Source organism: Ixodes scapularis, unplaced genomic scaffold (assembly GCF_016920785.2).
Source record: "Ixodes scapularis isolate PalLabHiFi unplaced genomic scaffold, ASM1692078v2 PGA_scaffold9__187_contigs__length_104089568, whole genome shotgun sequence".
In the NCBI taxonomy this organism is placed as follows: Eukaryota; Metazoa; Arthropoda; class Arachnida; order Ixodida; family Ixodidae; genus Ixodes; species Ixodes scapularis.
Window position 1 is genome coordinate 27,083,844 of NW_024609884.1, and position 70,875 is coordinate 27,154,718.

General features: G+C 46.2%; 4 protein-coding genes across 6 annotated transcripts; 1 reads left to right on the forward strand and 3 right to left on the reverse strand.

Annotated features, from left to right (window-relative positions):
* Positions 1-1,193: 1,193 nt before the first annotated feature.
* Positions 1,194-36,779, reverse strand: LOC8026892 (tubulin beta chain). Of its 3 annotated transcripts, none has more exons than XM_042287123.1 (7): positions 36,705-36,779; positions 12,453-12,561; positions 5,920-6,030; positions 3,324-3,568; positions 2,741-2,940; positions 1,680-2,116; positions 1,194-1,608 (listed from the first exon to the last, which is right to left on the reverse strand). In XM_042287123.1, the coding sequence occupies exons 1-7, from the start codon at positions 36,711-36,713 to the stop codon at positions 1,427-1,429; spliced, it is 1,293 nt and encodes a 430-aa protein (XP_042143057.1). In that variant the 5' UTR covers positions 36,714-36,779; the 3' UTR covers positions 1,194-1,426. The 3 variants fall into 3 exon arrangements, with proteins under 3 accessions (XP_042143057.1, XP_002406664.1, XP_029836062.1); XM_002406620.5 differs by lacking the exon at positions 36,705-36,779 and adding an exon at positions 16,081-16,208; XM_029980202.4 differs by lacking the exons at positions 12,453-12,561; positions 36,705-36,779 and adding an exon at positions 6,204-6,428.
* LOC8026891 (probable 18S rRNA (guanine-N(7))-methyltransferase) lies at positions 36,642-37,857 on the reverse strand. The gene is made up of 2 exons (XM_002406619.5): positions 36,905-37,857; positions 36,642-36,827 (listed from the first exon to the last, which is right to left on the reverse strand). Exon 1 carries the CDS (start codon positions 37,746-37,748, stop codon positions 36,909-36,911), a length of 840 nt encoding a protein of 279 aa, XP_002406663.2. The 5' UTR covers positions 37,749-37,857; the 3' UTR covers positions 36,642-36,827; positions 36,905-36,908.
* A 192-nt stretch (positions 37,858-38,049) lies between these two features.
* On the forward strand, positions 38,050-39,540 carry LOC8026890 (GTPase Era, mitochondrial). Its single transcript, XM_002406618.5, has one exon. It carries the CDS (start codon positions 38,146-38,148, stop codon positions 39,391-39,393), a length of 1,248 nt encoding a protein of 415 aa, XP_002406662.4. The 5' UTR covers positions 38,050-38,145; the 3' UTR covers positions 39,394-39,540.
* A 4,248-nt stretch (positions 39,541-43,788) lies between these two features.
* LOC8026889 (tubulin beta chain) lies at positions 43,789-49,792 on the reverse strand. The gene is made up of 7 exons (XM_002406617.5): positions 49,459-49,792; positions 48,083-48,191; positions 47,001-47,111; positions 46,665-46,909; positions 46,385-46,584; positions 44,181-44,617; positions 43,789-44,097 (listed from the first exon to the last, which is right to left on the reverse strand). Exons 1-7 carry the CDS (start codon positions 49,513-49,515, stop codon positions 43,916-43,918), a joined length of 1,341 nt encoding a protein of 446 aa, XP_002406661.1. The 5' UTR covers positions 49,516-49,792; the 3' UTR covers positions 43,789-43,915.
* Between the last annotated feature and the right edge of the window lie 21,083 nt (positions 49,793-70,875).

Below are 70,875 nucleotides of genomic sequence, written 5' to 3' on the forward strand. Positions count from 1 at the left end.
AATAAAAACCGAAAATGCGAAACCCTATCTATCTCTAACCAGAATACCTTTTTGTGATGTTTACATGTAGGTGGTACTTGGAAAGCGACTAATGAGTGTGCAGTTGACTTCAATGCACCGTTGTAAACCCAACGATGTGAGTGTGCCGGCAGCAGGGTTTGTGCAAGGTTGTTTATTAATTAATAAAAAATAAAAGTAAAGCAGCTAACCTCGACGTAATGGTGCTTCCTTGGCTAGCAAAATTCTATTAAATATGGTTGGGCATGTGTAAGGAAAACTTTACCTCGTTGGGAAAACTGCACAGGGTTGGTAATGTTTCTGAACCCGGAGAAATAAAAAACATTATGTTTGCATGGCGTTTCACAAAAGCCAAGCAAGACTTTTTTTTTTTAACTTTGAACTGTACAATCGGGATCTTATTTTCTGCTGATGCAGTAGGTGCAGCGGCCGAGGTTCATACTGCCAGTTAATGCCATTGTTATTGCAGTAACCAAACGAAGGTACGCTAGTGGATTCTCTACTGAAATAAGACAACAATAGCACAATAGACTGCCCCTGGAATAGTTATAAATGTTACAGAGACGCGAACCACTTTACAGCGGCAGCAGCGAGGAAGTGTTAGATGTTCGGTACAGCCCACGGGTACTGCCCAAAAATGGAGAATAGCCAGTTTGCCGTCTGCTATAGAATCAGACATGTGCCCTCTCCAATTTTTATCCCCCTCTCCCCAATTCATAGAACTTACCGGATAGAACAAAACTGCGCCGACCTGAAAGCACTTATAGTAGAATGGTCTATAATGCCCAAACGAGTTTAGCAGGAACTGTAGGCTGAACGATATGACAGCATTCAAACCTACCGTGGCTACAAAAAAAAGCCAGGGTATTGACTTGCTTTTTTGAACAGAGCTGCTTTTCAGTTTGTTGCTAATATTGCACATAAGGGGGAACAGTTTTCTCATATAATGGGCATATTTTATTTTGACCAGTTATGTCCGATATAGGAATTGAATGCTCGAGGCAAAACGAATTAGTTATACTTAATATGTTGCTTAATCTTATTAATTCTAGGGACTTTAGAAAGAACGCAGTAACTTCCAAAGCACATAGTAAAGCACAGAAATGCAATTGAAAATGGTGCCCATCACGTTTAGAAATGGAAGAGTTAAAATAAGTGTTCCGAGACAGAGAGACTGATCTTGTCACTAAAAGCTTTATTGTGACACAAAATAACATTCAGTCTAAATAAAAAATTAATTTTGAGAAACTGAAATAAAAAAGTAATATGAATTTCCACGTTGTCGGTGTATCAAACACGACAAAAAAAGAAAAAAAACAGTCTCAGGTTTTGGTTTGCCAATGCTCCTAATAAAATAAACTCTCCTTAAACAAAACCGTAGCAGCACAGGAATCAGTTTGGTCCATTCTTAGGCGGTATCGGCCAAGGCATCCTCATCGTCGAATTCTCCCTCATCATCAGCTGTGGCCTCCTGGTACTGCTGGTACTCGGACACTAGGTCGTTCATGTTGGACTCTGCCTCGGTGAACTCCATCTCGTCCATGCCCTCTCCGGTGTACCAGTGCAAGAAAGCCTTGCGGCGGAACATGGCTGTAAGGAAAATAGGAAACATTGTAAGACGTCCAACCTAAAAAAAAAAGACCAAGACTAGATATGCGCACCAGTGAACTGTTCGGAGATCCGCTTGAAGAGCTCTTGGATGGCGGTGCTGTTTCCAATGAAGGTGGCGGACATCTTGAGACCCCGAGGAGGAATGTCGCAGACTGCAGTTTTAACGTTGTTTGGGATCCATTCTACGAAGTAGCTGGAGTTCTTGTTTTGCACGTTGAGCATCTGCTCGTCCACCTCCTTCATGCTCATGCGCCCACGGAAGATGGTGGCCACAGTCAGGTAGCGACCGTGGCGAGGATCGCAAGCAGCCATCATGTTCTTGGCATCAAACATCTGTTGGGTCAGCTCTGGCACCGTCAGAGCCCTGTACTGCTGGCTGCCACGAGATGTCAGAGGAGCAAACCCAGGCATGAAGAAGTGAAGACGTGGGAAGGGGACCATGTTCACCGCAAGCTTGCGAAGGTCAGCGTTTAGCTGGCCAGGGAACCTTTACAAAAACAAGCGCATCCATGCATAAGTAGAAATTTATAAATAAAATTGGCTGTTTTCCATCACGCTGCAAAGAATTTTCACAACTAGTCCTTTACTTATTAAACCCTGTGCAGTTGCAATCCTTGTGGTGTGGTCAAGGATGTTCAACCTTAAAGTGTTTACAAGAAATGCATGCTCTGTGTGCCAATTTTTCTCATACCATTTCTTCAAACCATTTCTTTAAACCCCTAGCCATGTTTTTTTTATTGTTGTTTCTTTTGCAGTTTTTTACCTTAAATTGCTTTTTTTTTCATACTTATCGCACGAGCGGCCCAGGCGAGCCAATGTCTCCACCACTGGAGCTGTCACCTCTCGGCAGCGTCGCATACTTGACTCTGAATGAGCCTGAGTCGTCCAAAACAGCCAAGGGGCGAGCGAGGGTGCGCGGACAAGCTACACACATCCTAAACGGTTTGGGGACGGCTCTAGGTGGACGAGCTAGGCTCGTCCAAAACAGTCAAGAGGTTAACAGGGAATTGCCCGAGTCCGCAAAGTGTCAAAGTTAGCCTTGTTTACTACGACTAAGCACAAATTCCTGACAAATTACCACCTAAAGTTATAGATACTTCATTGCCCTAACCTGAGGCATGTGGTGACGCCAGACATGGTGACTGAAACGAGGTGGTTGAGGTCGCCGTAGGTCGGAGTGGTGAGCTTGAGCGTGCGGAAGCAGATGTCGTAGAGGGCCTCATTGTCAATGCAGTAGGTCTCATCTGTGTTCTCAACCAACTGGTGCACGGACAGGGTCGCATTGTAGGGTTCCACAACAGTGTCGGACACCTGTTGCCAAAAATATTCAAGATATGGGGTCAGCCAAATGTGGACCTGGCATAAAGTAGTGCAGAGAAATATTTCCAGTTACGAACAGTGTCGTATAGCTCATTAGCAGTTGCACAACGTGTCGGAACATGGGCGTGACCAGTGGCATAGCCAGGGGGGAGGATTATGGGGCCTCAGCACACACCCACCCCCCTCTGCACCCCAAGTCATGGACGTCCCAACCACCTCAGCGCTCCCCAAAAAAAATTCCTGGCTACGCCACGGGGCGTGATGGTAACAGCAGCACCCCAACACAGGGGTACATTCATGCGCTGTGTGGCTGGGAACTGTTTCTTAGTGTAGCCTCGACACTACTTCCAAGGCGGTGGGGGTGGAGATGATACCTTGGGGGAAGGCATGACGCTGAAGGTGTTCATGATCCGGTCGGGGTATTCCTCCCTGATCTTGGAAATTAAAAGTGTGCCCATGCCCGAGCCAGTGCCACCTCCGAGGGAATGGGCAAGCTGGAAACCTTGGAGACAGTCGCAGCTTTCAGCCTCCTTGCGGACAACGTCCAGGACGGAGTCCACCAGCTCGGCCCCCTCTGTATAGTGACCCTTGGCCCAGTTGTTGCCAGCACCACTCTGACCTGCAAGAAGGTGAAAGCATCTCGTAATGAAGAGTGAACGAGGGCAGGCTGCAAAGCATCTGCTACGGTGACCCACAGAAGGAACAGTGTTCGAGGAACGGTTGCTTGCTGTCGCTAATGTCACTTACTGGCACGATGTGACTATAGGGAGCTGCTTGAGGAAGTTCATTTTACAAAAGCGCAATTTGGAAAATATGCCAGCTAACCGGTATATCTGGATATCTGTCTCTTATCTTGGTTAGCGTGACATATTTTTTCCATGGCGCAACAGGCTCTAGATAACAACAAAACATGATGCTATGACAGACTTCGTAGATGTCAGCTCTTGTGATTCTTCGAGGCAACTCTTCTTTTGTGCACCACGACATTAGTTGTGTGCGAGGAAACATCGCTAAACTTCTATTCTGGTTTATAGAACCACAGCTGACCTTGCCAAGGCAAAATATTGGGTGTTTGAGAAAAAAAAAATGAAAAAAATGAACTCTTCAGGAACAAACTGCCAGCCACGGTGGACGTGAAGAATTGAAAGAAAAAAAAACATACTAATTACCTAAATAATTAACTAAACCTTACTAATTACCTTTTAATTAGTGAAAATAAACATGCTTCTAATGAGATATTTGCTAAGCATCGAAATCCACTACTAAATCAACTCATTTTAGAAAGGGACAGATGCGGGTGTTTCCAAAAAAAAAGGGGGGGGGGGAATGCCCCTCTCCCCCCCCCCCTCTTTCCCCGCCCTAAATTTTTACACATGCAGAATCCAAAGAGAGAGTCAGGACATCCCCCCCCCCCCCCCCCCCCCTCTAACTCCGCCACTAAAAAGCAACATATTTTACCCTGTTACAAAAACAAAACAAGAAATTGGACTCGTTTTTAGGTTGTGCGGTTTCCTACCGGAGTGCTTCTTTGCGCCAACGGTCCTGCTCCCCGGTGGCTGAGACGCGTAACGCACGTGCGCCATACTATGACTTCCCATGAGGGAGGCGACGCGGTAGCTCCGCACCTTGGCCACCGGGAAGCAGGACTGCTGGCGCAAAGGTGCGCTCCAATAAAAAAACCAAATAAAACTTTTTTTTTTTTTTTTTGGCCTTGTCATTCTAAAATGAGTTGATTTAGTGATCTTCGATGAGGCTTAGCAAGTTTGTCTTTGGAACCATATGCATGTTTAACTTGATTGATTCAAAAGTTAATTAGAAAACTTGAATTAATTATTTAGCTAATTAGTATGTTTTTTGCACTCCTTAGCACATGCCGTGGCTGGCAATTTGTTCTCAAAAAGATTTTTTTGTTTCTGTTTTATTTTTTCTTTCAATTTCTTTATTTTTAGGGATTTTTTTAAAGTCTTCGCTCAAACACCCTCTATGTCTTCTGTACTTTGTTCTAATACACCTCTCTTGATAAAGAAAACTACACTGACTTGACTTAACAATATTAACAAAGCAAACGTTTCGTCTCCCATCCGGGAGACATCATCAGTGCGTGTTCAGGGACACGAATGACAGGAGTACAGAAACCAGAAGGCTATTTAAGAACAACCGCGTACACTTTGAAAAGGGGGCCTCGGTTTGCATTGCAGGCGAATATGCGTGACTACGAACGCACCACGAAATTTTTTTAGAGTCGTACTGCATTCGTAGTGACGCATCCGCCTGCAGTGCAAACCGAGGCCCCCTTCCCGAAGTGTACGGAGATGTCCTTAAAAATAGCCTTCTGGTTCCTGTACTCCTCTCATTCGTGTCCCTAAACACGCACTGATGATGTCTCCCGCATGATAAACGAAACGTTTGAATAAATTGGTAATATTGTTAAGTAAAGTATCTGTAGTTTTCTTTATCATTATGAATCCTGGCTTTTGGTACATTTTTGCATTTTCTTACACCTCTCTTCTAAAAAAATTCAAGTAATGAAAAAATAATACATATCAACGGTTCATGTCCAGAGATGATGATGAATTTGATATGCATAAAGGCCCTGAGGCCAAACAGAGCAGGATGTGGTGAGTCATAAGTGTAGCACAACGCGGCATGCTTTGTCCATTAACTAAAGAATTTTCCTGTGACTTTTTTTCTCTATGCATCTTAAGTTTTTAGTTTTGAAAGAGTGAAAGAACAAATTTCATCGAGCTGAGATTAACTTTCTCGTTTCTCCGTGAAACAAACGTGTTTGTACCATCACAAGCGTCGAGAGGGTAGACTTCAACGCACGACGGGCGTGTATTGCAATGCGGCCGAACTACTATCGCGCTGTTCAGATTTCGAAATTATCTCAGCGTCGGGGGAAGGCGACTTATTCCAAAGAATGAACACGACGGTGGTAGCCGTCCACGAGAAACTAAGGTCATAACGGACCGAAGATGAAGTTGTCTGGCCTGAAGAGCTGTCCAAATGGCCCAGATCTGACCGAGTCCATCGTGCCTGGTTCCAAGTCAAGAAGGATGGCACGAGGCACATACTTGCCACCTGTAAAGAATAAAAAAAAAAAAAAGAATTATAGTATATGTTGATTCAGTACTCCACACGTATTGTTTTATTTTACTCTAAAAAAAAAAAATATTAAAAGCTGCAGCTCGAGTGAAGGGAACAAAAAGAAACCAAAGCGCGCAAGTTTAAAAATGAAACAAGAACGCGGTCACCCGAAGCATCTTGACCCAGTGACACAGATGCGGGCGCTCATCCCGGGCGAATAAAACATTAAGCCTAATTCCTTGACCAAATAAAGCGTCCGTCCACTACGTCGGACCCGAACTCTTTTCCGTACGCCACGCGCGAAAATCAAAAACCCGAACAGAAGTTCGACGAGCGCCTCAGCCGAAGAAAACCCGTTCGCGACCAGCGCCTGTCTCGTGTACGTTTTAATGGAGGCAACGCGGGCGACCCACTTTCGAAGGCAATGCGCAATTTGGTTTTATTTCGCCGTCTGTGACGCGCAGATGCGCATGCATAGGGTACACGTCAACAAAAAAAAAAAAAAACTTCTTTTTTTTTTTTTCGACAGTGCTGCGCGTAGCTGCCGATGAAGAGGCAGTCGGATTCATATTTCCTGCCCACCAAAGTTTCTGGGCGGTTTTCTGCCCACGGGAGAGAGCGCACTCCTTCTATGGCGTTGCACCGCGCTAGTTGAGACGACCCCCGCGCCTGAGTCCCTGAGTCACACCCAAGCGCGCGTTTCACGTCCTCGTGAGAACTCCCACGTTTGCCCCACTTTTTTTTTTTTTCTTTTTTTCTCCTTATTTTGTAATACACAGAAACTTGACTCGAGAGAAGCGTCTTCCGTTGAGTTCTATGATGAGGTGAGCCAACAAATACAAACCGCACAAAACCAAAACAACATGACATTGGTTAATAATCACGTATTGCCAATTTCTTAAAAGCAAAAAAAAAAAAATCGCGTATGTCTGTTAGATTTTAACTAAATATTTCTTTTTAGAAAACCAAATTTTATCAGGTGAGCGCTCTCAAATATTTCTGCAGCGAAGCCGGATAAATGAAAAATCCAAGTGATTAAAATAGGCTAGCTCAATTGCTATTACATACTCAGCTGAAATTGTTCTTTCGTGCAGGAAACGAGACATGTTCGGCATTTAAAACAGAAAGCGCCGCTGTCCTTGAAGATATTATAAAGCCTTATCTGGGCTGCGCTGTTGCTAAAATTTAGAAAAGGTTTCCCGAAAATAAATTTAAAGTCGGCCAAAACTCACTTTTGCTGAAGATTCAGACCCAAATTAAGCATCGAGGGCCCTGATAAAAATATGCGGGACGCCTCATTAGGTATACATGAGCTTGTTACCTTGCAACAAAACAAAAGTTACCGGAGTAAATTTTGTTTTAAAAGAGACCGAGAAACCTTTGAAGCTGAGCAGCGGCGTAATCGGTTTTCGTGATACATACCATAATGTGCCGCCCTAGGTGCCTTCGGGCCCCAAGCGCATGCTTTGCACTGCTTTGTTGTGCAAAATAAATAGCAATAAAACAAGGCATGGGGCATGTTGCGCAGTGAAGGCACAGTACGGTACTACGAAAATTATTACGCCGGTGCTGAACTTCAACATTTCTAAATTTACTCCGATAAGTTTTGCTTAGTCACAAGGTAACAAGCTGATGTACCTAATGAGCCATCCCGCATATTTTTATCAGGAGGGACTCGATTAAAGTTTGGGTCTGAACCTTCAGCACAAGCGAGTTTTGGGCGACTTTGAGATTTAATTTTGGGCAAGACGTATGCTTTATCGTTTTAAAATAATATTGTGCTTACAAACCGCCCAGCCCATATAAGGTTTTTAAATGTCGCAAGGTCAACGGTGCTTTCTATTTTAAATGTTGAACATGTCTCGTTTTCTGCTTGTTCACTCAAAGAAAGAAAAAAGGAAAAAAAAGTTCATAATATGAAGTGTGGCATCACACGAAAGAACAATCCCAGCAGAGTATTTAAAATAATTGAGCTACTTCCTTTTAATCATTTAGATTTTTCATAAACTATTTTTAAAGTTATACCTAGTTCGGGTTCATGCAGAAATTTCCGAAAGCGCTCACGTATTCAAGATTCTTTTTTTCTAACAACAAATATTTTGGCGAAAATTTATATATAATTTAACCAAAAAAAAAACGATTTTTTTTTTTTTAGGAATTTGCGATGGCCAGCATTATCGTCTTTGACATGGAATAGCCCAGCAAATTTTATGTCTGAGAGTTGGCGTAAACTTGCTCAAAGGGAAAATACTTAGCGTAGCGGTAAAGTGCCCCTTCGCCCCATCTCAGATGGCTGGACAGTAGTTAACTACCCATTAAAAAAACACGTCCCAAACAAACTTTTTTTTTTTTTTAAGTGCTTAAGTAGGACAAAAAAAATGTTTTTGTTTTGTTTTCGTAAAAAAATATATAAGCGCAATATTTACGCCGCGAGACACATTTTGAGTTGGGAGCGATTTCGAAACAAACTTTTATTTCGAGAATGAATTAGTTTCAGAATCGCTCTCGCGGCTTACATTTTCCTTTTTTTTTTTTTTAGGAAAGAAAAAAAAAAGGGGGGGAGGTTTATTTTGCGACATACGTGTCAACAAAATGTATTCTTTTTTTTTATGTGCAGTGCCCTTTTAAGGCAAGAGACAACCCCCTTACTCTTTCTACGCGTGCAAACCACTCGTCTTTCCCCTTCTTGCGACCAGTACCAGCAAAGGAATGCAAGAATAACGTGTCCGGCGCAAAACATGTCAATCACACTGGCAAACAAACAAAATGGCGAGCACGATGCAAAGAGCGTTTCATTTCTCTCACACTGCAACAGTCTGCTCTTGCACTTTTTGTTTTGCCTTTTTTCGGCGCGTCGAGGCAGACAGAAATGCCAAGCATGTACGAGCTGAGGCCGTTCAACCGAGCCCAGAGTTCACGGATGAAGGCGCTTTACGAAATGCGAAACTACAACCCCCCCCCCCCCCCCCCCCCCAAACCTTTTTTTTTTTTTTTTTTTTTTTGCAAAGTTGATGGGAGGCCGTAAAAGGATGGACGGACGGAATAAAAAGCAAAATGGAAGGTTTGCGGGCTCTGAGAAGAACGAAAAAAAAAAAAAAAAGATAAAATCCTTTAAAAGTTTCGGCAGGTCTGGCGGCAGCGCTTCACGGGCTAATGGACGAACGAGACAGTCTGAACTTGGCCCAGTCTGATACATAAAAAAAGGCAAAGTCACGCTACGCTCGGAACAGGATGCAGTAGTCATTATGCCTGGTCGTTACACTCTCCGTAGGCAGCGCGTTTTCTGCTATTCCTCGTTTCCTTTCGAGGGAGGATAGTGTCCTCTAGATTGGACGCAAATGATGTCTCAGAAGGCCGCCACTATTTTTTTTTTTTCTTCTGTCATTGATTAAAAGTGGACCGAAACCATAATGTGTATCCACTGCAGCCTTCCTGATTCTGGAATTCTTTTACGTACAACGTCGCCGGCGTGGGTGGTGGACGAAAGCATCCAATGTCAAAAGCCCCGTGTCAAATGCCCCGCGGCAAACACCCCGCCCTTATTGCCCCGCTTTCAAAAGCCCCAGTTTCAGAAGCCCATGACGCGAATCCCCTGTGTCAGGTGGCCGGGGGTCCTACTGAGCGTGACGCCGGGGCATTCTGCCTTTAGTGTGCACGCAAGCTTGTGTAACGTTATCATACCGTACCTGGGACTCAAATAAGGAATAACTGGATAAAGCATCTTGCGACGTTAAAAGTGAAAACAAACAGAAAATACCAGTCACTGTCAAAACATAAGTTACAGCTGTTATCAATGAGCAGTGAACCGAAGCTTTCGTCGGCTCTGAAGCACGCGCGAATTCACAGTTCCGACCCGCAGCCCCTGGCGCCACAGCCAAACAGATCTTCTTACGTCGTTCTAAAAAAAATATGCGTAACCATCTAGGTAGATGAAGTTTAGAATTCTGCGTCGGAGCTACCTCCATGACATCGGAGTACATCGCTGGTGATGTAGATTTATGCAGTCAACCTTATTTTGTTCCTTTCACTGAAAAGACCCTTTGTAGACCCTCAACATATTACAAGCGCGAAGAGGCTGGGGCGGGGCAGTGAGGACGGCTAGGTGGCCGCGGGTTATCGAAACGATGGGCGCGGGGTTTTTGCGACAGGCATTCTGCACAGTGGCGTCACAAAGTGGGGGCTAGCGCCCCAGGTTCCGCTGACCCTAGTGACGCCACTGATTCTGCACGCGGGGCAATCGTGCTGCACCCACTGGCGCCATCCTCGCCGTTAACAGCCGCTCCGGTTAGCCTAGAGTCACTGAAGAGCCTATACTTCTAGTAAGTGCACTTCAGCCATCTTGATGTTTAAAATCATTGTTATCATGATGTCGCAGGAAACGTTTTGTCCATCCTCCACAAATGCTCAAACAGTACGCGCCAAAGCAAACAAAAACATCACCTGATCTTCCTAACAAAATAAAATTAAAAAAAGTGATTTAAGTTTTAAAAAATCAAGTCAATCGGTTTTGTTTGATTTAAATCAGCTTCATTTGATTTAAATCGGATAAATATTTAAATCACAGTAGCCATAAAATAGTACTTTTGAATCACTAGATATATTTTAAGCATGGCAGGTTGTTGATCAATCCGTCCGATCACTGAAAACAATGCGGAAGAAAGAACCACTGTAAATTTAAAGTACAGTTTAATTAACAGGAAAACCCGCCATAATAAAAAACAAAAACAGATTTTTTTTTTTTTTTTTTTTGGGGGGGGGGGGGGTTGTTTGTTTTCTTTTGCGTTCAGATTTTCTCAAGACGCGCGTTTAGAACGATATTTTTCGTTCTAAACGCGCGTCTTGGTACTATACGTCCAGGCCTAAATAATTTCTATGGGTGAGCGTACTTCCCGTTGTGGCGCTGCTCTTACTAGCATGTCACGACATTCCATCGAAGCTTCACAGACATCCGCGAGGTGGTTTTTGGTTATCATTTTATTCGGTTTAAAATCCTTTTTCTTGCGTTATCCTACGAAATATTGGTGTTGGTGAAGTTCTACTTTAACCCGCTTCATGTTCAAGCAAAGAGATGCGCTCCAGATTTTGGTTTTCGTGCCCCTTTAAATCATGTCATTTTTATCATTCACCCTGTTCCTGACACAGGTCAGGATGAAGTTGCCTTTTCGAATAGCAGCTATCGCCAAATGCCCCTGCTCCGCACAAGACAGCAGAATGGCGGCGTGCACAAGGCAATCGTGGAATGGAGTGTCGATACTTTAATGACCGAGTCCCACTAGAGCAACGAACAGAAGCAACAGACACCGACAAGCCTCAAACACGTGCGGCATGCACGCGACGGTATACCTTTGGCAGGTTTGCAGTGTCTCGGCGCTCGTGAAGCAAGCACGAGTGACTGCAAGGCTGCCAAAAGATATCAGGAAAGAGCCTGCAGCAATCGTGATCAGTCAACGGCTTTTCTTCGCGAACCCTACAAGTTATGCACGTCTGCAAGACCAGTCTCAGGTCGCCGCCATCTTCCTCAGTGGGTTGCGCTCTTGGGCGCGGCATAATCCGATTACGTCGCCTTAGCAAGGCTTCGTAGTCGGATTATGAGTCGTCCAAGCGCACCACAGCCAAGCATGATGGCAGCGCCCTAAAGCCGGACTTGCAAACGTGTTCAAAGAGGACAGTCAAGCGACTGCTGCTAAACAAATTCCAAATGCACCAGATCAAAGGGATCAGTGGCCGAGTGGTCGAAGCGCACACCAGCTCGGAGCACGTAGGGTGCCTTCATGTGCGCTTCGCATAGGGTGATGCCAACTAACTGTTTCCCTTTCCCACACCCTCGTCCACCGCCATTTTGTTCCTCTCATTGTTTCCCCGTGCGTCGGAAAGTGGCCTTTGTGTCCATCGGTCCTCCCATCCGAGGGGGGAAAATGCTAATCCTCCCTCCGTGGGTTCCACAACGCTGCTCCGAACTTGTGAGATAAGGTGCCTGTTTCTGGGAGGGTTATAAGCCCACGGATTATCGCCGAGGACCAAAATGGCTGCTGGTTTGTCGGCGAGTGGTATTACAAAGGGTGGTATTACAAAGGGTGGCATCACCTAGACTCCCTAGGAGCACGTAGAGCGAAAGCTCGCGCTGCAGAACCGAACCCTGGGTTTAGTCCCCACCCCTGCCTGTTTCGATCTGGATGAGCATCGTATCGGTGAGCGATCGTGTATCACTACTGCGTAGAGCATGTTTAAGAACCCAGGCTACCGGTTGTACCGCACTGGCTATATTGCTCATCTACAGCTGAGAGACAACTCGCCCGTTGAGGCAGACTAAGTTCAGGCTGCCGATCAATTTTAGTTCTTTCCTTTGCTGCAAAGGTGGTGTTATGAGCGAGTACCGCGTCTCCTGCGCAATGACCGCGTCTCTTGCGTGCACTGACCCGAGGCCTCGTTGTAGTAGACGTTGATCCTTTCCAGCTGGAGGTCAGAGTCTCCATGGTAGCTGCCCGTCGGGTCAATGCCGTGCTCGTCAGAGATCACCTCCCAGAACTGAAAAGTAAGAGAGGTCAAGACCAGAAGAAGAAATCCTTGTTCTCTGTAAGAACGGCATGAGCAGTTATTCCGATTCACGCAAACGTCGATTAAAGAAAAAGAAAAAATTAAGCCTCCTTGCAGCTTGCATTTTACGAACCGGACGCACACGTGTTCGGAAAGTTCGGTTCGCAGTTTCACGAAAAGCAGACCACAAACCATTGATCAAAGATACTCGTTTATTCCATTTAAAGCGTCCGCAACGCAGCAAAAAGCAAACGACGTTGGATGTCCTGACAGCGAGAGGTAGATTGGTCTGCCTTTGAGGAAAGGGGCGACACTACAGTTCACGCTGTAGGTGAGAAATCGAGCCACTGCAGTACGACTGCCGAACTGGGGGTCTTAAACAACGCAGTAGGGATCACACGAACGCACACCGGTCGTGCAATCGTATATTGAACGCTTGAAGCCGTTTGCGATTATATATAGGGGGTATTCACTGGACACCATATTTGAGTGCGCTGTTCAGAGCGCATGCTCAGAACGAGCTCACATTAATAGCTCCTAAGACAGGCAACCTTGATGATGTGGAATGCACGTTGCAAAATAGCTGGAAGCTCGCTTCATCAATTTTACAAGTTGCTGCTCAAAGCAAGAGTGCTCGCGGACTTGCGAAAACAGGAAGTACATTATCGCGCTAAACGAAAAGCAAGGTCAAAGTAGCCCGAAACCCGTCTTCTCGCTTTGCTGTTATTAGGGAGTTGTAGTAGACCGTTTCCGCAGACCGCTAGGCATGCGGATAGCGCTCCGTAATCCTTCACAAGACCTTGAACTATGCAGACAAGGCTGGTGGCGCGCATGCGCAGCTGCGGCGTTTTCTTTACGGATACCGTAGCGGAGGAGAAAAACGATCTACTACAACTCCCTATTGTGGATGACCGGATACAGCGCAGCAGCGAGTTCATGCGGCGTGCCTCCTCGAGGAGCAACCTCTCGGCCCTACGACCGGGAACGCTCAACATGGACCAGCCCGTGCTGACAGCGCGCCGAGTCATCATCGGGCACGGTTCAAGAACCAGCCTTCGCGACGTCGTAGTCCCGTAAACATTAGAGCCACTGTATTTCGAACAAACATCGGTGGCGAGGTGGACTCCTCTTCGCAACAGCGATCCTCAAATGAACGTCTCGCGACACGGGAACAATCCACCTGACAACTGTGGCATTCTTGAAGAACGTCGGCAGGGCCGCGTGGTCTCGTGACGGGCGTGACGGCCGAACAATAACTGGAGAAACCAACCCGTTATTTACGATGACACGCTGGCAGTATCATCGCCGTCCAAACAGCGTCGCGCTCGATCCCAAATGCCGAGTCTGTCATCCCGTCTCTCAAGGCGCGATGGAAGTTGTATGTTCGCCATTATGTTGCTCCGCAATGCAAGAATACAACGTCTTTGGAGGAAAGCAATTTTGGTGCAATAAACCGCTCATTTCGAACTTGCCGCTCGCTCTTTGCCGCGAGATTACCTAGTGCGGCCGAGCTTTGCTACGATATCAAGTCGGCGTGAGGCGAGGGCTTCCATTGTTTGCAGAGGGGAAGGGCGGGGGACGTCCTGGCGGCCCGACTGACTGAAGAGCGCCGAATTCCATCTTGGGACAGCCAACGGCCAGCTGGACGGGAAAAGGTTGCGCCAAACAGGTTCCTTCGCCCAGGCCAGAGGACCACACTCGCAGAGCGGGCCACGCGCAAGATCGCGCGCCCTCCCCAGTCGGGGCCTGCGCTCCATCTTCGGGGAAGGCAAATTACTGCAACTGCCGTCGACACGCAGGACCGCGGGTGTCGGCCGGAAGGAACTAGGAAACAGTATAATAAATTAATGGAGTGGGTCGTCGGACGTTCAAGTCGCCCGTGCGTTGGCCAACTGTCGGAGGATGAAGGAAGCTTTGACCGATCCCTTCGATGATGTTTTCTCAGGAAGTTTGGGGGGAAAAAAATACTGACTTGCGTGCTCGAAAAAAAAAAAAAAAAGTACGCTAATGCGCTATATTTTTTTTTTTTTTTTTTTTTTCTGGTCGTATTGAGACGCGTAGGCAGGGTTTGTCGGTCATAACGCAAGTGATACCCTTTCTTCTCCCACTTTTGATCCGCAAGTGTATGTTTATCACTCTTTATTTAAACACTTGCATGCTGCTCCGCCCAGATGACATTATTGCAAAAAAAGAAAAAAAGGAAAGGGGTAATATAAAAAAAAAAAAAACTCAACAAGAAAAAAAAAAAGGGGGTACAGAAGACTTTTGGTCATCTTATGTGCCCCTTCCCATCGAATGAACTTTAGCTGGTTCGTTTGGTCCGCCCCGCAAAACATAAAGCATTTTAGTGCTAAGACGTGTCCAAATTATACATTAGCAAAGCAAGAATTACCTTCCTAATCGTTAAAAACAAATAACTTTATTATCGAGGAAGTTATGTGGTTCTCAGCTAGATCGGCTATGACGCGTCACGTTACGCTTGAGCGGATGTTTGTACTTCATTTCTAGGGAACATGCCTTTCTCCACTGCGGATAATGCGGGTGGAATGCTCCCACATATTATCGACTCCTCCCAACTAACTCCACCGCGGATGGGCCGGGATGGCGCATGATGCTATCCGCAATGTTCGATACACGACTGCCGCGTCCTTAGATGACCCCCTCAGTGAGGAGAGAGCCCTTCTTCGACAAGGCTTGCGCATAGTTCGTGCTTACAGACATGGCGGCAAAGGTCAAATGACATCGCCATGTCACACGGTAGACAGAGTCAACGTCTGACGACCGTGAATATTGAATAAATGAAAAATTGTACCGGAAAGTAAATATGCAATAAAGGGATCACAGATGTTTTCGCCCCACCGATGGAGGATAAGTATTCAATATTTCCAAGAAGAGAATAATATAATTTTTTGTTCTTATAAACCCAACGTCACAATTCCCGCCAAAAAAAAATCAGATTTTTTTTTTTTTTAAAGGTTGTCAGGTGGGAATCCAAGAGCCTAAGTTTACACGAAGACCACCTATAGAATGAAAAGTTCAAATAATGTGCTGCAACTGGTAACTTGACACATTCGCTGAAATAATGACTCGGTACACCGATAACGTAACTGAAACTCTCGTTGACACACGTAGTTTTGCCGAACTTTGTTTTTCTTCCTGCGACGGCATGCATGCTTGCAACAGATTGTGGGTGTGGAAAGAATGATACATACATACTCTGAACATATACAGTGCAGATTATGTTGCACATTCTTTCTTCACCTAAATACATGGGTACACACACCGTCTACACGGGACCGCGTAGAACAGAAAATCCAGTTGTTGCCGTGGCAGCCCGCTTCTCACACTCGACGTAACTATGTCAGATTTTGACATTTAACCAAATCGTATAGTTATTTATAAACGAGAAAAAAAAAACACCCATAATGTTTTACTCTGTCCGCGATATACACCGCACATTCCGCTAATCCACGAAGCGCGACAGAACGAGTCAGATAGAGGCTTGCTTACCTTCGCTCCAATCTGGTTCCCACACTGACCCGCCTGAATGTGAACGATTTCTCTCATCTTGTTTACTCGAAGTTTGCCGTCCTAGCGCAACAGTTCGTATTCCCTCGAATGGCGCCAGCGCCGCGCCTTCCAAACTTATATGCGCCGGTCCTCCGCAGTCTAGCGCAGTGGCGCTTTCGTCGCCGCTTCCAAACATGGCCGTCCGCTTTCGCCGGAGTGGCCGTCGGAGCAGCAGGCGGCGACCGAAAAACCGGTCTCGAAACCCACACAACTTCCAAAGTCATCGCGCTCACCACCTCAAAATCCCTTTTTTTTATTTTTTTTTATTGCTGTGTGCATACAAAAGCCAGGAATGAGATACTAATACACCGGTGTAAAACAGAATAGCAAATATTTGTTTACCATTAAAACCACATTCTATATAAAAAAATAACGCAATTTTGTATCATAAAAAAAAAGAAAACATAAATAACGTACCGACGTGGCGGACGTAAAAGATCTGCAACGCTTGAAAAACATAAAAAGCTAATAGATTTTTTTTAAAGTATTGACGCTACTTTTAAAGTAATTTTGGAAAATTGTTTTTCTAAATCAGTGATTTAGAAGACTATTATGGACAAAATACAAGCAAACAGACATGCGGCATGCCACACTTCGCCCAGATCGTGGTATATTCGTGTCATCCCGAGGACTGATTGATTGAAAATATCTTTATTTCAGAAAGAGATTGGGGGAGGAAAGAAGGTGTTTATCCCAGTTCCAGGATTCCCCTGGCCTCCAACGCTGCGGTGGCCCTCTCTACCGGTCATGCAATGCTGGCAGGTAGGGTCCTCGCCGCCCAGGATGGCCTACCAGTCCCGAGGAGAACCTGTCACCCGATAAAGAGCGACGAAGCACCTGATCTAACACATTCTTCTTCCAGTTTCGGGTGAGTTCATAAAAGGTAATTGGTTACGGCCTTCGTCTAATTGCTGGGCACTGTCAAACACACGACCATGCAAAAAAAAAAAAAAAAACACAAAAACACAAAAAAAAAAACGCGGAAAGTAAAGACAAACACTAAGAACACAGCAATCAGACAGACGAACCCGTCTACGTTCGACATTATGCCCATTCTTTAACCTCCTGACAGCTTCAAAGTCGAATACCTAAATGCATTCTGCGCGTGGCCTCTTCGAAAATATCTACATGTACGTAAAAATAAAGAAGAAAAAAAAAAAAACGAACAGATGAAATTACAAGTTTTTGTTTTTTCTCAAGAGATTTTGAAAGTATTTTTTTTTTTTTTAATATCTTCCTCCTTAGCCTTAATTAATCCTCAACTCAAAAGCGAAATGAGAAATCACGTGGTCGTCACGTGCTTGTGTACCGGAGACCATGACTCCAAGGTTTCACAGTCATTTTTAAGCACACCGTGGAACTTGTCCTTCGCAAGTGATGGTAATGCCGCCACGGCACTCATTGGCCACGGACGCGAATCCAAGTATTCGTCGACAGATTGATTGTTGACGAGTGCATACGTCCGAGTGACGCAGTGCTCGTGTCCAGTGCGTGAGCTGGGTTCGGCTTTCGTGTTTGGGAACCGCGGATGCATCACAGTGAAAAGGCGCAGAGCTTCCGAAGGAAAGGAGGAAAGAAATAGTCCGCTATATTTTCAAACTGTCTTACCGTAAGGCAGGCTTTCGGATTTCTACCCTCGTGTTCTAATTAGTGAATTCTCAATCTAAAAGCATTTATCCCAGCCTAAAATTAATTTTATGGAATTTAATGGGCTACGGAAACAAAATTTTAGCTCTTATTTCTTTGTTTAGCCGGAAACAACTATGTGTTAACACCTTAGCAACACCAGTTTTCCGCCCGTAAACGCACGAAAACTAATTTTAAAACGAATAAAACAATTTCTCAGTATCACCTGGTATAACAATAATCCCCGGGGAGGTGGAACTAGGGGGACAAAGGACAAACAAATCTCCAAATAGCTTATTCTCGTCCAGCTCGCGGCAGCTTTGCATTAATTGCATTAACATCATAATCACGTGGTAGTTGGGAGGTCGGTGTAGAAATGACGTTGAATGCCTCCCGTCCCAGCGCCACTCACGGCAGGACAGTGCAAATGTATAAACAACTCGGGCTTGAACAAAATCGCGAAGCTTGGCGAAGAAATCCACAGTGCTTCCGCAACGTGCCTTCCAAATTATCAAGATCGCCGTTCTTAGCAGACGATAAGTAGGAGCTTGATCTCGGGGTCCTCTGCCAAACACACCACGTCCCCCCTCTCCCCCGGGATGCACTGTAAATAACGCGCTCAAGTATGGCACCTAGTGAATAGCTTATGCACACAGCTTGAAGGTGCCGCCATTGCTGGGTACTGACGGTTATTTCTACTTACTTGTTCCTTGGAGCAGCTGCTCCTGCGGTGTGAAGCTAACACGGTGAACTGTACGCTCGTGGCACCTAAAATACTGCCATGACCGCGAATGATGTTACGGGCAAGCTCCTCGGATATTCCTACTAGGCGAGATTGTCACGCGTTGACGCCACCAATCGGCAATGCTCGCAACTACAGTACCCTTGGCCGTGCAGAGGCCCTTGACGTCACGAACGCGATACGCATTGCGCTTCTCGCTGGCCGATTTTGAAGCGAGAAGTAGCTCGCGACGGGACGTCATTTCGTTTCCGTACCCCTTTAATGCACGGTCCGAAGGTCTCTCGGCACTTTGTCATACGACAATGCTTCGTCTCTTTTAAATTGCTAACCACACCAACAAACATCGCTGAAATAGTATTCCAAATATTAGGTCAAAATATTTTTTCGTTAAGTTTTAGAATTTATAATTTTGGCCCTCACCGCATTTTACAAACTGAAAATCTCTACTGGCAACAACGAAAAAGTTACGTCAGTGGAAGTGCAGGGGTTCACTCTTTGGACTGTAGAATTTGTTCCCAACTGATTCCAAGCAGTTTCACGGTGTCGAATGAATGCTTTGGAAAGCTCGCTCCAGTACCCCCGCACACCAGCACATAATAAATGCTTGGCATAGTGTATTTTTTAGACTGCTTGCTCGACTGGCAAGCCTGCCTGCCACTAACGTCACGTCACTGAAAAGTGTGGGTACATTTGAATGTTGGTTTTTGCATCATTTTCAATTGCCCATCTGGATTCCAGGTTTTCCAAAATCATTCCTTTGTCTGCAATCTGGATTTCAGGCTTCCAGAAACAATTCCAGTTAGATTTCCAGTTCCATGGTCCAGATAGCGAAAAGTTATATCGGGTTTTGGGGTAGGGCCGGTAGCTCGAAAAATTGCGTTCCAGAGACACGCAAGGCTACATACACCCTTTCCGAACCCTTATTTTGAGTAAAGGCCCGTTCATACACTTGCGGCTCCTTGGGACTGTGTGCTACTTTTGACATTGTTTATCTTGTCACAAAGGGCAGAAAACACATCTCCTTCCTTCGAAATGTTGCGATTCCGCCGCAAAATCGCGAGGCAAAAATTAGAATATTCCCCAACCTGCAGCCGCGAGCGGCGGCCATGAGAACCACGCGGTATGACGTCAATTGGGGACTAGTAAAAAGATAGGAAGTTGTGCAAATACCTGCTCGATAAAAGGTAATTTTTCTATAAATCCTGTCGTTCCAACATAAATATAAATGCGTCAAAAACCTGGTATCATCGACAAAACGTTTATTATACGGAGTTTTAGTGGCGCCATCTATCCGAGGTCAACAAAACCGTCAGCTCTACTTGCTACCGCAAATAGCCTTCAGAAGCCGGAAATGGACGGGGGCAGAGCCGGACGGGGATATCCGGACCCAAACGAGACTTTCCTCCTTTCGCCGTGTTCGCGCTGCGCCTGCGCAAGCACGTGGTCACGACCGGGTGAGTTCTCGCTGTTCACTGATGGTTCTAGAGAGAGAGCTTCACCGGAACCCCGCGCGTCCCCCATCCACGTCACAGCTCACGTGACTCGGAAGATGGTGAAGGAGTTGAGGTACAAAAACTCTCAATCTTTGTCAATTTTTAAAATAAAAACTAGGACATGCAGGCAAAAGCAGTTTTTTGTTCTTTACTTCAGAAAGGTCGAGACACCAACTCTCAAAATATTTAAGCAAAGTACTGAAATTGTTGCACAGCTCCTTTAAAGACCTCTTCCGACGAGAGAACGCACTGCCACGCTGGCGCTATGAGGTTACCCTGGAACATCATTTCGCTAGAACGAAGATTTTGCAGTATTTGCGAGGTCAGATATACGTACTATCGTTGAGAAATTGTTGTTTATAACATTGTCAAAAGTTTTTTTTAGTAAAAAAAAATAAGAAAAAAAAAACAAGAGAAGGAAATATGCAGACACAGAAAGTGTTCCAAGGCGGGAGGTGTACCAGCAGTTAGATGGCGGCAGTGTATTCTCTCGTCGTTTGTTTTTGCCTACAGCCTCAGGGAACAGATGTCAGCACGGGCAGAGCAGGGTCGGCGCCTTACCGAACTTCAGGGCGGCTTTAGACGGGGATGCTGATTGAAGGATAAACCTTTGACACTCACGCAGTGCATTGAGGTTGCCCGGAAGGAAGAATGACCCTTGATGTGCTCTTTTCTGGACACCGCCAAGGCCAGGGATGGGCAGTATTTCAAATACAAGTATTTGAAATACGTATTTCAAATACTTTTTGTATTTTGCATTTGTATTTAATTACAAATTGGGTAATGTATTTGACGTGTGTATTTAAATACTAAAACGTGAGTATTTCAAATACAATTGTAATTAAATACAATTTTGTGGGCGAAAATACATCCCTCAAATTTATTATCACTGTCCAGAGCAGGAAGAAAACTATGTTCTGCACCGAATGCAGTGCCTCTCAATCAAGCACAAGCGTACTTTGTGATTACGGTGCTAGTCCAGGGCAAGAGTAGTGACGAAATCGACGTTCACAGGCAGGCTGGCTAACTAAGCGCCTGTGACAACTTGCGATGCTTTCCAGCCTGATTTCCATCCATATTTTTGCCTGGGACATTCTGAATGCGCGGGTCGTCCAGATTTTCGAAACTGGTGCGAGTTGCAACAGTAAAAAATTCTCTAGCTAGTGCTGCGCGTCTTGGTCGTCTCGGTTCTTTGTTGGTCTATACCAAAATGTAATCGACAAAAAAAAGCTGCTTGAAGCTCTGTACTTTTCTCACCTATTGCGTCCAGGCTGATTACATTTTTTTTTTTGCGATTATATTTCTATTACGCTACTAGAGCCTTGCACACTAACTCACAAGTGTGCGATGCAAAGTTAAAATGAGATACCCAGAAACCCGTTGCAGGTGCCCTGAATTAAGTCGCTGACGCGAATTTTGAGGAATGTATTTCGAAAAGTATTTGAAGGAGACCAAATACATTTGGTTGTATTTGTATCTTGTACTTAAATGCTTTTTTGGAAATGTAATTAGATTTGTAATTAAATACATTTTTGACAAAGTATTGTGTATTTGTATTTCAATACATATTTGCATGTATTTTGCCCATCCCTGGCCAAGGCGTATGACAGTGTCCCACACGCACTACTAACGCAGTGCTTAGAGCAGCTGGAGCTGCCGAAGCGGTGTGTCACCCTCGTGCGTTGTTTCTACTCGGGAAATGCGGTACAAGCAGAACTGCATGGGAGGGGCAGAGTCGGACGAAGTGACAGTGACAAGGGTCCTTCGACGGGGATGCCCACTCTCCCCATACTCTACATGGCTGGGATGGAGGAAAGGCTGCTTCAGTCGAAAGTGTTTTTTTTTTTTTTTTTTTTCCTTACCCAACTGGAAAATGGCGGGGAAGTGAACTGGGTGCTGCAAGGGCTGACCTTTGCCGACGACATCGTGCTGACAGCGGAGACTGGAATATCTGTAGCGGTTGCTAGATATATGTGCCACAGAGGCTGCCGCACGACAACTAAGGTTCAATGCAAACAAGTGAGCAGTCGTCCAGTTTTCGGGACCCGCACAGACGACGGTGTGTACCCTCCATATGTGTGGTGAAGCTGTGCCGGTCGAAAGCGCCTACAAGTACTTGGGAGTCTTCCTTTCCAATACACCGGACTACTTTCAGGAGCTCCATGCACACTTTCGACAATGAGCCGTGCGTCGAGGCAACATCCTCCGGAGACGCAGCCTGTGGAGTTGCAACAGGTACATGGTCACCCGGGAGGTGTGGAAGGCAGTGATGGTACCAGGGCTAACATTCGCTAACGCTGTTGTTTGCGTCCCTGGCGATGTGCGCAACATCCTGGAGAGGCGACAGAGAGAAATTGGTCGCCAAACCCTGGGCTGCCACGGCAATGTCGCCAACGAAGCCGTCCAAGGAAACTTAGGATGGTGGAGCTTCGAGGCAAGGGAGGCAGCGAGTAAAATAAGCTATGATAGAAGACTGCGGCACATGAACCGGTTCCGCTGGGGTCGGAAACTATTTGTACATTCGCACCTGACTGGAGTGGAGACCAGGCGGCAGAGGCGGCTTTACCAACTCGAGAAACAGCATGGTTTCTTTGCCGAGCCTTTGGAGGCACCAACGAGAGAAAAGTGGGAGACCCTCCAGTGGGTTGAAGCAGCCCAAGAAAAGTCAACTCTGCTGGTCTACAGAGAAAACAAAATTCAAATCTCGAATGAAGCTCACCTATCCGACAATAGTTTATTTAGACGTCTTTTGATCGAGGCACGAGTGGGGACCCTGCAGACATTGACTTACATGAAAATATTCGATCCCAAAGTGTCTTCTATCAACCATCTGTCGGGCGTGCGAGAAAGACGCAGAGACGGTAGAGCACCTGGTGCTCTTCTGCCAGCGCCTGCTGCCACCTTCGACGAATCATTGCCGGCATCACACCGAATGGACGCTCGCGGACACCAGGCGAAGGCAGCGTGGACTCTAGAGGCGCCAGGGGCAACTGCCGCACTGCCAGTGTCGGAGTGTCGTCAACGGAAACACGGGACAACGGATCGCGCGTGCAGTGTGTGGGGTGGGGACAACAAAGGCGCGACTGGAGCACTGGTGGCGCGTGATTCAGGACATGTGATATTCTCCATTATTTTTTTATCCTTGGCTAGGACACGAAGTTTTTTTTTTTTTTTTTGTTTTTTCGAGCTCGCCCGTTTTAAAGAGAAGGGCCGCACAATTACCATCATCGTCGTCGTCGTAAGAGTCGTACAATAGGGTGTTGCATGTAACACCCCACAGTTTTCGAGGGTGTAGAAAGGGTGAGGGCGCTATGGTGAAGTGAGGCGAAGATCGAGCCCCGAAACGTCGAGTATATTGGGCCCTTCTTTTATTTCCCTTGCAGTCAACGAATAAAAAAGAAGCAAAAAAAAAAAAAAAAAACACAGAAAGATGAGAATCTATACCCCCAAAATTTCTGTTGACAAAATGCGCCGCAAGACAGGGACAGAGTAAGGGAGACAACACGAAGCGCTCGTGTCTCCCTTACTCTGTCCATCTTGCGGCGCATTTTGTCAAAAGAAGTCATGTACCAACTGGCCCATATGTCACTATTGCTAGCCCCAAAACTTGGTTTCGAAGAAAAACAGCATTTTTTTTTCCCTGGCGAACTGAAGTGATATTTTTGTGCATTGCAAATATACGCGTGGATGTGATGTTGAGAGAACGTTCTCTCAATACAGATGTGTCCGATGCTGCGCATGCAGATTATGTTTAAGCAAATAGGATTATGCAAAATTGAAAATCCGAAGTAAGCTTTTATACCATGAACTAATGCTATGTTGTGTACTCTAATGATTTGATTGTAATATTGATATTGAAACAGACCAATGCACTTTATTGTTAATTATACTTACATCTTTTCTTGTAAATATAACCTGAAAAACCCGAATTCCATAATAATATTTTGAAAAATCAGATTTCTCCCCGATTACCAGCTTGGAATAAAATGCCCGATTTTTACACCCCGATTTTTGAAAAGATATAAAACTCGAGAACGAGGGACCCTAGATATGTTATGCTTTACGCTAAATATTGACAAGTACAAAGCTACCTTTGTCATAGCAGAAACTCTCCTCCGGTCCTCTGCGAATGGGTGTCTGAGCTGTCAAGTATAGGGTGTTTTCACATGACGCCAATCCGCCATTTTGTTGATAGTTTGTTTTTTTCAAACATATTTGCTAATTTGAAGGATTACATCGCAACCTGTTGAGGAGATGTCAGCGTGGTAAGACTTTTAAGCTTCTGTGCTCCTTGCATTTGAGGGGTCGTGTAAATCCTTCGAGTGCTCGCCGGATACGCTTCAGTGTAAAACAAACCGGAAAAATCGGCGCCCGCGCATAGAAAGATCAAACTTTCGCCGAATCTGCACTGAGCAGGTGAGTTTTATCTTGTAAAATTTCAAGACGTTGTTTTCTTCGTAAAAAAAAAAAAAATTAGAGCAGCAATTATAATGCAATTAAATGCGAAGGTGCATGCGAGCTGGACAAGAATGACGACAATAATCCCTGGAGAAGGGGAACAAGGAGGACAAACATAAATCTCCAAACACAGCTAGGTGACTAGTGACGTCTGAAAAAATCCGCCTGGTCCGGGTATCGAACCCGGGACCTCTCCATTACAGGTGGAGCGCTCTACCAACTGAGCTAACCAGGGGTTAGATGTCAGTAGAGCAAACGGGTTTTATCAGCTGCCACCAGTCTCACACCAACAAGGGTGAAGCTTGCAAATTTAAGGTTATAATTATAATGCAATTAAATGCGAAGGTGCAAGCGAGCTGGACAAGAATGACGACAATAATCCCTGGAGAAGGGGAACAAGGGGGACAAAGGACAAACATAAATCTCCAAACACAGCTAGGTGACTAGTGACGTCTGAAAAAATCCGCCTTTTTGCCAAAGCCAAAGCCATTTGCCAAAGTCCACGCGGGCACGTTTGCAGACGGTCGACGCTATTAACTTGTGGCGCCATCTCCCGACAGGCGCAGCGATCAGACAACAGAGTGCGTCGTCTGCTAGCTAGAGTCGATCGTCTGCGAACGCGATCGACGTGGACATTAGCAAGTTTATTTCTCTCATTTTTCAGAGGAAGAGAATACGCCGGCTCAGCACACATTCAGTAAAGGTTTGAGCTTTCTATGCAGGCGCCGATTTTTCCGGCTCGTTTTATAGCGTCTGATCCAGTTGTGCCACCCTATATATAGGGTGCCCCAAGTCACCAGGCTCGATGAAAAATGGGCCGTAAAAATTGACGCCTACACGTAGTAATCTAAACTTTTCGTCAAAGGTGTGTTTCACCGGTCGGTTTTTTGTTGTAATATTACAAAAAGTAGCTCCCTTTTTGTAACAAATAGGGCCGAAAAACCTGCCGGGGTCAACGGCGGGCGCCGACGCAGACGACCAAGTCGAGTAGCGGGGCGCGTTTGACGCTCGTATTGATAGATGGCGCTACCTCCTTATCGAGACTGCTCGCGACCACCGCGGTTTCTTAAAATGAACATAATCTTTTTTGTATTGTGCCTCTGGTTAAAAAATGAATGCAGGCAATAAAAGCAAAACTTAAAGTAAAAAAAAAAAACGCGCTTGCATTGTTTTCTGCTAACGGATTTCGTCTGTGTGTCGTTTGCTTTCTTTCGCTGGTCGGCTACACCTTCCGACGCTGCTCCCGACGCCATCTATCAATCCGCGCGCCAAACGCGTCCCGCAACTCGGCTTGGTCGTCTGCGTCGCCTCCCGCCGTTGACCCTGGCAAGTTCTTTGGCCCTACGTTTAAGAGAAAGGGAGCTACGCTTTGTAATTTTACAAAAAATAAAAATAAAAAAACCCGTTAAATACACTTTTGACGAAAATTTTAGATTGCTAGTAAAGGCGTCGATTTTTACGGTCCATTTTAGATCGAGCCTGGTGACTTGGGACACCCTATATACAAGTCCGCAGTCATGATTCCCCTCTCGTGCATGATTAATTGCGTCTGTATTTGTCTTTACTGTGCACATGAGAACTGCATATTGTGCTTGTTGCTTGCAAACTTGCTGATCGTAAAAATATGCCTAGGAAGCTGCTAAGATCGCCAGGATATTATTTTAGGGTCTTCACCAGCATCCTAAGGGTATTACAGTGACACCCTTAGGGTGTTAGCTTTGGAATAAGCTGACTTACTCCCTGAAGGGTGTAAATTTGTTTTCGTGTGCCTATCGGAGGGGACTACGGAGACCTGCTTACGCAAAGCATTATTTTTACCCACTGCGCATGAACACGCGGGATGCTCGTATTAATTGGCTGTATTAACTAATGGTATAATGGTTATTACCGGGCAGTTTCCAGCTGTCGGGAAAACGGAGACCATAACGGGTAAATATGCGAGCTTTTCTTATAAGAATTGTACGGCACAGAAAGCCTCCGTTTATTGATGCCCAGTACCCCATTAACAAGCATTCCGGACGCTGGTGGTTTCGGGGGGAGGCACATCGCTCCGATTTGAAAAGGATCAGCTCGAAACATTGATGCTTATCTTCGAGGACAATCGGAAATGTCGAGGCTGGATTCACGGGTAGCCAACCCTATAATTATCGACCCATGAATGCAACGCCACACAGAAACTTCCTTGGTGTTTTTCCTCGGCTTCTTTCCTTATATATATATATATATATATATATATATATATATATATATATATATATATATACTTATGGGATTATTTAATATATATATATATATATATTAAATAATCCCATAAGTATATTTTGTAATAATTTATAATCTGTATGAAATAACAATATTTGTCATATAACGCCTTCATGTAGCATATATGTGCGCGTATTTTAGGAAGAACTGTAGGCGATGATAACTTTTGTGCCGTATAACACGATCGGAGTAGCCCAGGTGCAAAGAAGGTCGCGAGATGTAACCAAAGTGATTTGGGTACTCGCAAAATAAATTTATTAGCGCAATTAAAGTAATTATATACTCTCTAATAACTTTAGAACGGCGACGTTTTCTATTAAAACTTTGGCTTAAGACAACCAGTTAGGTGAAACAGCTCTAAATCGAGAACCCCTGCCTCAGCTCTGAACCGAGAGCCAGCGGTATGTCGAAATAAATCAAATAAATTACACACGGACGGACGAAGGCAAATGTACAGCAAGGCACTTTCTTGAGCAACCGGGCTCCTGTCCGGGCCTTCATTCGTCATCCGTGTTTAGTTCGTGCTTTTTAACCGACTGATCTATCGAAGTATTTCGTTAGTCCTATCCCCAAGGTGAGCTTTTGGGCTGAAAGGGTATATATCGAAAGCAGCCATGAGCTTCCGATACTTAGCAGTCAACTGCCACGCGGAGGCTTCCTGGAGGTTCCCGTTCAGGTTCCTCCTATCATTTCTGCCTTTGTTCCTATGTAACTGAGGGCGCAAATACGAAGCCCAAATTACTAGCCATATTCGCCAATTACTTCCTTAAACATAACATAGTTTCACCCGTCTAGCACCTATCAATCACACAGAAAAGGTTCGCCACTCGAATATGGACCATGCACGTCCAGAGAACGCAACTTTTGGGCACCGAGTCACGTCGTGTCTCCGCAAAATTTCCAATTAAACAGATGAATCACGCAAACACAAAATCTGTCATGAGCAAAAAAAAAAAAGAAAAAAATCGGGAGGGGATTAGAAACACGGCGCCAGCAGTCAAACGGGCACACGCGCAGACCTCCGGCAGAACTGGAGCCAGTCTCGTCGAAGCCCAGCGGGGGGCTCGGCTATCCAACAACAGGCCACAGTCATCGGCGCAGCCGTGACAGAGCAGCCTTGGCTCCAGACGCAGAGCGTGCCTGAGCGAGAGACCCAAATTGGGGCCGCACTGGTGGGTTGCCGAGGCGCCTCCGCCTGAAGCAGCGCACGGCAACGGGCGAAGCGGCTCAGAGCAGCCTGGACGACCCACCGCTCGGCCACCCACTAGCAGGAGCGCGGCTGCCGCCGCCCAACGGCTCGTGGCTGCGGCGCTGATAGGAACCTTCGGTTACCCTCGGTGTCTCTTCTTGCATGCGTCGCCTACAACGTAGGCCAAGCCGGTAAAGTGCCGAAAGACTGAACCACGCAGGGCGCATCCGGCAGCAGCGCAAGCAGTAACAACTGCCACCTCCGGGTAGTGACGTTTCGGACGGTGTACTTCTAATGTACTTCTTATGTTTTGGTTTGTACTAATCAATGTTAAGTTAAAAAGACAATATAAAAAAACAAAAAACCGCATGCGTTCAGACAAATGCGGTCTACAGTCCTCGTTCTTCAAAATGATAATTATCAGAATTATAGTCAAATACAACGTAAGAAAGAGTGTGCGAGGGGGAAAAGGGCGCGCACGAGAAAAGAAAAAAAAAAAAAAACATGGGTGGAAAGGAGGTCGTTCCTCTCCACTTCAGCTTTCTCAGTTTCCGCCCTTTTCCTCCTCGCACTGTCATTCTCATGTTACGCGGGACCACCTTCATTATATTAATAAAGGAACCGTTAGAAAATAAAGGCTCGTTCACAGACTTGTAACCGAGTACGACCGAGAGACAAAACCGCGGTTTTTAAGCCTCTTGCGACGTCTTAGAACCGGATGCGCTGCTGCGGAGCTGGTCCTAAGACGTCGCAAGAAGCTCAACTCGGTTGCATATTCTTCAGAAAGTTTAAAACCAAATAACCAAACGGAGAGAAAGTTCCGATTTTGCAAATTACTACTGATAGTAATTCTCCAATTAAGATTTTCTCAGCACATACCCAAGAGGGATATCATAATAGTCCAAGTGTAACAGTCCTGAAGAGTTTTAAGCTTGTCTAAAAAAAAAAAACTAAAAAAAACGAAAGCCTGCATGTTCAAGACTGATCACCAGGACAAGGTGGTGAAACTGACATTAGAGGACAGGGTAACGCAATGGTCTCCCATTTTCGCCCCAAGGCCCACGTCGCCGTGGTGGTGGTACTGAGATCTACGTGACAGACAGTTACTCCAACTAAAAGTTGGTCTAACCGTATATTTACTGAGAGATTAGATTTCAGCACCACCAGCATGACTTTCGTGCACTTCTTGGCACTAAATGGTGAGTCATATTAATGCGCTAGTGATACATATCTTGCCACACAGTGTTTACTCATACCTTGTACAACAACTTGTGACCAAACACTTCCCTAGGTTCTTCCAAGATCGCAATCAGTGTGCTCTGAAGGAGAGCAGACAACACAGGAAAGTTGACACTGTCTTATTATAGTTAAAAGAAAAACTCAACACTCTAAATCTAAAATAATCTGTTTAATGGTTTACTAACCATTTGGGTTAATGGTTTAACCCAAATTTTAATGAAACCAAAATAGTGGGAAGCGGCGCAACAAAAATTAAGCGCGAAATTTTGGGGGCCTTCAATATCCCATGGCACCAATGTCTGTTTCAGTGCCCCCTCCTTATCCCTGACAGATAAGGAATATATTTAATATCTTAGAAATGAACGTGTCACATAGCAATATGTGCTAGTTTTCGCCACTTCTTTATCTGCATGGTGAATGCAAAATATTTCCCATGCGCATGTGTACCTCAACCTGTGCTCGCATTTTTTTTGCTTTAAAGTTTAGTTGAAAGTGCGCCTCGTCCAGTGTCCTCGTCGTTTTTTTTGGCGTCTAACTTTAAGAATGAACAGCCAACTAGCCTAACATGCCGTCTAATTCATTTCTACATTTTTGTTTCTTGTATAAATTTTGTTAACGATTTTAATTTTGCACAGAATATAAGTGGATATTGCGCAGGTGCTGAGCATCCTGCATTTTCAGCGGTGAGAATAGAAGGCTTTTGGAGTACCTCCTTTAGCATCTAAAAGGTATTTTTGCAGAAGGTGCACAGCTAGCACGTAAATATCAACGTAGGAAGCAAAAAGAAGTTATTGTTTTCCTGAAAAATGGAATTGTTTTTGTTCTTTTTTTTTTTGCATTTCATGGTATATTTGATGTGAACTTGCACCCCCTACCTGCAATAGAGCACTGCACGGGCCTACTTTTTGAGGCCCGGCCCGGCCCGGGCCAGCTGACTCTTCCTTACCCGACCCCAACCTGGCCCGACGGGATGCCTACCTAATCAGGCCCGGCCCGTACTCGGCCCGATGGGATGCCTACCTGATCAGGCCTGGGCCGGGCCCTGCCCGGTAAGAGGCCCAAGGCGTGCCTTATCTCTTAAAGGGCCCATGAAACGATTTTTGGGTTGGGATAAATCATTTTAGATTGGGATTTTACTAATAGCACATCGTTCAGTGGACCAAAAGAAAAAAGGTAGAAAGTCAAAAGCCTGACTTTCAGTGCGAAAATTTGAAAACAGAGCGGACTATTTCGAACCTCCTCCCCTTCGCAACCTCTCTGCCTTTTCACTGTGATACATCCGCGGTCCCAAAAGCGCGTTATCGGGTCCAAACTGACGTCACACGCAACCGGACCTCACTTATTCCCTTCACCCCTAAGCTGACATTGTGGTGGAAGCTACACGCTTGCCGGACCAATCAGCCGCCTCCCTTTCATCACCTGACTTCATTCTCTGCAGCCACATTTGCCACGCTCACGTGGCAAGTGAGGCTGGCCCAACGAGCACGTAGCTTCAACAGCACTGTCAGCTTCAGAATGAACGGGGTGGGGAAAGCAACTTTTTTCTGAATTTTGAGCGACGGGCTAATCTTCTAGGGGGAGAATGGATGTGTCCGGGATTACACAAACGAGAGTGCGAGCAAGAGGGGACTCCCCCTTTTCGTCTTCTTTAACTGTTTGGTGGAATGCGCGATTTATGAGTTGAGGAGGAAAGCGAAACAGGAAAAAGTTGGCAAAAGCGTTTCATGAGCCCTTTAAGTTCAAAGCTGCCGTTGGGAGGTGTTGATGCATTTCATTCGTTGCGCCTAATTGACATGAAAGACGCTGTCAAGACGTTATGAGTCGGCATAAAAATGCGAATGTGAACATGGAGATCTTAATAGCACTCGTTCAAAAGATGAAGAAAAGTTTCGAGACATTATAGAACATATGTCAGATTTTACGCAGTGCAGTATGAACGAAAGTCACGATGGATTAAATATTTTCAGTACCTATGTGTTTCGAGGCTCGAGCCAGGCCCAGGCAAGGAAACAATCCATACTACTTGGCCCGGGCCCGGCCCGGGTCCGGAAACTATCTGCGCTACCCGGCCCCGTGCAGAGCTCTAGCGAACAGTATTCATTAATAATGAAAAAACATTCATGAATCGGTCATGAACCAACTGCACAGCTTATGATCACAAACCAGGCAACTTTTTTCATTTGAAGCTCAGTTTAAAGGGACCATGAAATGGTTTTACAGCTTTTTTCCAAATGAAAACCTCCAAGTAACCTTCAATGTTCATAGAACCCGGAGCAGGAGTCCGTATTCGTGCGCGCGCACACACTCACCAAAAAAGAAAAAAAAAAAAAACGCGTTTTATTATTATTTTTTTGAATGGACCAGGCTCGACCACAAACATGTGAAATCCCGTGGCTGTGACGTAAAGTATGCCTTTCTACCGGAAACGGAAGTTCTCCCAGCCGAGAGAGGGAGCCTGAGGGAGCCGCGTTGTAGAGTAACGGAGTAACCGCAAGCGGAGCATATACAGTTACTCTACCGCGTTGGACCGTTGGACACGGGCACTGCGTCACCCGGACGTATGCGCTCGTCATTAATCAATCAGCCGACTATTATTTGAATTCGCGTTCGTGGTCAACGAGTGCCGCGACGGTACTTATCATCGCTTGCGAATGATAAGTTCCATAATGTGCTTAAGAAGTGGAAGCCTGGAGTCATCGTACCGGTGTCCAAGCAACTCACGACCGCGTGATTTCTCATTTCGCCTTTCAGTTAAAGGGGCCCTGCAATCATATTTCGTTTCTGTTTGACAAAATTTGGGTGGGTTATCACAGCAACTTGGATGAAAATCTTCCAAGTTGCATTTCAAAAGAAAAATACTGATACAGTAAAAGAAAATCCACCTCAACAAAGACAACAAGCATGTTCCGTATATGTTGCTGGTAAATACTACTAAGCATCTACAAGACTTTTATTCTGAATTGGGACACGTCTACAGAAAACACAACAAACATCTACGGTTTCCATCCCTAGATGACTGGCTGCATAGACATCGCAGCTACGTGACTTTTAAACTTCTCTTCAAGGGAGCCTGTTAAGTTCTGACCGATGAGGATGACCACACTCTGGGCACAGAATTAAGGTAGCCAGTAATTATGTGTAGCGCCTGAACACGGGCGAAGGCAGACATACCTTAAAGGGCAACTCCGCTCAAAGGTCTAATGAAAAGAAATGATGGACATAAGTTTAGTGCGACAAAATACAATGGCACCCAATTCCACACGTCGAGGTAACCTTTTTTAACGAACTTAGGGGATCACCTTTTGTCAGGCAACAGCAGGAAAAGTGACGTCAACTTTGTGTTCCCTGTAGGCCTTCTTCCCATAAGCTTTGTGTTCCCCCCGCCTTAACGCCAAGAAACTCCTTTGTTGCGGTACATTTTCAAGGACAAAAGCGAGCGTGTTTGTTCAATTTCTCCTTTGCAAGACTTGATGACGTAGCTGGGTGGTCGCAGTACCGCCCAGCGATTGCGGCTAATAGATTGGGCCCGAGCTTTGCATGAGCACTCTATTTGGGCTCATGATAATCAATAGATGGACTGCTGCAAAGTGAAAAAAACTAGATTGATGACAAATGCTGCTTACCAAAGGCACAATGCAGAAAGGCAAACACGTGCTGCACTTCGTTGTTAGTACGAGTGCTAGCTATGAGCATCATTGCAACTCGTTTCCTCGGCAAAAGTGGAAAATGGTGGCACTCGGCACACTAATAAGTAGTCCAGACTGGTCCAGACCCTGCGGTGGCACGAAACTGACGCAGCAGTAATGTTGCCAATGAAACCTTCAAGCCAGTTACTACAAAACAACACACACTGCCGAAAAACAAATGATATTGCATGATTCAGGGTCGCCGTCTTATAGCTTATATAATTATAAAAAAAAACATGAGTGGAGTCGCCCTCTAATCTGCTTGCCTTTGTCACCAGTCCGGATCTACAATGGTCACGAAAGGCTATATATATGCTAGGGGAGTGAGAAGTACCCAACTGTGACACAAATTTAGAATGTTGACAATGAATTTGTGATGAAAACCTGCATTCTTATAGGCTCAGCCTGCCGACGACACTCCCGAGAAGGCCTTCTTGCGAAAGGAGGTTACACGCTACTGCAACCTCCAGACAGTCAGCAAGAAAAGAATCAAAACACTTCGGCAGTCTCAGCGACGCCTCAAGAAGAAGCTAGCCGAGATGCAGGATGTCACTGATGATCTTACGAAGAATCGCATCATGACTGATGAGAATGTTTCGATACTTGAGAGCCTCGGTAAAGCCAACAAGGACCTGCTTAGACGTCAAGTTGCAAAGAGGACTGGCGCACCTCAGCCGGTCACATATTCACCAGAATTGCGGGCGTTTGCTCTAACGTTGCATTTTTACTCGCCCAGGGCCTATAACTATGTAAGAGAAGTCTTCGACACATGCCTACCACACCCAAGGACCTTGACCAAGTGGTACCAGACCGTCGATGGATCTGCGGGGTTTTCTAAAGAAGCGCTTGCTGCTCTGAAGATGAAAGTAACCCAGAATGCAACAACCGGGTACCCGACATTGTGTAGTCTGCTCGTGGACGAGATGGCGGTGAGACGCCACACCGAATGGGATGGGCGGAAGTTTCATGGCCATGTTGACATGGGCGGGCAGGTTCATGATGATGCATTGCCAGTTGCTAAAGATGCGTTTGTTGTAATGGCTGTTGGCATTAACGGCCACTGGAAACTTCCCCTTGGCTACTTCCTTGTAGATGGCCTAGGGGGAGAGCAACGTGCTAACTTGGTGAAGACAGCCCTCAGGTTAGTTCACGAGTGCAACGCCAAAGCCGTGTCACTTACATGCGACGGGGAAGCCGCAAACATCACAATGCTGCGCAATCTGGGCTGCAGCTTTGACACCGAAAATCTCGAAACGGTCATTCCCCACCCGGAAACTCAAGAGCCCGTCTTTGTTTTCCTTGATCCCTGTCACATGTTAAAATTGTTGCGAAACTGTCTTTGTGACAAAAAATCTTTTGTAGATGGAGATGGGGGCACCATCCAATGGAGACTCATCGAGGACCTCCATGAGGTGCAGAAAAAAGAAGGCCTACATCTGGCGAACAAACTGAAGGAATCGCATGTCCACTGGAAAAGCCAACCAATGAAGGTTTCGCTTGCAGCGCAAGTCTTCAGCAGATCAGTTGCGAGTGCGATAGAAGAGTGCCGAAATCTAAGGGTTCCGGGATTCTATGGAGCACAGCCAACAGTGCGTTTTCTGAGGATGGTCAATGACGTTTTTGACATTCTGAACTCCAGACACTTAAACCAAAGGCTATGGAAAAAACCGTCAAGAGAACATCCGGGATATTCGTCTTATCCTAAACGATGCAACAAAGTATTTCTCTTCTCTAAAGGAATTGAGCACCGGAAGGCTCATGACCAGCAGCAAACGGAAAGTGGGCTTCATTGGATTTCTCACCTGCATCAACAGCGTCCTCAAGCTTTACAAACACCTAGTTGGGGAAAAGTCACTACTGAAGTACCTCCCGACCATAAAAGTTAGCCAAGACCACCTCGAACTTTTCTTCGGGGCCATCAGATCACATGGGGGATGCAATGACAAACCAACTGCGAGACAGTTTGCTGCAGCCTTCAAGAGGTTGATTGTGGTAAATGAAGTGCGAGATGTCGCATCTGGAAACTGCCTGCCACTTGAGCACATTCAAATCCTTCATGTCAGCAGCTTAGTGGAGCAAGACTCCCTAGATATAATCAACTGGTCCAGCGCTCGAAGAAGCCTTGTGGAGGAATCGGAAGGCACCAGCATGGATAGAGATGACGATATTACTCTCGATCACGATTACTTGCCAGATCCAAGATTTGTGTCAGAATTATCTGAAAGGATTATTGCTTATATTGCTGGGTTCGTGGCTCGTCACCTCCAAAAAAGGTTGCACTGTGCAGACTGCATTGATGCACTCACGACCACAGCTCCCACAGATCCGATCTACTCACTTATACGACATAAAACCTTGGGAGGGCTGCTCTACCCATCTGGAGACGTTGTGAGGATTTGTCGAGAAAGTGAAAAAGCTCTCCGATCTACCCTGGCACACTCGTCTACATCGTCAAAGAATTTCTTGGCAAAGCTACTTAGCAATGTTCTCAAATCATTCATCGGAAAGGACATGTTCAGCACCCTCAATGAACACATGCTTGACAACGACCCAATGGAAAGCCACGCATTTCATCTTATGCGATGCACCGCTCAGAAGTACCCTGACATCAGGCTGCACAGCATAAGCCGAACTTCTACGCAAAGCCTCCACTTGCAGAAGGGCCGACAAAGACGTACAAAGTTGACACAGTTCCAAGGCCAGTGAGTGCACATACTTAGGTTTGAACAAGGATTATGAGCCAGGAGCAAGCAGTTACAAAAACAAGGCAGAGAAAATTTGGGGTGACATTATATCTCAGTCTAAAGCATGCTTGTGTCGATCAACATCACGGTGAAGAGAATGCAGCAAGAGTTAAACTGCCGAGATTGTACATATTTTCACAGCGTGAACTATATGCTATAGTTTGCTTGTGTGCTGTAGGTTCATATATAGTGTCATACATAATTTCAATTTTGTTTGCAATAAGTAGTCAACAAAACATCCCCCAACCTCGAGTCAAGTTGAACTGGTTCAATTTTTTACGACAGCAATAAAACATCCCAGTGGACGACCTGCATAGCGGTCGCAACGAAAAGAAGCGATGAGAACGCAGCTATCATTTGCAGACGGGCGCGAAAATCATCGCCGTAAAAATGGGTAAGTATTGGTCCAAACTCAGGTGTATATACGCAAAGAATACTCCTCGCTGATGCACGCAGACGCACCGTACGTTACTCAAAACACGCCAACAGGCGATCGTTACAGCGTTGACGTTCCACGTTGAATAGTATCGTTTTCAGTATCGGAATGATCTGTAGAAAATAGAATGCATTTACTTTATAGTTGAGGGTACATTACGAAGCGGAGCAGGCGTAGAATCGGTCGGCAGGGCGCGGGCAACAGTTTCCAGCTGTGGTGACAGTAAATAAAAACCACCAGCACCACGCTACCCGCAACCATGAACCACGCGACAGTCACGTGCTGGGCGATAAGTGAGGAGAGTAAGGAGGAAAATGAGAAAGAGGCGAGGCGTCAAGGGAGCATGGCTTGGGGAGGCTACGCGGCTGACGTCATGCCCTCTCCTACCCTTCTATTCTCCATGGCCCCCGCGCTACAAAAGGTTGCCGACCCCTAGTATAAGAGAATTGCATCTCTAATGACAGATGACAACACGCAGCACATACCCTAGGTGTTTCAAGGGTTGTTGCACGCTAACGTGGGAAACCGGAGTTGCAGCTGTTGCAACATCAAGACATCTGGAAAAGTTGCACCGTGTGAAGCCAGCCTTAGATGCTGCTTGTAAGTCTCATGAACAGAGAACCATGGACGCTTAAACAGATTGTATTGTGTACATTTGCGCACTTTGTATTCACAACAAACGAAATTACCTTATGCATGGATCAGGCTTCTGCACGACCAACATACTTGATGCTGCAGTTGTCAATGCCTGCACAGTCCTTGCCCAAGTTCTTTTGCAAAGGTGTTTTGGAGGAACTGAGTTAGACACGTTCCTGGGAGCAGACATAGACGAAAAGGGCATTAGCACTGGTCGTCAGAACAAAAGGCTCGACATAAGCGAGGGGCATACCTATCTAAAACTTTCCACACCGCCTCCGGCCAGTGTACTTGGAGTCTGGCTTGGTCTCCTTGCCCTGGCGCCTCCTACGCTCTTTTTTTTCCTGGATCCAGGCGGCCCCGTGTTTGGGGCCCTTGCCCCGCAGCTTGCCCAGCTTGTCCCGTCTAGCAGCCGCCGTGCACTCGATCTGGCTGCGCGCGGCTTCGGCAGCTGCGCCGAGGGCCGTGGGTAACTTCTGGGGACCCCCCGTAAACAGCACAAGAAACATCTTCTTGGCCTTGCTGCTGTTGGGGTAGTCCACCACCAAACCACCCGTGAAGCCCGCTTTCATCGCCTGCTGGGTGACCAACTCGATCTGATCGCTGTTCTCCGGGTAGAACTGAAACACGGCGCGCTTTCCCCGACACAGGCAGGCGTACAGGGACGAGAAAAACTTGTGCAAGCGCTGCACTGGATTGTGAGATTTCTTATCGGCATTGCAGAGCCACTGTAGCGCCGAAATGCTGATTGCGCCGTCGAAGGCACCGGCTCGAAAACAAACGCCGTGACCCAGGTCTCCTAGCAACATGTCACCCGAAGCTTCGCGCTCCAGTGCCACGTTCAGCATGGCCTGGCTGATGTCCACGCCGACCCAGACATGTCCCTGTTCCTCGAGGACGTCGCCGCTGAGTCCGCTGCCGCAGCCCAGGTCGAGGATGAAATGACACTCGTCTTCGGGCAGGGCCAGCAGCTCGATCGCGCGCTCTGACATCGCCGACTGGATCTCCATGATACGAGAATTGCTCGTGTACTTGGCCGCCTCTTGCTCGTTGTAGAATATCTCTGGGGGAGCAGCATACTCTGGACGACGTGCCATATTTTTCCGCTGTACCTTCCTGCGAACACAAAATGGTCACACTCAAATGCTGCAGCAGACGCGTCCAACTCTTGCACGTGCGAGAGCAAAAAACGTATCGGATTGGATTGACTCTGACTCTTTCAAGGTCTCCTCCCTGCCCATAAACTTCAATGCCAAACAAATTGGTGACCTAGTTGTAGAAGTTTTGCTTACCTAAAACTTCGTTTATTTCAATTAATGCTAGCAAAAATAGAAGTGGAAGTTTTTACATTCTAACTTGTGCTCTGATAGCATTTTACGGATTTTACGTTCCAGGTGGCGCAACGGGCTTTTCTAATGGCGGCGTACATGGTTTTGGCACGTTCTCGAGCAGCCAATTAGTTCTGCACGTAAAACAGGTTAGTTCTTTTATATTATGAAGCCAGCAGGGCCCGTTTTTTACATTTTAAGGAATGTAAATTTCAAATTTACTCAAAGAGTTCGGAGTTCGTATGCCCAGAAACCCGGGAGATGGGAACTCTTACCGTGTCGCGGGAAGTCAAGCGTCTCGGCGGTGGATTCCTCGTGGAGGCCCGAGAGAATAGTTCCCAAAACATTGGCGGAATATCAGTACATGAAATCGCTGCTCCCTGTCCAACCTGAGAGCCCGAGGCTTCTTCGGGTGGCGATAGTCGGAGAACCAAACGTCGGCAAATCCACTCTCATAAACGAGCTGATGAGATGGAAAGTGTGCTCGGTCTCCAAGAAAGTCCACACCACAAGGCACAACGCGAAGGCTGTCTTCATCGACGGGGACACGCAAATCGTGTTTCTGGACACGCCAGGCATCGTAGACCTCAAACACAGCAGAAAGCACCATCTGGGAGCCACGATGGTGGTCGATCCGGAGCATGCCCTCCTCAACGCCGACGCAATCGGGGTGATGGTGGACGCATCCGATCACTGGAGGCGCCAGCGCATTGAGGAGAACCTCTTACGACTACTCAGATTTAACGAGAACAAGCAGTCATTTCTGATTGTTAACAAAGTGGACCTCCTGCGGTCGAAAAGGCAGCTCTTAGAATGCATTCACTCATTAACCGAAGGAGTAGTGGGAGGAGTACCGACGAGACGTCAGAAACCAAGGAACCCCAAGATCAACGCGGACGACCTCTTTTCCAAAACGGAAGCGAAACTGAGGGGCCGAGAGATCGAGGACGAAGCACAGGGTAGTAGTCAGGAGAGCTCGACTGAGCCACACAACGGCTGGCCAAACTTCTCCGAGGTCTTTATGATATCGGCCCTGAACAACGACGGGGTGGATGACTTGCGGAGTTACCTGCTGCAGGCGGCTCGACCGAGTGAGTGGATGTACCCCAAGGAGCTGGTCACCGACCAAAACCCCCACGAAATTGCAACCATGATTGTGCGTGAGAAGATCCTGAATTACCTTGCCAAAGAAGTGCCGTATAACCTGAACATATCTGTAACTATGTGGGATGTGGACAGTTCTGGAGTGCTGCACGCCGTCATCACCATTCAGGGGCACCAAGACCGGTACATTAAGTATGCCATTGGTGACAAGGGCAAGACGATACAGAAAATTGCGGCAGAGTCCCGGCAGGACCTGGCATCCATCTTTCATTGTGACGTCTCACTCAAGCTGGTCGTCAACAGATTGTAGGAATGTTTGACACCTTGTACTATACAAGCCTACTAAGTCTTGCACAAGATAGTAAATCAACTGGCCCATCCTTGAACCAAAAGCTAGGGCATAAATGAGAGTTAAACTGACATCTGGAATAAAAGTTTATGACTAATTGCTAGGCAATGGTGTTGCATACGTGAAACAAACAAACATTTAGCGATACTTAAGAGTTTCGAGACGCCTACGTTCACGGTACTTTTCATCAGATGGCTTAACGCGTACCATGTGTACACTTGATAGTTGTTCACTACTGCTATTTGGGCTCTACCTACCCCTTTGGTCACATGACCCCCCGTTAACCAGTCTGCCGAGCACCTCATACCTCTTCTCCCACTCGTCAACCTATCAATGTCGAGCCTTGCAGCCACGTTTTTATCCAGGCTTCACGAAATGGTAAACATCTAGCCAAAGAATGTTTCACATTAAAACGTGCGACAGGATCTCAGGCTGATATCTGCCGGGCGCAGAGCGGATGCCCTGCGCTTGGTCCTGTCCCTACTTTCTCATGTCCACGCAGAGGCAGACTTACCAATAGGCAGAAAAGGCATCTGCCTAGGGCAGCAGAATTTTGGGGGCAACCAATTTGTAACCATCCCCAAATTATTATTTTTTTTTTTTCTCTAGTAGTTTTGAATTTAGCTTCTTTGAGAATTCTAGCTCCAAATCTAGCTACTTTTAAAAATTTTAACTCCAAACTCAGCTACTTCCCCACCCCGACCCCGACCCCCGCTGGGGGGCAGCGCTATTAAAGGCTGCATGGAGCGGCAGAATGCTAAGTCCGCCTCTGTGTCCACACATTTTTTAGGTGCTTTTCCAGTTAAACATGTATCAACTAGCCCACTTGGCCACTTTACTGACCCGCAGGGCTTTCCCGCCAAAAAGCACCTCAACTCGCGGCGATGTGTAGCGACATACTAGAAAGACGCTCGCTTAATAATCTAAATGGTCTGGGTTAGATTCCCGTCTGGCACAAACACTTTTTTGACTGCGATGGCCTCTTCCCCCCTACTCAAAAGCAATCGGCGTCGCGCCTGTGGCCACGCTTTTTTCTGAGCTTCACGAAATGCCTAACACCTAGCCAAAGAATGTTTCACATGAAAATAGTTCTTGAACCCTGTTAGCCTGTATGCTTACTTTCGTCTCACCAATTATATATATTTCTACAATCTATCTAAGAAAAAAAAACTGACAAATCGACGAATACCCCATTCACACAGTCAACATAAAGATACCTTTAACATAGGACCCTTTGCTATCGGCGAATCAGCCCGTGCTCTTGGGTCGCGAGTACACGCCACGCGCGAAAGATTGTTAATTGATTGGCCGCAGAGAATAAAGGTCCCTTAGCTAAAGGTACCTTTACAGTCGTGTGAATGGGGGAAAAGGGCAACTGGCGTGCCCTAGCGGAGGACTGAGGGTTAATTTAAACCAGCAGGGGATCTTCCGATGTGCACTCGAAAATCTTAGTTACACCATCAACAAGCCTCTCAAATTTCGGGCACAGAGCGGTCCACCCTTAAAGGGAACACCGGAATGCGTGCTGGCACCTGTGGAAGCTTAGCACCGATGCAACGAGCACCAGAGGTGGTCCATGCCGCACTTCGTCTACCGCTGCACCGCCCTTTCACTCAGTGCGCCTGCAACGGCAGGTGAAGCGCGACACGAACCGCCTTCTGCAGTGAGCTCCTGCAGGCGCAGCAGCCGGTGCAGCACGGAGTGCCGGTACGAAGTGGTCCACTCTTCAAGAGAACACCTTCCGGTGTTCTCTTGAAGAGTGGACCGGCTCCGTACTGTCCACCGACTGGCGATCCGTAAGCTGACACTTGGCCTCGGAGCCCACTGAACACACTAGAACCAACCAGATGCGACACAAAAGCAGAATTGGATCCGTGAATCTCGCATGGTAGCTCGATCCTTCCAAGATACAATAGATGAGAATAAAGAAAAGAATCTTCTACGGCTGAGAAATATATCAATTACCTTAAACACGTCATCAGGAAGGGGAAGGAAAGATCTTGGCAGTTGACCAAAACAAGCTTGGCGATTACTACAGCTGTAGTCACCAGCAGGGTGAGAACGGCAGGGAGGAGTTTCGGTTGTCCCGCCTCCAGCATGCGCTTCACACCTCCTGCAACGCTTGGGCATATTGCTAGCCTGGACAAGTGTGTGCAGCCAAGGTATGTCGGGAAGCAACGAGCGCGTGCTGGAAGACAGGCATCCGAAAGAGATGGATTGCTGCTCTCACCCCGTCTGCGACGATACCACGATTGTGGTGCCTAGAACATGTCTCCGAACGGTGGGTTAACTGCATCCTAAAAAGTTGTCCCTCGATTTCTGCCAGACATCGTCAGCTGCGATCCTGGCAGCGTCGCAGCAGCAATGCTGGGTCTAGCAGGCCACTGTCCAGCTGGTCTACTCAAGCTTCAGAAGCTAGGATTTGAGACCCCCCCTTACCCTCCCCTCCCCCACGAATATCTGATCACAAAGGAATCTGTGTAGGCATTGTAGAAGGACATTTGGGGGGGGGGGGGGGGGGGTGAGGTGAGGGTGAGTGAGAGCCAATAATGTACGCGCACCGGGCGCATTTGTCACTGGCTCCGAAGAAATGGTGCATTGCTGTAGTACACTTGCACTTTACCAGACTACTGGCACGGGCTTATTACCTCCAACTCCCCCTCCAAGAATAGTGGTTTTGAAGTTTGTTGGTACTGATGAAACATTTCTCTTGATGGTTGATGAAACATAGCACATTTCATCAACACCAACGGTGCTTGTTCTGGCATCTTGTGGCCTAAAGGAGATTCAGGCAGAGGCATTCTTGGAGGATAGACCAAAGACAATTTCACTGACTTTGCACCTATGCCACAAAACAAAAAAAATCATGGCATTTAGCCAAATTCGAAACAAGTCCAAATGAGCACACTACACAAGATAATCTGGAAGAGCATCTAGACAGCCAAATGCATGCAAACCATTTCGACTAAGGTCTACAGAACTAATTTTTCCACTCCACATTTCTATACCTCAACTGCAAACCCTTCACTTGCACAGGAAGTTTCCAATCCCTCACCTACCATGCAGCCGCAGATACATCTGTAGTGGCACTGTCCAGTTGGTGGCAATGAGCTGGCCCAGTTTAGCAATGGTACTCGATCAACTCCGTTGGCAAACTCCCAGGAGAGCGTGATCCCCGGACACGCATTAGTTTCCACTGATAACCCCTATATTCGGAAACGGGATTTGAAACATCCGTTTCGACCGCTGCAGCTGTGTTTTGAACTGCTCTTACAAGACGCGCCACAGCGAGCAAGGTTGGCACTCTGACCAGCGTTAGCCCGGCTGAGGGGTATGAGAAGGGATCACCCTCGGTGAGAGTTTGCCAACCAAGCATTGCAGTTTAGTGCTAGCTGAAAGTGGCAAATATTGCACAGGGTGCCTCCAACATACTAGGCTTTGAAACCAGCTGGCACAAGAGGAAATGCGGCAGCCTTACATGCCCAGGGATTCCCACAGGACTCTTGTTCCACCCAAGCTCAAGTGCCATAGGGCCAGCTCTCACTGCAGCACCCTGTATGTTAGACTGCCCAGACAGGGGCGCTAAATTCTCTACCCATAGCTGCAAAGTATTCCATAAAGTGGCATAAGTAGGGTGTATGGTGCACTACCAATCAAGCTGCCAACGAATTAAATTTTACGTGTTGCACAGTTCCAATGCCACTATTAGGAACATTAGTTAGGGGCAGTGTCTTCGCAAGGCATGTTTATCACCGAGTGCCAAATTTTGTTTTTTTCCAAAAGTAACCTAAGTGATTTTTTTTTTTTTATTATTTTGAATTGTTACTTCTCTAGTATCGCACATAAAATTTGAAAAGTTTATTAAACAAAAATCAGCGGAGGCGAAAAAAAACTTTGCCAACTAATATGAGTGCTACCATCTACGATCAGTGCCGCAAAACTATTTGAGCGAGCAGAGCTCGTTCAAGGCACTTAAGGGGTTTATACAAGCATCTGACCAGTACTCACCACAATCTCGCATTAGTTCTTGCAATCTTCGCGCATGTAGCAATTGTGAAAGCAACGCAACTTACCATAGAATAGCGCGCATCCGCCCATTCCACATTAAGTGCCCATACCCAAATTTTGCAAGATCTGAGAAAATATGCACAGCACATATATATATATATATATATATATATATATATATATATATATATATATATATATATATATATATATATATATATATATATATATGTAGAATTGATGACCGGACAAGTGCGCTGATTATCTTGAAATTTTAAGTGGGAGCTTGCCCGGTATTTTACGGTAAAACAATATCATTTAAACATAGTGAGAACCCACCTAACAGACTTGGCTCAAGTGTCGGCTTTATTCACAATGAAAGAATAATACAAAAGAGAAGAGTAGAGAACACAACACAAAATGAAGGAGCTCAGAATGCTAGGATACATGGTGCATGTCACACAAAGAACTTCACTTAAGCTTCTGCTTGTGCCTCCTCCTCATCCTCAAACTCTCCTTCCTCGTCAGCTGTGGCCTCCTGGTACTGCTGGTACTCGGACACCAAGTCGTTCATGTTGGACTCTGCCTCGGTGAACTCCATCTCGTCCATGCCCTCTCCGGTGTACCAGTGCAAGAAAGCCTTGCGGCGGAACATGGCTGTAAGGAAAATAAGAAACATTGTAAAATGCCCAACCTAAGAAAAAAAAAAAACCAACAAACCCAAGACCAGATATACGCACCAGTGAACTGTTCGGAGATCCGCTTGAAGAGCTCTTGGATGGCAGTGCTGTTTCCAATGAAAGTGGCAGACATCTTAAGACCCCGAGGAGGAATGTCGCAGACTGCAGTTTTAACGTTGTTTGGGATCCATTCTACGAAGTAGCTGGAGTTCTTGTTTTGCACGTTGAGCATCTGCTCGTCCACTTCCCGCATGCTCATGCGGCCCCTGAAGACTGCAGCCACAGTCAGGTAGCGGCCGTGGCGAGGATCACAAGCGGCCATCATGTTCTTGGCGTCAAACATCTGTTGGGTCAGTTCTGGCACCGTCAGAGCCCTGTACTGCTGGCTGCCACGAGATGTCAGAGGAGCAAACCCAGGCATGAAGAAGTGAAGACGTGGGAAGGGGACCATGTTCACGGCAAGCTTGCGAAGGTCGGCGTTTAGCTGGCCAGGGAACCTAGAAATACCAAAACACCACATAATAGTTAATGCCTCCAAACCAAAAAAACTTCAATTATACGAAGTTTTAGTGGCGCCATTTTTCCTTGGTCCACAAAACCGTCTGCTCTATCTGCTATCGTGAACAGCCGCCAGAAGCCGGAGGGGAAAGGGGGCAGAGCCTGATGCAGAGTAGCGCAATCTAGAACACAGTCTCTCGGCGACTAGCGGCGAACGCCCGGAGGTTCCAACTGCGGTCAGAAATGCATGGAGAATGTGAGAAAATCGTTGTTTCTTCAGTTTTGTGGGGATGTGCGGAATGGAAATCATTTTTGACATAATAATGAAACATTTTAGAATAATATGCGACAAGTTTTGTGCCATACAAGGACGCAACTTTTTTTTTAAAAATTGCCTGAGCGGCATCATGCAGCAGACGACACGGCGACGTCACACCATTCACGTGACCCGCTCCGGCCAAACCGAAAAGCCCATCTCTGCTGCGAGCAAAAATAGTCTGCTTCAAACGCCATTGCCTTGGAAATTGCCTTCTCAAAATTTGCACACGCATCCGATATTATTAAAACTTTGATAAAGTGTTTAGCGCTTTACTAACTTCACGACAGGCTAGTTTTGAAAAATGTGAACTCGCCGTTAGTTTTTTAATCAGCCGTGTTATGTCGATCTCCATGTATTCTCCCATAGGGCGGGCCGCCTCCTGGAACCCCGAGTACCACGTGACTCGCGCCGAGCCGCTCTGTCGGTCATGTTGTCGGCAAAACACTGGGTTCAAAGGATTGCGCTACTCTGCTCCGTAGGAGCTATATAGTGCTCTAGCCGGACCCGGGTGAGACTTTCCTCCTTTCACCATATTGTTCGTGCTGCACCAGCACGTCATTACGCGGTTGCGAGTGGACGAGTTCTCGCTGCTCACCGATGGCTCTAGAGAGCTTAACCGGAACCCTGCGCAACCCCCATTATGTCAAAGCGCACGTGACTCTGAAGCCGGTGAAGGTGTTAAGAGGTGGCGAATACCTCAATCATTGTCCATTTTTAAAATAAAAACTAGGACATGCAGGCCAAAAGTTTTTTTTTGTTCTTTACTTCGAAAAGGTAGAGGCACCAACTCCCAAATTATTTACGCAAAGCACTGAGACTGTTGCACAGCTCCTTTAAAGGGACACTGACAGGGTACTTATGCTCGCCAAGGCATTTGTACAGGTCATGAGCCCAACTGCCCGGAACACAATTTGCGACGTTTCCTTGCCACCCGAAAACCGCCGATCGAGAACCGACCGGTTTGAGTCGCGCTCACCCTTCTCCGTGGTCACGTGCCGATTTACTATGGTTTAGACGCAACAACTTACGGTAATTGAAGCAGTGGGTCATCGAATGAGCGCACTCACTACTAAAAATAGAAAAAAAACCTACTTTTTGTGGCTTTGAAAAAGCTGCAAATACGTCTATTGAAAAACGTAGCACAGCCACGCGACTTCCGGTAATTTTCTCCTCCATTTCTTCTTCCTCGCCAGTTCAGTTTCGGTCAGGCAAGATTTTTTTTATTTTATTAAAAATATATGCAACAGTGCAGAAAAATATTGATTAGGCATCTCCTTTGGCACAATAATAGATCACCTGGCAAAACAATTTTTTGGAGGATGTCAGGGTCCCTTAAGCCAGAGGCAATGATACCCAAAAGACCGAAACCACCTATTCCATCTCACATTCGTTACTGGGTGGTGCCAATTGATAAACTGCCATTCATTAGAAAATGTAGCATCCTAACCTGAGGCATGTGGTGACGCCAGACATGGTGGCAGATACTAAGTGGTTGAGATCTCCATAAGTCGGGGTGGTGAGCTTCAGTGTGCGGAAGCAGATGTCATAGAGGGCCTCGTTGTCAATGCAGTAGGTCTCATCTGTGTTCTCAACTAACTGGTGCACAGACAGGGTGGCATTGTAGGGTTCCACCACAGTGTCCGATACCTGGGGAAGGCAGAAATGAAAAGTAAGGCACTGCTCAAGAAAAATTGAGCCATAGCGGGCCTTAGAAACTATCTGCAGACCTTAGGAGAAGGGACCACACTAAAGGTGTTCATGATCCTGTCTGGGTATTCCTCCCGAATCTTGGAGATGAGAAGTGTGCCCATGCCCGAGCCTGTGCCTCCACCCAAGGAGTGAGTCAACTGAAAGCCCTGAAGACAGTCGCAGCTCTCCGCTTCCTTGCGGACAACGTCCAGGACGGAGTCCACCAGCTCGGCCCCCTCTGTGTAGTGACCCTTGGCCCAATTGTTGCCAGCACCACTCTGACCTGCAGCACAACACAGAGGCAACCCATTAGGGCAAGCCACGCACACAGCAAAGGACCCTGGAACCGACGGCAAAGTCTGCCAGACACTCACCAAACACAAAGTTGTCTGGCCTGAAGAGCTGTCCAAAGGGCCCAGAACGGACAGAGTCCATGGTGCCAGGTTCGAGATCAACGAGGATAGCTCGTGGGACATATTTTCCTCCTTAAACGAGAACCAAAAACCAAATTGGAGCACGATTTCCCAAATCTGCAAGCTTCAGGACAGAGCAAAGTCAAGAACCCAAACAGCTAAGTGCCTGTTGCGTCAAGTCATGACAGGTAGAGCCAATCTTGCCCGGAGAGCGCATTTAATGAAATAGTCCAATGTTGGAAAACTTGCCACCCGTGCCTCCTACAGCAACATACAGGTGCCCACATGAAACCCAGACAGCAAAAGGCACTGGCAGTGATCTATTTTGTATGTAGTAAACAACACTGTCGGAGGTATTTTAGTGACAACCAGCTTTTACCGGGTGATTAATAGGCGTGTTAATGAGACCACGAGTAATGCTATGCACTGCTGGCAGTGCTACCATGTCCCACATAACCTACTACATCCCACATCACTCCAGACAACAGCATCGCTACCAGTGGAACACCTTGGTCCCCAAATTTCTGCTCATGGTAAACACCTTGCATGCGACGTCATGGCACCGTACCAGCCGCTACTGGTCCATACCATGATCCTGTACCCGTACCTTCTGCTGTATACATTTAATACCATCGACGTGGCCTTCTCCGCAAGGCTTGCCAAGAAGGACAAATTCGATGGTGCTAAATGTATGCTGCAGAAGGTACAAGCACAGGAGCATGGTATGGAGGAATGGCAGCTGATGAGGCATCAATTCAAGAGATGTACACATTCCCAACTTGGGAGAGTTTGGAATGACAACAAAGCTTGAGGCATTTTGGAGAACACCATCAATGGAGGTGGTGCGCTCCAGCACTCAATGGGATCTACGGCAACACGCAACGAGTAGATGTTTTGGTAGGTTTACCCGGGTGCCAACGCAAGGTGCAGCCAAGAACACCCAACACATACTACCACAAAATGTTCTAGAATCACAATGGGGAAAAATATTAAATTACAATGGGGCAGGCAGTCACTGATGCTTATAATCCAAAGTGGCATACCAGATGCCTCGTTGTAATACACGTTGATTCTCTCCAATTGAAGGTCCGAATCGCCATGATAGGTGCCGGTAGGGTCAATGCCATGCTCGTCGGAGATTACCTCCCAAAACTGAAATGAAGCCAAGGTTAATGAAGGCTTTACAAAGATCATTTGGGCTTGATAGACGAGCAAGGTGCAGCCTTCAGATTTTTTTTAACAATATCGCGCTAACGCCGACCGGCCGGTGGATCAGCGCCTTATTGCGGCGCGAGACAACAGGTCAGCGAAACTACGCGCGGATGACAGAAGGCACAAGCTTCGCCTCGCCGACTTCGCCGTTTCGCGCCGCGATAAGGCGCTGATCTACCGGCCGGTTAACACGAGTGTTAAGAGATCTGGAGGCTGTACAACAAAAGAATTTCTAACTGGCATTCCAGGCCAACCACTTTCAAAGAGACGTTGCAATGACAGTTGCCAACGGTAACAAACATATGGGGAACCGACTTCACAGCGCTCAGCGACCCAACCCGCCTCAAGCATTCAGGAGGAAAATGAACAGCCGTAACCATGGTTGTTTCTGAATAACGTAACCGCAACAAGACACAAGCACATTTAAATTATTAACTAGGGGAACGTTCGAAAGAGGATGCTAAGCCCAACGCTACTATATCAAAAGCCGTTGACAAGCTTCCTAGAACGCTTGGCGCGTTATCGTGGCGGAGCCGGTGGAACGTTGAATGCACGTTATCTGCGGTGGCAAGCGATTCTATTATGGTTTTTATGGTATAAATATAAAGTTTGCTAAAAAGTTAACGCTAATCGAGCGCGCCGATCAAAAACGGTCCTTCTCCGTTACCTGTGGAGGCTTTGACGCTGGTGAGTCCGTACCGGCTCGCGTGCAGGCAATAGAACAACCGTTTTCGAACGCCTCTTTTTCGTGGAGCTTTGTCGACAGAGACCAAGAACGTTGGCTAGGCCTAACTGCCGGGCACAACCGGCGACGTTTGCAAAGTATACAAATTAAATATGAACAGCCGTTCTAAAAAAGTGCAATCCGACTATTTGAAGTCCAACAGCGTAAATCGGCGAGTGACTGACTATTACTGCATATTGCTAACATACAAATAGCGCGCATAACGATTCATCAAGAGCCGGTAGACTGTCGGAAGTCAAAAACTGCCAACTTACTACCAAAAAAAAAAAAAAAGCATTAAAATTAACGGTTACGGCAACACAAAACATTGTTAACACTCTGAAAGCTCTTACACATTATTAAATGGGAAAACAAACGAAGGAAAGCCGAACGAACGCAGACTTCATCGCACAAGGTAGAGCATCCGTAACAGTAGAAATTAAGACGAAATCGAAGAGTTCGAAGACACCTAGGCTTACTCACCTTAGCACCGATTTGATTCCCACACTGGCCAGCCTGAATGTGAACGATTTCACGCATTTTGAAATGTAGCTCGAACGTGACACACCGTAACCCGAACAGTGTCAAATGGCGGTTGCAGGACTCGGGATTGCGTTTAAATCCTCGAATTCTCGAAACGTTCAGTTTTGTTGAGTGTTCATGCGCGAAGGTGTGGCATCGTTATTAATTTTTTTGATACCTTGAATAAAATTTAGTGCACTTAATTATTGTTTGTTAAATGTTATATAATACAAATAATATCTATTTAAGCTTGGATGAGACGCAAATAATGCTTACGATAGGAACTATTTCTTTGCCTCCGCACGGAACGGATGTGGGCGATGCCATGATGCTATCCGCGGGTGGGGAGGTGATGGCGGTGCGGGATGACGAAGAGCAGGTGTAATAGTGTGATAGATTCGCAATTTCTTTTTTTTTTTTTCTTTTTTTTTTCGTATATTTTTAGTTTTTATAACAGGTAGGTTCAGAGGCAGCCGACGCTGCGAGCTGATGGGACGAATGAGGCAGCGTCAAAAAGCGCACCATGATGGTGTTCGACATGTTTTTTGTGTCTGAGGCAGTGACAGACGGTCCTATCAGGGCCTATGAGCCCACACTCACGATTACAATTACATCTGCTTCCTCTTCCGACTGCATAGCCAACACGCACGCACACACGCACGCACGGACGCACCCATTCACCCCCCAGCCCCCCCCCCCCCCCCCCCCCCCCCCCCCCACACACACACACATGTTTGTCAGGCGAAAATGTATTGATCACCTATGGAATTGTTGCCATGGTTCGGTTGACAACAATAAAACTAAATATGAGGTCAACCACTGAATCACGATACATTTCAGAAATGTTTAGATATATTTTTTTATGTTTCAAATCTCAATAAATGCATGTTCTATATAAATACATATTAATGAATAAATGTTAGAGCAACTAAATATTCCCCCACTGCGTTTTTTGGTCTAAACATATGTTTCGGCGTCGTCATTCGCTGAGCTGCCTCCGTAAGTTGCGGTGATTGACTCTCCGAGTGTTGTGCGGGAAAGTAAATGCACGGTTTTCTCTTTTTTTTTTTTTTTTTTTTTTTTAAGTGTGGTGCGAATTATTTTAAAATCTAATACGTTCATGTCTCTTTTTTTTTAATTCTCTTTTGAAAACAATGAAGCTAATAACACTTTTCAATTCCACTTTCTTTTACCTGGCTCTCGAGTAATTATTTCGGGCTTTTCTTTTTTTTTTTTTTTTATGCTTTGTTGTAATTATACAACATATATGTGTTTTGTCGAAAGACCGGGTGGTATTTCCGAGCGATGTAGCAAATACGCAGACGCTGTTTTTTAGTGTCTCCTAACCATGGTTGTACCTAGAGATATCCGAGTTTAAACATTATTCCGAGATGATAAAATTGTATTTTTTGTTCTTGTTGTTTCTTAAAAAAACAATACAGATATACTGTTGTTCTTGTTGTTGTTTTTGCGCGGATTTGTATTGTTTTACGGGTCCTGAGGGTATTGAAATAAAGCCCCACAAACATTATAATGGCACCACATGTCCTGAACCAACTGACGCATGGTCAAACTGCAAATACAGCAGTGACTACTGATATTTGTTCCATCTAAGAAGGAGAAAAAAAATGCGCTGTATCGTGTTCCGTGTGGAGAGATAGCTCGACCGAGTGCACGTCACGGTTTGCTCGGCTTTCCAGAGGACGCCGTACCGACCGTAAGAGCATCGTCCAAGCATTTCCTTTTATAGCAGTGGGAGAGAAGGCGGCGAAGGGCAGCCGCCTTCTCCCGTCTGACTGGAGCCAGTTCGTCTGGCCGGGGAAGTCTCGGCGGTCTCGTCTAGACTTGGAGAATGCCTTTCTCTGCTCCGCCAAGAGATGCTGCGACGCCGACCGACGAGTGTCACAGAGATCCCATTATGTGACCGGAAGAGTGTTTCTGAGCCTTTCGTGCAGTTTTGTTTGGCACGTTACATTGGGAAGTAAGGGAGTGTGTCTTTGGCGAGCCTCTCTGGCTTTTGCGTTGTTTTAGAGCGGAGCTGAAAAGTAACTCTTCATTTGGGTGGAGGAACCGTCAGCTGTCCGGGCCATGGTCAGGACTCAGGAGCCACCAGCAATCGTTTTCCGGGCTCAGATTTAAAAGTTGCAGAAACAGTAGAAGGTTCCGTTTTGGGAAATATTGACATCAAAGCTAGATTGTAAGGAAAAAAGATGCTTTCCTGGATTTTTTAATTTTTTTTAAAGAACTTTTAGGTGTACGTTTTAAAGTGCGCAATAGTTAAACGAATATAAGAGCTGAATATGATACTAACAGTCGTCCTGCCACACTTGCATATACTGTATATATATAGCGAAACTGTAAAATTGTATTGATAGCCCCGGCCTCAAAACTTGAGTTTTCCTGGCTGTTTGACTCGTCGTTGTCATCAAAATTTCTTTTCCTCGTTAAAAAAAAAAAAAAAAAAAAAAGAAAAAAACTATATACATTATACGTGTTCCATATTACTGGCATTTCTGAAACAAACGGAATGCAGGAGGCAATTCGTGTTCTCCCTTTTCCTTTTTTTTTTTTTTCTTCTTTTCTGCGTTAGGTTTAGTGTTTCTTTGCTTTCATCCCACTTGGGGGAGATATAGAGCTATTTCTGATACGGCTACAATGACTCCGACAGATAGCGAATGTCCTTGCGCTTCTGAATAGCAACTCATTTGGCCAGAGTACAGCGCACGCAGAGTGCGATAGAGCGACAGCTGTTGCGACAAAACACAAAAGGTCTCGTCCTGACCACGAGGATCGATAGAAGACGAGCTCGTTAGGGCCGCCGCCGCCGGGCTCCTACGACTGTCCACGAAGTGAAGAACCCACGCGTAAATTATCTTTGTTCACACCGCAACAAACAAGCGTAGCTAATGGTTAGCGGCTTTGTATGCTAACGCCGAGTCGGCGACCTTCGAGCACAGCGCGTAGAGCGTGTGTGTTCTAGCTGTATCTGGTTGTTTTTGCACCGTGTTCAATTCGAGGCTCGTCAGTCGCCGCACCACCAGCCCGAGGCGGCAAGAAAAAAGGGCCACGCACCAGCGAGCGCAACGCCCACCGCTACATGCTCCCTGTTTGACTTCCGTTCCGGACGAACTCGTCGCCTCGAGATAGTTTTGTCTTGACTTCCCAAGGATACCTGAGATCTCGTCGTTGTACCATAGGTGTTTTCCTGGCGGAAACTACCAGGAATCCTTTTCGTGGTTCAAATTTCGGGAAATACGCGCTGTGAACTCAAGTTAGCAATTGATCTCCAATTCAAGGAACCATGAAATGATTTTTCAAATTCTTCCTCCGTAGCTTTAATCCTCACCTCAAAAGCGAAATGAGAAATCACGTAGTCGTGACTCGTGATGTGTATTGGAACCGGAGACGATGACTCCAAGCTACCACCGTGCTTTTTAAGCACACCATGAAACTTGTCATTCTCAAGTGATGATAAGTGCCGTCGCACTTATCATCACTTGGAACGCGAATCCAAATATTCGTCGACGGATTGATTGTTGACGAGTGCATACGTGTAATGCGTGAGTTGGGTTCGGCTGACGTGCTCAGGCACCGCGGATGCGCCACAATGAAAAGGCGGAGGGCTTTCGAAGGAAAGGAGGTACCAAATAGTCCTCTATATTCTCAAAATTTCGTACCTTAAAGCAGGCTTTAGGCTTTATACGTTCGTGCATTAGTTTATGCGATTAGTAATACGATATGCGATTAGTAAAATCCCAATTTATCCCAGCCGGAAATTAGTTTCGTGATACCTTTTATAAACGAATAGAGGTCAGGTAATGAGCTGGAACGATATCTCCACGCGCTCGCCTACGCTCTCGTGTTCTTGGAAATGATCAATATGTCTGCTCCTCACGGGTCCCTCGTAAAAAAAAGTAAAGCGGCGGGTGTCGCCGGCTGTTATTGATTCTGCCGTGACTCACAGACAGGAAGAGAGAGAAAGAGAGAGTGAGGAGACGGTAGGCAAGACGTTTTGTTTTCTAAAGCCCGTAGACGAAGGCGAAGTCACGCCTGACTGAATTCGCGGCAAGGCAGACTTTTGGTACACCCCATTTAAATTCAGCCATATATATATATATATATATATATATATATATATATATATATATATATATATATATATATATATATATATATATATATATATATATATATATATCGGGTATCGTTATCGGAGCCATCGGAACGATCTATTAAAATCCTTTATTGAGCGTTCGGCAATGCGTAATTTCTTTTTGCAATTGTAAAAAAAAAAAAAAAAAAAAATGTGAATTGGGGACATTTTTAGGTGTATCCAGCACAATGGCGGACAAAAAGGGACTCAGTCGCAACTGCAATGGTAGGAACGCTTTTAATTCCGGTTCATCGTCACGTCATAGGCTGCATGTTTCGCGGTGTCCGTTGTTTCGCCCTTCTGCAATACCTTCAGACCTGCTAACAATCGACACGTGACTTTCGAAATGGATCATTCCATCTTAAACGTCTCAAAGGTTGCGCTCTTCCATTTCTGACTTTTAAGAGAAAATTCATGGCTTTTGATCCCAAGTTCTTTAACATTTTCCTAAAATATCTTCGCCAAATTCTTTTTTTTTTTTTTTTTACAAATGTTTTACTACAAACGCTTTACAATTTGTATTATGAAATTTGAACGCCTTCGAGCTTGTTCTGTTGGGATGATTATGCAATTTTTATTGTTAAAATATTTTTTTTATATAAATTCGACAAGATGCACAAAAGCTTGCACGTTTCTCAATTTTGTATTTCATTCTAGCTTTGCTCCTTGCAGTTAAAACTTGTTTTCTTTAAAGCCCTGTGGATGTATTACAAATTATAAATGTTTGAGGCTATACAAAAAAGCTTCACAGACAAAAAATTTCTAAAATTGTAAAAAAAGTCAGTTTTGCTGCCTAAACAGCCGTCTATTCTACCCTGAGGGGGTCCGAGTAAAAAATACGAAACCTAACGGCTTTATAAGAAGAGTTTATTGTCTTTCATTTCTGAAAGATTAATCAAAATGATGTTTGTCTAAATCGAGAAAAAGATGGAATTTGAGTTCCCGCGTCGGGCGACCGGGAATTGTTTCTTAGCGCCTCTTCTCCGCACAACACGGCACCTGACGCGAAGCAGTCTTCACTTCATATTTGCATCGAATATCGCCAACTTTTTTATTTTATTTATTATTTTATTTTTTTTTGTAATGCAACGTTCACCCGTAGACAAAAAAAAAAAAAAAAAAAAAAAAAAAAAACGTGTTTTTTTTTTTTTTTTTGACGTTATGGCCTAGCTTTCTACATTCGTTCCCGTGCTTCCCGTGGTCCTCTGACCCCATGGTAGCACACTTCCCTTCTTCCATAACTCCAAACCGTAATATACCGATAACACCTAGAAGACAAGGCGTTAGTAGCGTTAGCCTTTTCTCCCCATTCTTCATCACTGGGTGGATGGATGAATGAGCTGAACCCTTTGAATCGTGCGGCGACTTGAGCCACCTAGCCAGTGTTTTTTTTTTTCTTAAAATTTATATAACATAGAGTTCTATATCTATACTCCGCGACAACTTTTCTTGGCAATGCAGTGGAAGGTACAGGCCCGCGTCCCCTCTCCCATTTTGAGTGTACGCAGGCTCTCCTCCTCCCCCATTTCCGGGAGAGGAGGAGAGCCCGCGCACACTCAAAATGGGAGAGGGGACGCGGGCCTGTACCTTCCACAGCATTGCCAAGAAAAGTTGTCGCGGAGTATAGGGATTTATTTTTAAAAGCCATATACGATCCGTACGCTTTAAAAAAAAGTCTGTGCGTCTGCTTTTCCGCACAACATTCGGAGAGCCAATCACCGCAACTTACGGAGGCAGCTCAGTGAATGACGATGCCGAAACTTATGTTTACACCAAAAAACGCAGTCTGAGTTGTGACATTAGGCAATGCAAGCGTGACGTTTTGCATTGCTTAATGTCACAACTCAGACTGCGTTTTTTGGTCTAAACATAGGTTTCGGCATCGTCATTCGCTAAGCTGCTTCCGTAAGTTGCGGTGATTGGCTCTCCGAGTGTCGTGCGTGAAAGTAGACGGACAGTCTTTTTTTTAGATCGTACGACGGAGGCGCCTCTATGCAACCGGTGCTCACACTTTCCTCCCTACGGGTCGCCTGGAAGGGAATGAAACAAATATTCATCCTTCCCTCGGCCTATGCCACCAGTCAGATAATCTCTTGGTTATCTCCACCTTACCCGTGTCTATTTTCCCCTCACTATCCCTAAATCCCAGTGCGTTCGTTGAATTGGTCGCCTCTTCAGCTACTACTGAAGCCCCGTACAGTAAAGTATCAAGTGCTCAGCCGTCTCCTCCTCCTCTCCACAAGCTCCCCACACCGTATCTACTTCCTGATATCTAGCTCTATATGCCTTAGTCCGCAACGCTTCCGTCCTCGCCTCGAACAACAAGGAGCTCCGCCTAGAATTGTCGAAGATGGGCTCCGTACGTTCTTCTTAAACGATCTGTACATTACCAAGGCCGATTTAGTCTGCATGCCTGCTTCCCATATTTCCCTCCCAGTTTCTTTACCTCTCTTATTAACCTTTATTTTATCATTCGCGTCCCTGCTATTGCCCATATATTTAGATCTAAGTTTTCTAATAATCTTTCTCTATTTTGTATCGACGCTTCTCATGTGTAAATAGCTAAGAGCTCTTCGTGCCCATCGTTCTGCTTCTATTTCTCTCAGCCCATCCTCCAATTCTACCTTACTGCTAGCTTCTCTTCACACGAATGAGGACCATCCCGTATCGCTCTGCACACCTTCTTTCGGTGTTTTACCATGTGCTGCCACAGCCAATCTACCTACTCCACGTTGCTTTATTTCGAGCCTTGTCTGGACGTCCAGTTTTATGCACGAAACTGCATTTGCAAAAGTCAGGCTCGGAACCATAACTCCTTTCCACACCTCTCTCACCGCCTCATACCTGTTATATTTCCACAGTGCTCTATTTTTCATTACAGCTGAATTTCTGTTACCCTTACCAGTTACAGATCTTGCATGTTCATTGAGATATTCTGTACCCTCATTAATCCATACTCCTAGATATTTGTATTTATCGACTCGCTCAACCTCTAATCCTTGAATCTTTATCTCTGCAATTCCGTCATCATTGAAAACAATGACCGATGATTTGTCACTACTGAATTCTAAGCCTAACGTATGGCCCTCTGCGCCACATATATTCATGAAGGACTGAAGCTCTATGTTGCTATCGGCCATTAGCACTACGTCATCAGCATATATGATACCTGGTAATGACTGTTTGATATTCTGACCTTGCCTGTCGTATGAAAGGTCAAACCCAAGGTTGTTTTTTTCCAACTTTTCCTCTTATCCTCGGAGATACAACACGAACAACAATGACGACTAAGGACATCCCTGTCTAAGGCGTCGTTTTATCCCAATTGGCTTTGTTCTCTTTCCTTCCCATGTTATTAGTACCATGTTGTCTTTGCAAATATCTCTTAAACATGGCCATAGGCGTGCGCAGGATTTTTCATTAGGGGGGGGGCGAGGTTTCCCCAGAGCGCCCCCGCATCCCCCCCCCCCCCCCCCCCCCCCCCCCGGTTTCTATCAACGCACTCCCACCGATGTCCTTATGCTCATATTGTAGTGCTGAGACGAGATATGGTTATGAAACGTTTATTTCAACAATATTGAATTGTAACATATACAAAATATTATTAAGCAGTAGGTTTCACTTTCTTGTGAAACGTCCGCAAAGAAAGGCAGTCCCTGCGCAGCTGAGGCGTCAGTGACACAACGCGCATACAAAAATTTTGTATTCTTTCTAAACCAGAGAAAGAGACGACACATATGCCATTTTTAACAGCACAGAATAATTGAAAATGCTGCCTCAACGTGACTCTGCTTGTATGGAAAATATAGTATACATACAGGGCAAACGCCTGGGTGCACCTACACATGGCGAAAGCTGTCATATGGCGTCTGCAACGTTCATGCAGAGGACGAAAAACGCCACCCAATATACAACATAATAGCAAAGCTTAAAAGCACGAGAATATACCGCAGATTAAAAATACGCGAAACAGCAAGTTACAATATTTAGTAATTATTGAAGATAAACGCTATGACATGCCATTCTTTTTCTTCTGAGCATCCAAATGTACAGTTGATAATCTTACTTTCTGGCGCTTGATAGAAACATGTAATAGAAACAATATAACACGCACGCATTATGTCATGCTCAACAAACATTATACAAACTAATGGATATGTTATGTGGTGGCAAAAATATTTTATGACCAGATTACTGAAAATGTGTAGCACGTGGGAGATATGGTATACTTTTCACCAATCGTGAAAAGTCTAAAGCAAAATTCTACGCGATTTTGTCGCGAACTGTTCGATGACTGACTGCGTCGCGGCGTGTTTTTATGGGTTTTTTTTTTTCGTTGCGTGCACTAGAAGGAGGGAACTTTGGCGTCGGTGTTTTATGCCGTCGAAAAAGAAACCATGGGCCTCCTGCGCTGCCCAGAGGGTGCTGCGAGTAAGGCTTGTTAGTACTTGTTTTGGGTAGTGCAAATTCTAGCGTCTCAAACTGTCACTCATTATGAAGCGTGCCTGCTCTGGTGCGGAGCGCGAGATCACGATGAAAATGCAAAGACAGTACAAAAATTCGAATGCCGTCAAAGCTAAGACGCTGAGAGCGTGAGCCAAGAGATGCCGTTTCACGCGTTCCAAAGTAGACATAAAAAAAAAAAAAAAATAAAAAAAATCAAAGCGTCGCGACACAGGTGTTGTGACGTCACCACCCAGAGGTAAGAGACGCGTGCCCTAGCGGTGGTGTCATGAATTTGGCACTTTCGATTCTCTTGCAACGTTAAGTTTGGCCGATTTGTGGCGTCCAAAGTTGTTTTTTCGCTCTTTAGCACCACATAGAATTGAAAAAGCTCGACCAACGTGCCATAAGTAGGGCTATGCTCAATCAGGTGAGCTTGTACTACCCAAACTGAGGGCGCTAGTTTGTTCAAAGCTTCAGCGGAGGAGGCCTATACCGCCGGCGCCGTCGCGCCTCGAGTCGGGCCTACTTTGCGCCCCCCCCCCCCCCCCCTAGATGATTAGAGGGGGCGGCCGCCCCCCCTGCCCCCCCTGTGCGCACGCCTATGAACATGGCAATATGCCGTCGCCCACATCAAGGTCTTCATTATGTTCCACAAATTGCCTCGAATGGCATTGTCAGCCTCCTTAATATCTGAGGATGCTAACCAGAGTGGCCTACTTTCCTTTTCTGCTACCTCGACATACTGTGTCAATAAAAATAAATTAACGAGAAAAGAGTCAAAGTACAGGCTAGCTGGTGGAAGTCAACCATTTCGTCGTTTACCCTGAGACTGTTTTTTTTTTTTTTTTTGAAGAGCAGAACTTAACAGAAAAAACAGACAGGTCTCAAACTCAGCTACACGTTTATTTCAACAACTTCCTCTTATATAGTTAATTCGTTTACCCCAGTCTCGGGGTAAACGACGAAATGGTTAAAAATAAATTGCCCTCCAACCTCCTTTCTTTTCAAACCAATTTTGTATCTTTCCTAGTACATTCTCATTTTCTACCCATGCAGTGTAATCTATCCCATAGACTACTGATGTTACTGTTATGGGACGATAGTTATATGTCAGCTTTGTCCCCCTTTCCCTCGTATATTAAACTCATTTCCATTGTGCCGGGGCAGTTCCCTTCATGATAATGCTGCTTACTGCTTTAACGCTTCCTTAGATTTGGGTCCTAACTGTTTTATCAACTTTATTGGTATGCCATCTGCACCTGTTAATGCACTCGTTGGAATCCTCCGTTCTGCCCTTTCCTATTCGTTCGGTACTTGAACTATCCTCCACTGGTGAGGCGTTTCCTTTGTATCCTTGCTGCTTGAACTTATCTGTCATTACTGTTCCTATATATTCCATTGCCTCATCCCCTTCAAGCTGATTACCGTCAAGAGTCAGGCATGACAATACACTTCTTTTCTGACTTTGTTTTATAACTTAGTAAATGCAAGTGGTTCCAAAACTTCCTGGCTGCCCTTCCAATTTTTTTTTTTTTAATTTACTTTAGCCAGTTTCCCATTGCGATCCCTCCCTCTGATTTTTTCCCTTAATCAATCACAATGCCTCCCATCTGATTACGCACTGATATCAGTGCGTAATCTATCGTTGAATGTAAACTACCCGTTTCCCATGTCGTCATCCCGTCGCACTTCCCTAGTGAGTCCAAGCAGCGCCGTCTAGCGCGCGTCAGCGTCGCCGCCAGCGCGTCTTTCAGCTCGTCAGCGGCGCCAAGACACACGCGTCTGCCGCTCTGCACTCTGCTTTGATCAAGCTTCAGAGCATTTGCCGCTGGGGGCGGGTTAGGGCCAAACTAACACTAACGATAACGTGATGAGCAGGAACTTGTCTTTTAGGTGGTTTTGAAAATACAGTCCCGCGCGTGATCCTCATAGCCCTGCACGCGCGCGTTTGTTGCACGAGAAGCCCTTCCATCGCTTCGAGGCGCAGCGAGAGATACGGGGCAATGAATGTACTAACGGAGGCGGACAGCCATGCGCCGGGCAGCGCCGGCCAGTCTCGCGCGGCGGCCGTCAGTTACACGAGCCCGACGCGGAGGTACCGCTCGTCCCGAGGCGGCCGGCTGCAGAACCCGCGGTGCCCACGCGGCAGGTTCGTGGGTCCCCAGCCGCAGCGTGACTCAGTCGCTCAGTCGGCGTGTAATCGTAGAGTCCCAACGGGCACGCCCTCGGGGGCCTCGCGCGCGTTGTCAGATACCGGTTCGCCTCTGGCGCAAGGCCGCCCTTCTCGGCGCCTCGCCGTGACGAGTCCCCGCGCTACGTTTCGTCGCACGAAGGACCGCGGCGGAGGCTACGCGAGCCATCCCAGCCAATTCGACGCCGCGATATTTGTCAGGTGACACGCGCCTCGCGCGTCGCTGTCCCCCTCCTGAAGGGCAGGTGACATTCGCACGGCGTTGGATTGGTGTTGATGAATCGTAGTGTGGTCTGCGGTCCGTCGTGAGACGAAACGGAGTATATCCAATCGCCGACGGGCTCGTTTCCGCCTCGCAGATGCCGCTCGTCCCGCGTGGAGTGCGAAGCAGCCATTGACACGGAATCGACGGCACGTACTCGACAGGAAACTTGCGGCCAGAAAGAAAATGAGAACGATCAAATGCAGGCGGCGACTTCATATCGCAAAGGCACGCGTTACGTAATTTCGGAGGTATTTGGAGCAGCGGCACTTATGTGACTGGATGAGCTACTCCCACCGTGAGCGTCGCGCTGCGGGTACAAATAATAGCGACTAAACAAATGCTTTTTTTTTTTTTTTTGGTCGGGGCGTTGCTAATTTTTTGGTTGTTTAAGTACCGTTTCTGCATAAGCAACCTTTTTTTTTTTTTTTTTTCAATTTCATATGAAACCTTTTGTGGTATGAAGATCGCTACACCCTATTTTTTCCAGCGAGAGTCTTCTTTCTTTCTATGTGTAGGGGGTTTCTGTTGTGGAAGCATCGCGTGCACATACAGAGTGGGGGTGGGAGGCCGACTAATCGCCCCCCTTCCTTCGATCAAATATTAGATTAATCGGTCGCATTAATTTCCAAACAGAATCTAAAAATATGGATTTCTGCCATTAACGGAGTCCTTTCACTCTGCTGCATTCGATTTGATCTGTGCGGGGAGGCGCAGCAGCACCACCCGTAGGCACCGGCGTATGTGGTTTCCACGGTCGCAGTCTCGGCGGTCATCGGAAGCTGCCCAGCGCCATTTTTCAGCAAAGGAAGGCCGGCGTCCCTGGATCCGGATTTCCCGAAATCGCCACACAACGACGTGCATTCCTGGCCTGTTGTGATCGGCGAGGTCACCGGCCAAGCTTCGCGGAGCGGTGGCCACCTGCTGTAATGAACAAGCGCCCCCGAGACCAGTGGCGGAGCTAGACATTGTTTTTCGGGGGGAGGGGGGTGCTGAGGTAACCGAGACGTCCTTGACTTGAGGTGCGGAGGGGAAGAGGGGGCGTCAAATTTCGGGGGGGGGGGGGGGGGGGGGGCGCGGAAGTCCCGTAAGCTTCCCTCCCCTTTGGCTGTGCCACTGCTCGAGACACGGGCGAAGAGGAGTTGCCGGACGCCGAGCCTCTTCGTAGTCTACCCTTCACGATGCAACGAGAGCCTTCCCTTGGGACTGCGACCTCAAAGGCGCATTTCGTTCAGTTTTGCTTGCATGCCTCAAGGACAGACGTCCGCAGTGTGTGTTCGTGTGCTCTTAGTTCTTCGCTCACCCAATTTCAACCAATTAACCGGTTAAAAAGGGAAATTGATCTCTCGATCAAAGCATTACTCGATTAATCGGAAGATTAATAGATAAACTGCCCAGCCCCGATTAAAACACCCTTTGCATGAATTAACATCCGATTGATGCTTGTGGCCTTGAGGCTGCGATGCTGACTCTGGGAAGTCGGACTCCCCGTGCGGGTGTGTAGGTTTCGATGGAGGTTACCCGAGGAAAAACACATGCTCACCTTCAATGCTTCTACTGGGCCTTGCTGCTCGATGTTGCGTTCAGAATAAACCATGACAAAAACGGAACAATCATTAAAATGACTTTTTTTTTCTTTTTTTCCCTTCTTCTTTACGAGCTGGTCTGTCACCACAGAGACAAAGTTTACCTTTGGGTGGATTGGAAAGTAGAATAGTTAAAATATGGATACGCACGGACGCATCAATTTGTATGAAAAGCCCGATTTCACAAACGAAACTACAATTACCTGTATACTAATAAGGCTCAATCGTAGCTCTAAAAGACAGCAGCATTCGCCAAGTTAATTTTTAGAGAGAGAAAGAGAGAGAGAGAGAAAAAAAAAGCAATACAAATCGTGTCTTTGATTGCCTGTCAAAGTAGATGAAAATGAAAGGTTTGTGATGATTAGCATACGCCCTTGCGTTCGAGTTCGTATTTTCGGCCTCGAAGTTTGATAAGGTGGGATGATTGGTCCGGGTATAGTATAAGGATGTTCATATGAATGGGCACAGTAACTGCACTGCATAAAAAAAAGAAACGAACGAGCAAAACGTATCATCTTATTCGTTCTCTGGGTCACCCACTTTGCAAGACTCGGGGCAAACATGCCACCACAGGGGCGCGATTCTTCTCTACAGTCCCCTTCATTTCTAGCGTGGGCACCGGCTCATTTGCACAAACGTGGGAAGAAGAACGACATGTTCCCCCGGGGGACTGTGGGTCGGCCTGAGGACTCTCGCGTCATGCATTCGTGCGCGCGATACACTGACTGCTGCACCCATCGCCAGGTCCCATCGCCCACATGACAGTCTGAGGAAAGTGGGCCGTGTCTGAGTACATCTACTTTCTCCCGGGTAGAGGGCGCGACCGTAAGACGCGACCAGGCATTGGTACAGAGCGAGCATAAAGCGGCACTGCAGCTTTGGATTATGCGCGAGCCATGATCATTCGCAATCATGTGTCAGTATCTGTCTACGCGTAGTGAGAAAGCGGGAAAAAGAACTTAAATAAACAAAAGAAAAATACTGTTTGTGCTTTCAGTATCCCGTCAAAACAACAAGAACGCATTTCTTGTTGATTTATCGTCCCTTGTAACTTTCTTTTACAAATTCATATCCACCATTTTAATTCTGCCAGTATAGCGGCCGCGAGTGAAAGGCGACCGAGACGCGCAACCGAAAGGCGACCGAGAAGTATTCGATATTAGTCGCCAGAGGCGCTGCCCAAACTTGAGAGGCGACAAGCCTATCTAATTCCCGTACTATATACCTCTAGCCACGCCAATTGATTCACGCGAGAGAACCAGCTCGTCTGCGTATATCTTTCGCTTCTTGAAAGGAGTTGTTTTTTTTTTTTTTTTATTGTTGTCTTTATTTTGTGGAAACCTGCAGGGAAAGAACCGGTGACCCATCTGCAAATTGGCTCCAGCTCACCTGAAAAATGAACGGTCGACATAGTCATAGACGGTGATTAAAAAATTATTTAGACTTAAAACTTATGTTGATCGCACTGTCTTATCACCGTCTTCGTGCGAGGTCCGCTGACTCTCTGCTGCGCAGGCTTGAACATCTTACGTCAGTTCGGTTGTAACCCCCCTGGCCCTGGTTCTAACCGCGGTGCGAGAAACAATGACTGCCCCACTTGTGATTTGCACGAAACAAAAGCGGCGTGCAGTGATTCGCTCTTGTGGTCCGAAGGTGTGTCTGATTCAGATATGTATCGAAGACGGTGCACATCACGGAGTAAGTGTTTTATCGAAAAAGAAGTGTATTTGAATGGATATAGAAGTTTAAGCAAGGTTGCACAAGTGTCAGCCATGAAGAGAGCCGAACCGTCGTCAACGTCCATGACTTCTGACAATATTGAGCATGCACGTGAACTGAATCGGTTGCATAGACGAGTGTCAGTAGATGATGCAGCAAATTCTTTTAAAGTCAGCCGACAGACTTCGGTTTTAAACATCCTACAGACACAGTGTGGATGATTTTGAATCGACCTCGTAAAATCAGCTTGAAAGGGGTTTCTTATTACCTCACGTTTGCGGCACCAAGCCCTCTTTCCACTTTTATCAAAGCGAGTGCTGGAGAGAAGCCCACCCCTTTCCCCTTTAGCAAAGCGAACACCGGAGAGGAAGTCGCCTCCTCTCCAGTGTTCGCTTTGCTAAAGTGAAAAGAAGTTGGGGAGCATATCCTCAACTCTTACCTGCCATCTACTATAGCTGTTTATTTGAAGAAGTTATTAGAAACTAAATGACGTCCGATGATTCGAACAACGCGAGTCGCATCCCAGCGGAGTCGCATCCCAGCGGAGTCGCATCCCATCGAAGTTGCATAAAAGCGCTTTACTTCGAAATCTGTACTTGAACCCTGGAGCTAGTGCTCCATTCTTCTTCTCATTTCGCTGCAGCATATAACGAATAGCAGTCCACCAAGAAGAGTAAACTTGTGCAAAAACCTTCCATCGTCTCAGTGAATATAACTTCAAATTTCACTTCGTAAAATACAACTGATTAGAACTGCGTCAGTGGTCCTCCAAAATGGCAGAACAACAAATCGAAGCGACTCGACCTCGAGACTTTGCCGGTTACCTTTTTTATTTTTTTTTATTTTTCTTAAATCTTTATCTATTACACTTCGAGATTTTATGATCTGCACCAGCCGCTTTTAAACGTCTTGTCAGCAAATAATTGGCCGAAGAGAACGCAGCGGCAAAGTAAACGCAGAAATGCCTCACGTAGTTTCCTGGTCACTCGCGTTGTGTGACGTCATAGTATTTACGCAACTGAGAAAGGTCCGTATGCGTTTTGGGGGGGGGGTCCGTGGAAAAATAGTAACGGTTAGAAGTAATTTTTATTACTTCAAAAAGTAATCAGATTACTCTCGTGATTACTGCCTAATAAAAGTAATCAACTGATTACAAAATTACTCCAAAAAGTAATCGATTACAAGTAATTTGATTACTTGTAATGCGTACGGTAGAAGTCTGAACAGCGCCAACCCCAGCTACCCGAAATTCCTAGCCATCCCAGTCTCTCCTCCCACCCAATAAAAAGTTCCTGGCTACGCCACTGGATGCCATCTTTCCTTTTCCAAACACTTCTGACCTCGATGGTCATCAATACGACCCGGACCTGGAATAGATGTTCACGACGATCAGTCTCCAGACGACTTTTCGGTGACTGTCCCCTGCTGCAGAACGACCTCAAGAAAGCAAAATTATCGCCGAATCAAAATAAATATGGAAGCTCGAGCTGTTTGGTCATGGTCACTCGTCGCCTGAAAAAATGCCGATACCCGCCACCGCCCGCACAACATCAAGACAGAATGTTTCCTTGTTCTTGTTTTTTTCCTTCGCAGACTTTTTAGACCGGAGGGGATTCCCCTTCTGCGCTGTGTGGGAGAGTAACTATACTGTCAGTGCCTCGGCTCACGGAATCTCTTCAGCATTCTTGGTTTGGTAGGCAGTGCTGGCCATTGTTACGGCTTCTAGCACATTCCAGGCCAGCGATAGGAACTCTGGTTGCGCACGAACCTTTGCATAGAAAAAAAAAATATATATATATATAAAAGTTTACGAACTCAGCCGCGGAAGTGAGCTCTTCTTAGTCGAGGTTTTATTCTCTTTGTTAACGTCTCTCTTCTCATTTTGATAAAAAGGATGCCGCAAAATCGTAGTACCGCGATTTGAAATTTTGTTTATTTTAGAGCTTTCCTTGGCGTTCTAACCATATCGTAGTAGATACCGTTTGGTGCAATCGCTCATTCTCCTTCTCATCAATCTGGGACGTCCTAGCCTGGCCGAGTCATTCAAGTAATATAGTATTCAGTGTGCTAAAAACATTCCCACAAATGAAAAAAAAAAAAAAATCTGGGGCGACAAAGTTATTTTGCTAATTTCGAATGAAGGTAGATAGACAAGATTGCATAATGCAAAACTTTCGTAAGAAAAAAAAAAAAAGATGTACGCAAGGACTTGGTTTTGTGTCGGTGCCTTTTTGAATGTACGCGTTTCGGCCGCTTTTCAAGTTCCACAGAGCATCGTTCGTCGGCGAGAACCAAGCCTTCCGCCCTGCTGCACCTATCGCTTCTTTTTTCACTCGACCGCGCGGAGATCCGTTCTTTTCTATTCAGTAAAAAGCTTTCGCCTAGGACCCATATCTCCGGATTGCCCGGGGGATGCGTCAAAGCAGAGCCGTTTGTACTGCGCCAAAGCCGGCGCACACACGGTCCAGACAGTCCAGAGCTCTCGAGCGATTCTGTGGCGCCCGACGCACGCGTTCAGGGAGCCGGGTGTCGCGCTCGTGCCGGTCGCCCGCTCGAGGCCCGAGGGAGACAAGTCCGTGCGCAGAAGCGACCGAAACGGGCAGGAACCGGGTCGGACCGTAGCCGTCTCGGCGCTTCTCCCAAAACGTCCTGAAATAACGCGAGGACGCGACGCAGGAAGCCAAAAGAAGGCGTCTCCGGCCCGTCTGTGCTCTGCCGAGGGGGCAACGGCCTCCCCGGCGCTGCATCCATCATTCGCCAGGAGCGCGCGTGCACTGCTCGCTATCACCATCAGCACCGCCCAGACGGCGCTCTCCTAAGGCCCCGCTTTTCGTCGATTCATTTCTTTCGGACGGCTACTGCGGCTCTTTTCGCGGAGTGCATTTAGCCGACAGTGCATTTCGCGGAGTCGGCCTGACCTTCCGGGACCCGCGGCGACCAATAGGAGACGACCACTGCCCCGTGAATGATCTTACGCATTTGTGTTTGTATTCCACGCCGTTAGTGCGAAAGCCAACGGTCAACGTGTGCGGCGGCTGTTAACGCCCATTGAACGCTAAAGCGTGAAACGCAAGCGAGCAAAACTTGCACTGCCGAACTTTGTGACTAGGGTGCCTCCTACATGTCTGTCTGTCGGAGGGTGAAGACATCCTTTGTTACACTGAGTGGACCAGCGCGTGACGCGCTCGCGCACTCAGTGCGTGACTTAGGCGGTAAAATGACATCTAAGCATAAGCCAAGGCTACGCGCTCGAGCTGAGTCACACCAAATCGCACACACTTCAAAAGAGAAAAAAGAAAAAAGGAAACGACTGGCGGAAAAGTTGTTGAGATGTCACCAACAGTGTTGAACCGAAATTTTTATTGGTTCGGGTTCGGGTTCACGGCTTTCGGTTCAGTACCGGTTCAGTTCCAGGGAGAAAAAATAACGGCTCAAACCGGTTTGAACCGCTAAACTGAGAATATATTTTCCGCGTTGTTTTGGCAGTAGGCGCTATTTTCGCCGTGAAACGAGTAGCTGTCTAGTTTTTTGTTTTTTTTTTATCGTTCGTACAATCCACTTTTATTTTCAGTAGCAAAAATAAGAAATTGCGTTATTTAATTTCGACGCAAGAGTAAACGGACATCTAGATTAACATACAAAACGTCGTGTTTATACGACTCAACATCTATTAGTTTACCTCAGTCACATATATTTTACCTGAAACGCAAGGTTTTCACGAAGTGCGGTAGGTCAGTACTTCAGATTGGGCGAGCTGGTAAGGCATAATTACGAACCAGCGCACAGGTAGACAGTTACTCAAAATTCAAACACACAGAAAAATTCACTCACACAGTGCTGAACTATCAACTGATTTCTATTTCAAACTTCCTCTTTTTCGACCCCAAGGAATAGGTTGCCAAGGAAGAAAAGGGGAAAGACAAGACAAAGGGAGGAAAGGCGAAAGAAAAGGAAAAAGAAAAACAGACATTAATAGAAAAAGCGGAATAGAAGACAAAGAAAAGGAAAATAAATGAGAATAACACAAATACAGCCAAGTCCAAGAGTTAGAAAAATTACAAAAATAATTACAAAATTAATCACGAACATATATAAAACAGTTAAAACAGAGGTTCGGGCGAGTTGGTTGTTCATGACTTACAAGGAAACAGCGCACCCTCAAAACAAGCACTCTAAGCTTTCATGCACACACAAAAAAAAAAGAGCCACTTCGACAGCGCTGACTGACAACTCTACGTTATATTTACAATTTTCGTTTTCGTCTTTCTTTGGGACTAGGGTTTCTAAGGCATAGAATTGCCCTTTTCTTCTTCCTTCTTTTTCCTGTGTTTTTGTAATAGGAAGCTAAACCATAAAATTATTGTATGACTAAGTACTCTAATTCTTTGTTGGATAACATTATGGAAGGAGTGCTGACACGTCTCTCCTTTTGCCTGGCAATGTTCTCTGCTTCCATGATTTCTCTTGTCAGCTTGTCATAGTTCCTGCCTAACACTGTGCATTTCTCCAGCTGCGCTGTGCAGCCACAGTCTCGGCAGTGTATTCCTAGGTGTCCGGAGTTTTTGTTGGTGATAGTGCAGTTGTGCTCACGAAGGCGATCGTTGACGCACCGTCCGGTCTGTCCTATGTATTCTCGTCCACAGGATAGAGGGAAGGAGTAGACCACCTTTTCGGTACACTGTACGAAGTTGTTTTTATGTTTCTTCGTGCACTTGACTGTGGTTCTTGTGGGTGTGTTTACTCTCTTGCACAGGCTATGAAGTTTGTTAGGGGCTGAGAAGACGATGTCCAGGTTAACTCTATTAGCTATTTTCTTTAGACCGTGGGAAAAGTTGTGAATATATGGCACAATGATCGGTTTTTTCGCCCTGTCTTTTTCTTTTTGTTTAATGTGGTCTCCTTGCTTGATGTCTTTGATGAGTCTTTCGGCCACTGATGCTAGTAATGAGGTTGGATATCCTGCGCATTTCAATCGAGAGACTTGTCCGTTGAAGCTTGCTTGCATGGAATGGCAGCATGATTTTGTAAGTGCGTTGTTGAGACTTAACCGCACAATGCTCCGCTTAACAAGTTTTGAGTGCGCCGAGTTGAAAGGTAGAAGCGGCTTTTTCCCCCTGGGCTCGTAGGACCAGCAGGGCATAGTAGACCTCTACTATGCCCTGCCCCAAGACCGTCTCCTACAGTGCATTGAGGAGCGCATAGACACCTATGGCACTATTCCATTCCAGAATGCATCAGGCATATCCCAAGGAGGATTTTTGAACTTGGTTAACCTCTATCTCAGATCCACGTTCGCTACTTGGGATGGTCGTACATACCTACAAAAGCAGGGAGTCTGCATAGGATCATGCATTGCCCCTGTCCTTAGCGACCTCTATCTTGCCCACCAAGACAGGCAGTTAGAGCACACCTTGGATACTTCCAAAGTTATCAAAGTCCTCCGGTATGTTGACGATTATTTAATCGTACTAGAAACCGATGATCACGACTTAACAACCATGGTTGCCGAAGTTCTAGACAGATTTAAAGGCTGCATGAACCCTCTAAACATTACGCACGAACTTCCAGTTTACCACTCGTTAAGATTCCTGGATCTGCGACTTTTTATTTTACCTTATCATGTGTGCTGGTCCTATGAGCCCAGGGGGAAAAAGCACTTACAAAATCATGCTGCCATTCCATGCAAGCAAGCTTCAACGGACAAGACTCTCGATTAAAATGCGCAGGATATCCAACCTCATTACTAACATCAGTGGCCGAAAGACTCATCAAAGACATCAAGCAAGGAGACCACATTAAACAAAAAGAAAAAGACAGGGCGAAAAAACCGATCATTGTGCCATATATTCACAACTTTTCCCACGGTCTAAAGAAAATAGCTAATAGAGTTAACCTGGCCATCGTCTTCTCAGCCCCTAACAAACTTCATAGCCTGTGCAAGAGAGTAAACACACCCACAAGAACCACAGTCAAGTGCACGAAGAAACATAAAAACAACTTCGTACAGTGTACCGAAAAGGTGGTCTACACCTTCCCTCTATCCTGTGGACGAGAATACATAGGACAGACCGGACGCTGCGTCAACGATCGCCTTCGTGAGCACAACTGCACTATCACCAACAAAAACTCCGGACACCTAGGAATACACTTCCGAGTGTGTGTGTGTGTAAGCGTTGAAATTTATTTTAAAACCAAGAAAGGGGAGGGGGAAGGAAGACCGGAACAGTGTGGCCACTCCTTCTAACGGGGGCCTGCCAGTCCCGGTCTGAGCAACAAAAGAAAAGGGAAAGAGAGAGAGAGAGAGAAGGAAGAAAGGGAAGGAAGGTTCAAACAAGACACACACTGATCAAAAGATATTAAGTGGTGTCTAGTCCAGCACTGTCAGGTCTGCCACCTCAATGGCAGAAGGTCATGTTACCCGTCACAGTCACAGACCTTGCGCCAAGGCGGGGCCGCCGTACTGGAAACTGGAAGGAACACCAAGCATTAAAGATGGTCAGCCAAGCCGGTGTCTTCCAGGAATGTCAGGAGCAGCGCGAATGTTTTCGTAGCGATGCGCCTGGGACCTGGCGGGAAAAGCAGGTGCGAAAGGCTCTGCCTTGCTGCGCCTATTTGACGAAGTTCAAGGTGGAGTCTAGAACGCTGAGCGTCTAAGATTGGGCAGTCGCAAAGGAGATGTTCTATATCCTCGGGAACTTGGCATGTCTGACAGTGTGGGCTGTCCACGCGTTTGATGCGGTAAAGCCAAGAAGCCGTAAAAGCTGAACGTGTTCTGAGTCGGTGAAGAAGGGCTGCTTCTGGGCGGCCGAGTTTGGTGGGGACCGGTGATGGTGGGGTTCCTCCAGCTACGCCCACGTCCGGGTGTCTTTTTTGCGTCTCACGTGCGATGAGAAGCCTGGCCTCGTTGATCTTCGGCACGTGGAGAGTGCTGTTGGTGAGTTCATGTGCCTCAGCTGCGATTCGGTCGGCCCTTTCGTTGCCGTCGATCCCACAGTGAGATGGCAACCACTGGAATGCTATA

Coding starts and splice junctions, on each gene's coding strand:
- LOC8026892 (XM_002406620.5), bottom strand. CDS start 16,137: ATGAGAGAAATCGTTCACATTCAGGCGGGTCAGTGTGGGAACCAGATT. Junction 12,562..16,080: donor GGAACCAGATTGGAGCGAAG/GTAAGCAAGCCT, acceptor CTTACTTTTCAG/TTCTGGGAGGTGATCTCTGA. Junction 1,609..1,679: donor GATCTCCGAACAGTTCACTG/GTGCGCATATCT, acceptor TTTTCCTTACAG/CCATGTTCCGCCGCAAGGCT.
- LOC8026890 (XM_002406618.5), top strand. CDS start 38,146: ATGAAGCCAGCAGGGCCCGTTTTTTACATTTTAAGGAATGTAAATTTC.
- LOC8026891 (XM_002406619.5), bottom strand. CDS start 37,748: ATGGCACGTCGTCCAGAGTATGCTGCTCCCCCAGAGATATTCTACAAC.
- LOC8026889 (XM_002406617.5), bottom strand. CDS start 49,515: ATGCGTGAAATCGTTCACATTCAGGCTGGCCAGTGTGGGAATCAAATC. Junction 46,585..46,664: donor GTGTGGTCCCTTCTCCTAAG/GTCTGCAGATAG, acceptor TGCCTTCCCCAG/GTATCGGACACTGTGGTGGA. Junction 44,618..46,384: donor GGCGTCACCACATGCCTCAG/GTTAGGATGCTA, acceptor TGGTATTTCTAG/GTTCCCTGGCCAGCTAAACG.